General features: G+C 35.9%; 1 protein-coding gene across 2 annotated transcripts; it reads right to left on the bottom strand.

Annotated features, from left to right (window-relative positions):
* Positions 1-40,884: 40,884 nt before the first annotated feature.
* On the bottom strand, positions 40,885-62,345 carry LOC149783612 (alpha-amylase-like). 2 transcript variants are annotated; one of them, XM_089931863.1, is made up of 8 exons: positions 62,208-62,345; positions 59,295-59,434; positions 46,479-46,630; positions 45,171-45,811; positions 43,816-43,924; positions 43,315-43,426; positions 41,655-41,985; positions 40,885-41,015 (listed from the first exon to the last, which is right to left on the bottom strand). In XM_089931863.1, the coding sequence occupies exons 1-8, from the start codon at positions 62,254-62,256 to the stop codon at positions 40,978-40,980; spliced, it is 1,572 nt and encodes a 523-aa protein (XP_089787989.1). In that variant the 5' UTR covers positions 62,257-62,345; the 3' UTR covers positions 40,885-40,977. The 2 variants fall into 2 exon arrangements, with proteins under 2 accessions (XP_089787989.1, XP_089787990.1); XM_089931864.1 differs by having other exon boundaries at positions 59,295-59,431; positions 62,208-62,287.
* Positions 62,346-72,089: the final 9,744 nt, after the last annotated feature.

The raw sequence follows: 72,089 nt of genomic DNA, 5'->3' as shown, positions 1-72,089 counted from the left end.
TTCAACAATATGACCATCATGTCATGTGTTTCATTCTTAATGAGTGCATTTACGAATTTTGCAATAGTTGCATGGTTATGGGATTTTACCCCCCGCTAAATAACTTAATGCCAAGAAAACCCGGCCACTAACGAGAACCCCCTATGCTAAATAATACCTGAAACTAACTACACCTATGGATAACACCCCGCCACCGGGATACACTTCTAGACCAAACCCGTGCAGAATAAAACGAACGTATTAGTATTGAATAAATATAAAATACAATTTTTGTTTAAAAATTATTATTATTATTATTAATATTATTATTATTAGTATTAGTATTATTTCATTTTCCGTTAACTTCTGTACCATAAATGGTTAATCCGAAAAATATTAAAGGCAATTATTATTTAGGAATGTAATTAGCATTGGTTTCCATTTGATCTGTTACACACGTAGGCAATTATTTGTTTAGTTGTGAGCGTTCCCAATTTATTTGAATTTGTACTACAATACAAATTACCTAACGAAGCATATATTACTAAGATAATTGAAACCATTATATATATATATATATATATATATATATATATATATATATATATATATATATATATATATATATATATATATACACACATATAGTTGGTTATTGTAAAAGACAAGAATTCATGTGAAATTGCGCAGTAAAATAGAATACGAATGTACTAATGGGAATAATAAAATCAAATAAAGGTCACGAAAGACGAATTTTTTTTTTGAAGGTTCTATGTATGTTAAGCATATCAATGTAGGAAGGCGGCCCAATTGTATCATACGAATGGAACAAGGACCGATGTGCTGAAGAATGAAGGCAGAGATAAAAGATTAAGGTCATCAACATTTTTTTACAATCACATATGCACCAGATGCTGAATACTGCAGCAAATTGAAAGTGTACCAGTCAGTGATGCAACATACGATGGCTTTCACGTAACCTCAGCAAGTCATAGTGAACAGCCTTGGAAATGCGATTAGTGCAGCTTCAGTTCTGTTGACAGTCACGCCTACCGTTTTGCCGACTCTCAAAAGCAGTTTCTGGCTGCATGAAATCCTCATCTTATTCCAGATGACATTTGTAATATTCCTGACGAATAAAACAATAAATAAACACTCGACATGATCTTTGTTGAGTTCAGATGTACATATTTTCTCCCAAGATAATTTCTACAAGTAATCTTTACTTTTAATTAACAAACTTTGTCTTCGAAACATAAATTTAAAAGATTTTGGATATTATTTAATTTATGTACTGGTATGCATAGAAAAGATCAGGTATTGGTTTTCAATGATAATTTTATCGAACGTGAAACGCAATGCCCATAGTCTCAAAAGATTCGCTAACCCTGTTCTTCTGACGCTATAGTTGTTTTCATATGGAATTTAGTTTCCAAAAAATGTTTGTCTGTGCGTACATTTGGATGTCTGTCTCTGACTCTATCCATAAGTTGTTTTCTTACACTTTGCAAGGGAATCGTTTGTTTGTTTTAAATTACACCATGCTTCTTTGAATGTGCATCGACATAAGAAAAAAACAACAACTTCAGCGATATCTCTTGCCTTTGTTCACGAAAGGTTTCACTTTGTTTAATACATTTCAATAACAAAGTTGTTTTTCCAACATGACACTATTAACAACAATTTCGTAAGTCACTTTTAGAGATCGTCACGTTTGGGATTTGTTTATCCATTTATCTGTAATTTTCGCAGCATTGTTGTTCAGAATAAACTGTTTCACATATTTTCTTTCTTCCTGTAGCACCTACAATTTATTTCTTGGAGATCTTGTGCAACTTTAGTATTGTTGTAAAATTCCAGAGGGATTATTATATGTAGATTTTATCATTGACGTCAAACAAACGTAACGTAAAATGGCAACCTCTGCAGTCGCGCACAATATGAATATGCAATTTCAAATGTTGACTCCTTGTAAATGAAGCTGAACTAATTTATGAAAAGGAAGGAACATGAAGACGAAGATAGAGTTCAGCAGAATAAACAACAAACGTCAAAACAAGACGAAAGTGAAGTCGATATGCTGAATAGAAGTAATCGAGTAAGAATCAGCGCACATCACAGTCCAAGGACGAAACATGAAGTGGCTACATATGCAGTCAGAATAAGCATGTTTTAAACACGAACGAGTCTCCAATCTGTGTGATTAGGTGGCGAAGGGACAGACTTAACGTTCAGGCGGTAAGAGCCCCATAAGCTATCATTAGAATGTTGTACGTAGACAGTAAGAGACATACACAGTAATAATCCATGAGATAAAAACCAAGACGTTGACAGAATGATTCACTACCCCTAATATAAGGTCAATGTCCATCAAACATTATAACAATCACTTGGCACACGTGTTGACGAGTATCATATTTGACTCGGTTAGCTGGAATTTCTCAATTCAAGATAAAGTATCGTACAGGGAAAACAAATCGGAATGCACATGGATTGTCTTGGAGCAATAACTACATCTGAGACATATTCCGAATCCCTGAGTGCTATTTTCAATTATTAAACACTGTATGTGGAGTACATAACTATACACATAAAGAAAATTCGAATCTGGCTGTTTTTGCCCTCTTTGTTTTTCGAACCTCCTTAGCAAAAAGAGCACTACGATGTAGAAAGTCAAGCACAGATTTATCACTTGAGAAGGCAATATTATATCGGCCAGTTATAACCGAGAGCGTGTACTATATATATATATATATATACACAACCATTTTACCTGGATGCTTAATGGTTTCGGTTATCCTAGTAATATACGGTTCTTTATGTGTTTTCACGCATATATATATATATATATATATATATATATATATATATATATATATATATATATATATATTCTCGCATTGTGTGCTCTCGATTCTAGGCCTGTAGAGCAATGGTGTGGTGTGAAAAACACGATACAAAGTATTAATAAGCCCGGTTTTTTAAATGAATGTAATGTAATATACAATTTCATCGCAATACTTTCTGCCTTTGGTTCCCCCTCTCCCGTCCCACGGATAAGGGACAAAACGACGTAGAAATCTAAAGTTAGAAAGGAAAATAATTTGTTCTGAATGGAAAACTTGGAACTGAACATTCACAAAGTAACCCACAAAATTATGGTTCACCGTAACGATGTCTACACTTTTATAGGGATTTATTTACATTGTTTATGTAACCAATGGCATAATATTGCAACAGATTGTCTACACCATATGCTAAATTTCTCAACTACGTGGCACACATGCTGTAATATATTTAATGCTTTGTTGCTGTTGTTGCTTTTGTTACTTAAACCTATTATAATGTCCAAAAATTGTTTAGTATTAGTTATAAATATGTATCTCTCTCACACTCTCTCTTTCTTTCTGTCTCTGTCTCTGTATCTCTCCCTGTCTTTCTCTTTCTCTCTATCTTCATCTCTGCACCATCGTAGCATGATGCATAGTGGATGTTTACTTGTGTCTTAAGACGATATCTCTGGACATATAAATGATGGTAAAAGTTCAGTCCAACCGACCAAACGGAGAGAGAGAGAGAGAGAGAGAGAGAGAGAGAGAGAAATGTGGCATCGGAATTTTTTTATGTCGTCTTCGTAGATATAAAGACGGCATTTAATTGGCTGATGAGCAAAATTTAAAGGTTTGGTGTAGGTTTTTATAGATGAGGCCAAATCAGTTCTTTTGATGTAAACTGTTTTTAGTATTTTTCAAATGCATTGGAACGTATTCACCTATTACGGTATAGAATCAATTTTCCTTACATCTGTAAAACGTTTTATTATTTATCACTGGAATGGGTTGGATGTTAAATCTCGTTTTACATGTTTCAGATGGATCAAAAAGCTAATTCCTTATGATGTTTCTCTGAGCTTTCTTTTATCTTTCTTCGTGTCTTTTGTACCCATTTCAAAACACATGACACATACATTTTAAAAGAGTCATGAGTAACTTCACCCCATTCTTAATACCGCTTTCAAAGTCATCAAATTAGGCTAATCCGGAATCTTAAAACGCAGATTCATTTATTTAAACTAATGTCACCTAAAACATAAATAATCTATTGTGATGTTCTGAATGTTTACTTGGACTTATGAAACAAATATAAAATTTGCGTGCATTTATATCATTCTTTCTATTCATCTTTGCTAAAATTAAACAATGTGTTTTCCTACCATGAAATCTGTTAGGAGTAGTCATCAAGCGAAACACATTTTTAACCTGTATAGTTATATTGTTCACACTTACCTTACGGAAATCAGTGTTAGTTTTTGTTATACTTTGGCGTCTCTGTAAATTGCTGCCGAATTTTATACTATGAGAACAAAACATGTTCAGGTCAATAGTCCTTTAACGTTATTCTTTATCGTTCCCATCTCTGGATTAAATAACCTTTTCTGAATAGTGTTCTCTAACTCTTTTACACTACTTTTAAATTCAGTTCTGATAAATTCAATTTAAAACTTTTCGTTATTGCATGGAGTAAGCGAATCGTGCTAGAGACAAACCTTTCAAAGTATTAATCCTGGTTTTCACATATTATGTCAGAGTTTAATAACAACTTGATGGAGCTTATCGTGACTCCAGAGTTAGAACAAAATGATAAGAATGGATAATAATCTATCAATACCTGCATGCTAAGAAGCAAACCGTCACTGAGTTAAAATATTTTCCTTTTATGGAAAATCTGATCGAGAATATACTTATAACTGCAACTAATAACATCACACCCAAGCTGATACCATAAATGCTGATTTAAATACCCAGATTTGTGTAACCCTGATAAAGTGGACAAGCGACATACACACAGACAGCGCGCGAAAGAGACGAAATAAAATAATTAAAAATATTTGGAGCAGAGTGCTTGGGACACTATAGTGTCTTATATTACTGTTTGAATAGAAACTAGTGTATGCAATGAAAAGAGATAAATGAATATATGAATTATATAATAGGGTCCACATAACTCAACAAATAACTTTATTAAATAACAAACAGCTAAAAATGGAATGAATAATTAATTGCAGAGGGTATATCACAGTACTAACAGTAACTATGTAGTTTATTAAAGATAGGCGGACGAACAGACAAACATAAACAATGCTCCCGTATGCACATCAAAAAGGGGGAATAATGTGGCTACTTATTTCAATAGTTTAGTATTTTTAAGAATTTGGTTAGTAATACGTACCTAAATGGAAAGGGGAGAAACTGCACCATCTGTAGGACTAAGATTGTTCTCGGGTTTACTTCCCCTGGTAAGAAGACACGACTCGGATAGCAATTGAGTTCCATTAGTAAACCTATGCAAACACCATGATATTATAAACTCAATAACTTGAAGCTGCTGAGTGATCATGATCAAACCTATATTTATCAGCATATATGCAATATGGATGTTAGCTTCTGTGTTGACGAAAGGATATGAGCGGCGGCATTTTCTGAACCTGCATGTGTTTGAAACGTGTGCTTTCAATTCCACACCAAAGAGCCAGGTGTTAATTTAAGTAATGAGCGCTCCAGACTCAAGGCTGTTCAAGGACTGAAATTCCAGCAATCAAACAATGTCTCTATTTTTTCACTTACAGCTATAATGACCTCTTAAAAGAACATTACTTACATTATTAACCAATCCTGGCCAGCCAAACCCATATACTATATTTAATGTTCACTTATTTCCATGATGGCTCCCATCTTTTCATATAACTAGTACCGTGTGTCCTATATCCATCCTTGATTTTCTCGACAGCAATAGGACAAGTTGTTCAATAGATACCTAAGTAATGTGCATAGTTCTGCTTGTCAAAGATTACATTAGTGAATATTAAATTAGATTGCAAGTTCATGTTCACCCAAAGAGAAATGGTACATTGCATGCATTTAAATATTCGAGCTTTATTGAAGAAAATCAGAACCCAATATTCAAAAAAAGCTGTCTAAAGAAAGTCATCTTTCTTAACATCATCATTTATCTATCTTAAATGTATTACTGAACTATATTACCAGCCTTGCCATATTATGTAATTATTGAGTAAAAAGGCCATAGTGACCATCTATATGTACATGTACTTTTACAGAAAAGGAGATTTAAATGACAACATATACCTGAACGTCTTCCCAGAAGACATATTATTTAAAACGAAAGTAAGATAGACTAAGTCCATTAAATGCAAAATATGAAGTTTCAAAATATCACTGAAAGCAATTAGTGGGGTGCAAATTCATGAGGGAACATCACTATTAAGCATGGATGATGAGACCTAAGTGACTATATCTGAAACACACAACTAGGAAATATCATATTTCTTACTATAATTACATTAAAACAGTCAATTATATAAATTTTATATATGTATTGCTAAGATATAAAACCAAAATGCAAAACACTCCACCTAACATAGTCAGATCTACAATCTTTACCCACCACCTTCTTGTCAACGGCATTTGATGTATCTGAATATGTGTTTAATATCCTACTGAAAGTTATTCTGTGGTTTACATAAAGTATTGACATTGCTTGTTATTCACAAAGAGAACCATACGCTTGAACTTACAGTAAAGTTTATTGCACGTGCATAATGGAGTCATTATATTGCTGTAGCTGTCTATACAGTAGAATTTCAGTTCTAATATTAAACCTATGCAAACACCATGATATTAAAAATTCAGTAACTCAGAATTTATGTGAGCTCATGATCAAACCTATATTTATCAGTATAGACGAAATCTGGATGACAGCTTCTGTGTAGAGAAGAGGATATGAGCCGCGTCATTTGCTTCACCTGCATGTGCTTGAAATGTGTGCTTTCAATTTCGCACCAAAGAGTCGGGTGCTAATTTCAGTAATGAGTGTTCCAAACTCAAGGCTGTTAAAGGACTGAATTTCAATCTATAAAACAATGTCGATATTATATTTTTTTAAATATTTTTTTTCACTTTTAACTATGATACGCACTCGAAAGATTATTTTACCTAAAATATGATTTACATTATTAATCAGTCCTGACCAGCCAAACGCAATATTCTCAGCATGTTTTTTTTTTTTTAATTTTATAATGTTTTTTCTAATTTCATGGTGTTTGTTTTTGTAATAATATTATGATATATTTTTTATCTTATAGGTCTTGTCTAATGTTGTAAAGCGCTTAGCATTATTATTATTATTATTATTATTATTTATACTATATTTTAGGTTCACCTATTTGCAGGCTGGTTCCCATTTTTTATACAATTAATACCATGTGTCCTTAAATAGAAATGGGTATCAATGTATTGACCTTTAACACTGACACAACTATGGTGCTGAGACTATCTTCTATTGAAGCTGACAACCGCTGAATACTGTGGTTGTTACATGTTCACCGGTAGATAACCAAGGACACAACTCCGGGAACGTTCACAACTTGGCCTTTTATACATAAAGTAACCAAACGACCGGAAACCAAAACGAACCTAATGCGATTGGTAACATATAAAGTATACGGAAAAGACGGACAGACCCAAAATATGTTAAAAAAATCTTAACGAAGCCAAACGTATGCTTGCTTGGTACACTGGAATCACAATTGAAATAATTCGGCAGCTGCCGTTAATATATTAAATTGCATGTGCATAAGTAGTATATAGGGACAATTCAGGGACAATGGGACTTACCATTTAAAACCACCCTGGGACGATATAGGGACTATGTAAATTTAACATGGTGAAACCCAGCAAGGCATTATAGGGACAATGAGAATTTAACATGGTGGGATGGGACTGTCTATGGACAAGGGGAATTGAACATGGGAAAAGAACATTAGTTTTTCCCATTGTCCCTATAACTGGACAAACAGGACAAACATCATAGGCATTATAGGGACAAAGGGGTATTAGAACAGGGTCGGGACCCTATTAAAATAGGGTCCCAACCTTATGGGTCTATGGAAATTGAACATGGCAATAAATCGTGGGCCTGTTTAGCGACAAGGGAAATTGAACATGGGAATAATTCGTGGGCCTGTTTAGCGACAAGGGAAATTTAACATGGGGAATGGGCCTGTTGAGGGACAATGGGAATTTAACATAGGGAATTTTAACATGGTGGGACTATATAGCGTCAAAGGAAATTGAACATGGTGGGACTGTCTAGGGACAATGGGGAAACTGTATAGGGCCTATCTAGGGACAATGATGGTAGAGGGCCAAACACAAGAGAGACAGAGACAGATATACACTAGTAAAAGCCTAAGATTTGTATATAAAGCATTACTAAGAAATTAAATTTAGCTGGGGTGTTCAAAAATTTGCATAATTGTAATGATGCTATAAATAGCTATAATCAAGGAAATGCTCAACGACAAAACGGATGTGACTAAAAGTAACGCTAAAATGACGAAAGTGTCCCATAATTTAAAACATATCCCCGAAAATTAAGTTACAATGGTTTAGATTAAAATGGATAAAATTAGTAACGACTTACAATATCAACTTGTGTGACGATCGTGGATAAACACCCATGTATCTATTTATAGCTATAATCAGCTGAAATTCCTATGAAATCTCACTATCTGTTTATAGCTACAACTTGTGGGTTATTCCTTTGGAAAACCCCACTATATTTTTATAGCCTCAGCTTGAGTGACGTTCCTGTTTATGAACTCTAGTACATATGTATAGCTACAACCTGTGGAAAACCCCAAGTCCATATTTATAGTCTCAAAATTTCCAGCGTCAGTGACGTCACTGTACTGGAAACTAGGGGATAAATGGCAACAGTGTTGCAAGTGGCTGACCTGAATACGCGCTACTGTAGGTAGGTAGGTAGAATGTATTTGATAGGGATAAAGGGAGTTTTATAGGGACAAACAGAGACCAATACACACACACTCACACACACACACACACACACACGCGCGCGCGCGCGCACACACCACAGAGAGAAGAAGAAAAAACAAACCCAAAATATACTATTCACACAGGGAAGAAGAAAAAAACCAACAAATATACTATCCACACACGGGAAGAAAAAGAAGAAAAACAAATATACTATCCACACTATCGTACACTAACACAAACACACACACACACACACACACACACACACAGAGGGAAGAATAAAACCAAAATTAAAATATGCTATTCACACAGAGGGAAGCGGAAGAAAAAAACAAACAAAATATGCTATCCACACGGAAGGGAGGGAAAACAAACCCAAATATACTATCCATATAAACGTAAGCGAACGCATACAAAAGTTATATGACTTTGGCTTTTGACACTTGCACAGACTCTTCACTTTATAAGTGTCACGAGAAAATTGTATATCCAATTTTTTTACCATTTTCCAAAACATGCACACACTTTTGCCACACAGTGCATCAGCCGTTGTAAGCTATTTCATTGGCTATACTTATTTTCTTACCGCGTTCACTTCAAATTGACTTGAGTAGCTATTCACACAGTGACGAGAATGGCCATGCTTTACTGGGTCTATCCTATAGGCTATTTATACAAAAAAAATATTTCAAAAAATTAAACTAATGCACGAACAATCGTACCATGGGCGATCATGGAAATTGTGTCAGTCTTATTGCAAAATACACCAAGGAATGATGTTTAATTGTACTATTCTGTGAGTACGTTTTAGTCGCATTTGTCAGCAGTTCATTCTGGTGATATTTTACAATGGTGGATTTTTTTTCCGACGGATTTTATTTTCTAAGTGGAATGTGTGTTTCCTTGAAAATTTCTTAGGGAAAATATGCCATAAAAAAAAACGTAATTGTCGTAATTCTTTTAAAAAGTAGGAATAACATACTCTCTCTCTCTCTCTCTCTCTCTCTCTCTCTCTCTCTCTATCTCTCTCTTATAATAGTTTTTGCTTAATAGTATGTGTTCATTTTGAAGATACCTCTCCAAAAATGTGATCAGTAGTTTCCATAAATAGGTGAGCTGTTCCGTTTGTCATGTCATTTTTTTCCCCAAACCTTACACCCTAACAATTGTATAAATGATTTTAATTTTCTATCAGTAAATCGTTGGATGAAGTAAATTCTTGAGCTGACGAGCTTGTACAATTCATGTATCTTAGCTTTACCCTTATTTTGGCACCGCAATGTGTCACGGAAAAGTTTACAACATTAGGTCTACCGTTTTTTTTTCTCAGAAAGGCAACAAACACATGACTTTTTAAAGAATAACGCGAGTGTCATTGCACTATATAGCCCTACCTATGTTTAACTCTGAATTCTAAAACCAAAACATGCGTTCAGAAACAAATTTACCAATGTTGGACCTATTTTCTCTGAGTTTAGACTGTCGATAGAGGACACACGTACTAATAGTATGGAAAAATGGGAACCAACCTGCCTAAAATAGAGTATTTATATGGGTTAAGCTGACCAGGATTGGTTAATAATGCAAGTTATGTTGTAGGAAAAAGAACCTTTTGAGAGGTTATCCTAGTTGTAAGTGAAAAAAATAGAGACATTGTTTTATTGATGGAATTTCAGTCCTTTAACATTCTTGAGTTTGGAACACTCATTACTAAAATTAGCACCTGACTCTTTGGTGCAGAATTGAAAGCACATGTTCCAAACAAATGCAGGTCCAGAAAATGACGCGGCTCATATCCTTTCCTCTACACAGAAGCTGACATCCAGGTTTCATCTATACTGATAAATATAGGTTTGATCATGAGTACTCAAAAACTGTAGGTTATTGAACTTTGAAGATCATGAGGTTTGCATAGGTTAAATATAGGGACTGAATTAGTACCGTGGCTCCTAGAACAAGGCGCGTTTTGGTGCTGCTTTTTTTCCCCGCCTTAGATTTGTGAAAGCTCTTCAACATTATTAGTCGCGTGTGCTACGAAACACAGGACATCTCTTAAATTTGAGATATACAGCAAAATGTTAAGCAGTCAGTTGACAATAGATATCACAATTTCTTTTTTTATATAAAATTGATGAATGAATGAAAACAATGAACATTTCTCACATAGAATGTGAGGTTGTCTTAGTTATCTTATAATACCGTAAAAAATAACAAACTAAAAATGGTGTCCTACGTTTTTTCTTTACCATTCTTTCTTTCTCTCTCCAATGTAATGTTAAGTCTGCCCATTTCTCAAAACACTCCAGAATAAAGTACTGCCCGTTCTATTGTCACCCAATGCAGTAACACGCGTGTGTGTGTGTGTGTGTGTGTGTGTGTGTGTGTGAGTGTGCGTGTGTGTGTGTGTGTGTGTTAGCGTTAGCTTACATACATATCGTTTGTACAAAAATTTAATTACAAATAGAAACCATTGGCTTAGACCATTTAATTTAACCGTGCAGATCGCTAGAACAAACCTCTAATAATACATTTTGAAAAGTGGTGTGTGACACGGATGGCCATTGTCACTTGGTGTCTGCTTTCTTCTTCGAAAATAGATCGTTTCGTCTTGACTATAAAAATTTAATTTGACTAAGTTTTACGCACTAATTGTACTCATACATTGCACGTTGTAGGTGTAAGCCATGGTTCTCAGTTTTCTGGAAGTTCGTTTTTGTGTTTCTCAAATATGATATTATTTTTTATGGACCGAACGAAATTTCTTTTGGCGTGAATCAGGATTCGTGGTTTTGTGGCATAAATGGAGAGCATTGATTAAAGCTCAGATATGTCGTCTTCGAAATCGCTGACACGGATCTGAGCTAACACTTCAGCTCTTGTGTGAGGCGACACGGCACGTTATTGCCTTTTATTTTCTCAATGAAATCCTTTCATCTTATTGCAAAATTACATTTGGCTAGGTTTCATACGCAGCAGGTCCCTGTATTTAGGGACAGTAGTCAGGATATTCATTCCACTCTCAAACGATCAAGAAGACGGAAGAGTCAGCACAGATCGACCTGCTGGTCAAATATTTGCTATAAAGCATAATTCACAGGCGAAAGTGGCAACAAAAACTTACTCTTTTGGTCGTTGATTTGATGAGAGTCATACGAAAGTGTAAGAGTGCTGATGAAGTTTGCTATATCTGCAAAGGTAAATGGGTATTTGTCCCCAGAATACCTGCTTCGTCTAAGAAAGAGAGACAAAAGTCAAGATACCTATTATCGTTGTCGGGAGAAAGGAAACTGGGATTCAGAGTGCCCTAAGAGAAAAGAGAAGAAACAGAAACAAGACGAAAAAGAGGAGAGGGATTCAGAAGAAGAAGAAATTGAAGATGAGAAAGAACTTGTGCCAGTGAAGACATGGAAATGGAAAACTTGACAATGTGAGCCGATGCGGTAGCCTGATGTGAAATTTCATACTACCTTCTAAAAAAGAATAGACCAGAAAGAAAACGTAAGTGTCTCTTGGTATTGACATTCTATAATAAGGATGGCGTGTTTTGTTTTCACTCACACTTCATGAAATTGCGCTCTTTCACCTCTCTCTATTCCTCTGGATCATGTTTTAGTTAGAATTGAAATGGAAGGATGTTTTCCTTCACCCACGCTCTTTAGGCATGCAAGTCGGTAAACAATAGTCAGTCTATTCATCCATCATTTTGTGTCTTGATGTTTCCTAAAATCACACACAGATGCCATAAAATAACGGGTTAAGTGGGTTTTGTAGTGTTGGGGTGGGGGTGGGGTGTAGGTGTTTGGCAGAGTAGGTCATTGCAGGTGAGGGCTTAGGTGCTTTCAAAAAAAATTTCTTCTTCACTCTGTATTGATGGAATATAGTGGGTTATTTCTTCACTCTATGTTGATAGAATATATAAAGGGTTATTTCTTCACTCCGTGTGGATAGTGTATAATGGTTTTCTTCTTCCCTCTGTGTGATTAGTATATTACGGCTTTGTCCTCTTCCCTCTTTGAGGATAGTGTATATTGGGTTATTTGTTTCTTCTTCCCTCTGCGTGGATTGTAGATATGGGGTTTATCTTTTTACATCTCACCTCTGTGTGGATAGTAGGTATGGGATTTGTATTCTTCCTCTTCCATGTGTAGATAGTATATTAGGGGTTTGTATTATCTCCCTTCTGTGTTGATAGTATATTTGGGGTTTGGTTTTTTCCTCTTCCCTCTGTGTGTGTGTGTGTGTGTGTGTGTGTGTGTGTGTTCGCGTACGTTGTGTACATAGTACATTTGGTTGTTTTTTTTTTTTTTTCTTCTTCCTCTCGTGTGTGAATAGTATATTTGTTTTGTTGTTTTTTTCTTCCTCCCGTGTGTGGATAGTATATTTGGGGTTTGTACGCGATAGCGACGTTGTGTGGATAGTATATTTGGGGTTTGTATGCGTTCGCGTACGTTTGTATAGATAGTATATTTGGGTTTGTTTTCCCTCCCTTCCGTGTGGATAGTATATTTTGTTTTTTTTTTCTTCCGCTTCCCTCTGTGTGAATAGTATATTTTAATTTTGGTTTTATTCTTCCCTCTGTGTGTGTGTGTGTGTGTGTGTATGTGTGTGTGTGTGTGTGTTAGTGTAAGATAGTGTGGATAGTATATGTTGTTTTTTCTTTTTCTTCCCGTGTATGGATAGTATATTTGTTGGTCTTTTTCCTCTTCCCTGTGTGAATAGTATATTTTGGGTTTGTTTTATCTTCTTCCCTCTGTGGTGTGCGTGTGTGTGTGTGTGTGTGTGTGTGTGTGTGTGTGTGTGTGTGTGTGTGTATTGGTCTCTGTTTGTCCCTATAAAACTCCCTTTATCCCTATCAAATACATTCTACCTACCTACCTACAGTAGCGCGTATTCAGGTCAGCCACTTGCAACACTGTTGCCATTTATCCCCTAGTTTCCAGTACAGTGACGTCACTGACGCTGGAAATTTTGAGACTATAAATATGGACTTGGGGTTTTCCACAGGTTGTAGCTATACATATGTACTAGAGTTCATAAACAGGAACGTCACTCAAGCTGAGGCTATATAAAGAGAGTGGGGTTTTCCAAAGGAATAACCCACAAGTTGTAGCTATAAACAGATAGTGAGATTTCATAGGAATTTCAGCTGATTATAGCTATAAATAGATACATGGGTGTTTATCCACGATCGTCACACAAGTTGATATTGTAAGTTGTTACTAATTTTATCCATTTTAGTCTGAACCATTGTAACTTAGTTTTCGGGGATATGTTTTAAATTACGGGACAATTTCGTCATTTTAGTGTTACATTTAGTCACATCCGTTTTGTCGTTGAGCATTTCCTTGATTATAGCTATTTATAGCATCATTACAATTATGCAAATTTTTGAACACCCCAGCTAAATTTCATTTCTTAGTAATGCTTTATATATAAATCTTTGGCTTTTGCTAGTGTATGTCTGTCTCTGTCTCTGTTGTGTTTGGCCCTCTATCATTATTGTCCCTGGACAGGCCCTATACAATTTCCCCATTGTCCCTAAAATAATAAAATATACTGGAGACAAACAGTCATACATATAATTATATTGTTATAAAGGATATACAACATATCAATGTAAATTATACAATTTTATACAGTGCATTAGCATTAAATCCATTAGGATACAGAGTATCTAACTTATGAATCCAGTAAGTTTCTTTTATGAGTCTATTCATGTCACCATGCACAATATCAATTGGCATGAAAGAAAAATCAAGTAGAGAGTGATTATTGGTGTTAAAGTGTGTTGAAACATTAGAGGAAAACTGAGGATCTCTATAATTTTTTATGTGAAAGCGATGATTATTCATTCTCTTAGAAACTTGTAGTAGTGTTTGTCCAACATATTGCATGCTACATTTTTTACAGGTTATTAAATAAATCAAATCAGTTGATATGCAGTTAGTGTTACCGCGTAAAGAAAATACCTCTTTTTATTAGCACTACTGAAAGAAGTACTTTCTCGTATGTTTGCACATTGAGAACACCGGTGTCTGTTACATTTAGATGACGAAAAGTGTATTTTTTAATTTTCTGTCTGTTTAGTTCTGATTAAAAAATCTTGCAAATTCTTGGGTCTTCTATAAGCGAGAATTGGTTTAATTTTGAAAAGTGATTTGACGCTAGTTTTATTGGATAAATTTAGGAGACAATAATATTTATTAATTATACGACCTATATTAGGTAATGAAGGATTATATTGTATTGTGAAAGGAATTACATCTCTCTCTATTTTACATTCTGCTGTGCTTAAGGCCTCATGTTGAGTAAGATTAAAGGCTTTGTTCAGTGCAGAATTAATTATGTATGTAGGATAATTTCTATTTTGGAAATAAGTTCGTAATTTATTCAAAGAATTTTGTAATTGACAATCATCTGAAATAATGCATCGGTATCTTTTGGCCTGGCTATATGGTATACCGTTTTTACATGACTTGGGATGACAAGAAGAATATTCTACATATTGGTGGATATTAGTTTCTTTGATATGAATATTTGTAGAGATAGTGTTATCAATATTTGTATTACATTTACATCTAAAAATGAAACATGCGTACTTGATGCAGTATAAGTAAATTTAATTGTCGGATGAAAATGATTCAGGCGATCAATACATTTTTTCAGTTCTTCAGTTGAATGGTTCCAGATCATAAATATGTCATCTAAAAATCTAAACCAAACAGATGGATTAAACTTTTCGTTTTGAAGAATTTTTTTTCCTAATTTACCCATGAAAAGGGAAGCGTATGAAGGAGCCATGGGACTACCCATTGCTCTACCCATTATTTGTATGTAATTCATATTATTGTATTGAAAATAATTGTCCCTAGACAGTCCCACCATGCTCAATTTCCCTTGGCGCTTTATAGTCCAACCATGTTAAAATTCCCTATGTTAAATTCCCATTGTCCCTCAACAGGCCCATTCCCCATGTTAAATTTCCCTTGTCGCTAAACAGGCCCACGATTTATTCCCATGTTCAATTTCCCTTGTCGCTAAACAGGCCCACGATTTATTCCCATGTTAAATTTCCCTTGTCGCTAAACAGGCCCACGATTTATTCCCATGTTCAATTTCCCTTGTCGCTAAACAGGCCCACGATATATTCCCATGTTCAATTTCCCTTGTCGCTAAACAGGCCCACGATTTATTCCTATGTTCAATTTCCATAGGCCCATAAGGTCGGGACCCTATTAAAATAGGGTCCCGACCCTGTCCTATTCAACCCTTGTCCCTATAATGCCTATGATGTTTGTCCTGTTTGTCCAGTTATAGGGACAATGGGAAAAACTAATGTTCTTTTCCCATGTTCAATTCCCCTTGTCCCTAGACAGTCCCATCCCACCATGTTAAATTCCCATTGTCCCTATAATGCCTTGCTGGTTTTCCCCATGTTAAATTTACATAGTCCCTATATCGTCCCAGAGTGGTTTTTAATGGTAAGTCCCATTGTCCCTGAATCGTCCCTATATACTACTTGCATATAAGTCAATAATAAACAATACCAATGCTATATTTGTACTTTGCAGGGTTGTACAGAGATAACATAATGAGAGTTGCACATCAATGGATATGAAAAACGATCCAGGTGCAATCATGACACCCGGTACCAACTTTGGTCTCACCACCTGTACACTAGGTTTATGTTTAATACAACGGTGAGTGTGTGTAACGAAATGATTGTTGTTATTGTTGTAAAGTTTAATGCGCTTTTTCAGTACAGGATAGGCTATACATGGTGGCCAGTATAAATGGTGGAGGAAGAACCAGGAAAACCCGAAGAAGAAGAAAAAAAAAAAAAAAACACCGACTCACGAGAGGATACTGTATACTTTTCTCACATACCATCATTGGCCGAAACGGAGACTCGAACCCACGCAGACAGAGGTGAGATGGATATGATCCGCAACGGAGAGCGCTTTATACCACTCGGCCACTTATATTTGTTAGTTAAAAACAGAAGTTTGCCTATAACCACTTCGTTTCTCTGGCTTTGCAAGATAATGTGTGTTTGTGTGGGTCTGTGCTTGTTTACTTTTCTTATAAAAAAAAAAAAAACCACACTTATCTCTTAACAAAAAGGTGTTTGTATGTGTCTGTGTTTGATTTCTTCCGTTAACAAAAATATATCCCTTAACCAAAATGTGGTTGTAGTTGTGTATGTTTGTTTTTTCTTTTAGCAAAACAATTTTCCCCTAACAGAAAATGTTTTTTGTGAGTGTGTATTTGTGTGTTTGTACGTGTTTGTGTTCGCTCGCGTACGTTTGTACATGTGTTTGTATGAGTGTTTGTGTTTGGTTGTGTTTGTGTGCGTTCGCGAACGTTTGTATGTCTTTGTTTTCTTCCCTTAACAAAAACGTATCCGGTAACAAAAAAGTGACTGCATGTGTGTGTGTGTTTTTTATGTGCTTGTGTGCATTAGCGTGCGTTTTTATGTGTGCGTTGGTATGTGCTTACGTGCGTTAGCGTACGTTTGCATGTGTGTGTGTTTGTATATGTATGAGTGTGTTTATATGTGTTTCTGTGCGTTCGCGTACGTTGGTGTGTCTTGGTTTTCTTCTCTTAACAAAAAAGGTCTCCCTTAATAATAAAGCGATTGTATGTGTGTGTGAATACGTATGTGTTTGTTTGCTTTATCTTTTCCCGCTATAGTACTACCCATGTTAAATTCCAATTGTCCCCAGACAGTCGAAATCCATTGTCATTATATATATGTTCAATTCCCCTTCAAGCGCAACAGATTCAATATGTTTTGTCGCTAGGCAGACACAATATTTTTTTGTCTTTAGTCAGGCACAGTATTTACACATGCCGGGACCCTTTTTAACATGGAAGTTTCTTTCTGTGAAAGGTTCTAATATGTTCTCCCAGTCGAGGCAGATGAAAGGTTAATACACAACAGGGTATAAGACAAACCCATTCAATGCTTATGCTTGACAATTAAAAAAGTTTTTAATAGTTTGCAGCCACGCTCTAAACGCATTTGTACTATGTGTACAAATATATATATCTTTTGTGAAGCTGTAGAAATCTGCAGCGTCCAGCAGCATGGGGTATCCAAAATTTTGACAAAGAGAAACGAACAAACATACGATACGCAGAGTCATGCGTGTAGATTTGACAGACGCCAAGAAATTTTGTTTTGGTGACGTTTGGGATAACCAGTCTACTTCATTTTAGCACCTGATCAGTTTAAGCAATGTAAATCCCTGTTGTAAACAGTTACCTTTAGTAATTATATGATCTGTTGCTGTTAACGCTATTTTGTAGCACAATATAGGCTAGCCATGGCGGTCAGTATAAATGGTGAAGGAAGATCTCCGATAAAAGCCCAGAAAAAACACCGACCCACGAGAAAAATTATAAATTCTGGACTAGGTGTGTCACTTTCTGAAATTTTGAAAGTTATGCTTTGACAAGGTCAACATAACATAAACACTCTTTGGTGTCCGACAGACTTCGACGTTAGACTGTGGTGTCCGCCAGATTTCGACGTTAGACTGTGGTGTCCAACAGATTTCAACGTCGGACTAAGTTGTCCGCCAGATTTCAACGTTGGACTTGCGTACTCCAGATTTCGACGTTGAACTGTGGAGATAGGATTTCAAACATATTGAATAACCCAGCTAGACAATCAGAGTTTCCAAAATTAGTAAAATGGAAGGCGTGAGTATTTCCACTAAAGTGTCAATATTAATCCTCAAATTTCTCTACAACAAAAACAAATATCCACAATATAAGAACTGTGAAAACGTTAGTAAACGTTAAGAACCGGAGCTAGGTTTCTATATTTTCTCACAGCCTCTTCTCAAATTCAGACGATTCAGACGCTATATTATCTTGAATATGATACTTCAAATAATATCACATTTCTGTCCAAGTCCAAGTGAGAGAGAGAGAGAGAGAGACAGAGAAGACAGGATTCATATTTACATTTAGTTGTAAATTATTGTGAACAAGAGTTGGTAAAGGCATCCACAATTTCCATTTAAGTTAAAGCAAATTATCTGATCATGATAATATAAACCTTATGAATTTTAATTCTGGGTACCTGATTGATATTGAGCGAGAAGTGCATTCCTACCATCGTAGCAAAAAGAAAGATAATCAACACCTGTAACTTGAGGAAGACATTTTGAGAATTTAGTTCTAATACCAAGCACTATGTGTCATTTAGCATTATCTTCATTGCTATAATTATGTGGTCGAAAACAATATAACAGAGATAACCGATACTGAAACGTGTTTTAAGCGTAAACGAACAAATAATTTACCCAGAAAACAAAAATAAAATAAAAGACGAATTTACGGTAATATTACATAATAATGATAAATGTTCTATCATACATATAAACGTATAGAATGTTCGGAATAAATACCAATTATGAATGTTAAGATGTACTAATATTCTTAATAAGGTTGCTGTGCCAACAATCTTAATGTATTCCAACGATATAATCCAGAATGTCTTTGTATGAGTTCACAATTATCCCAAATTAATGTTTTAGTCCAAAACCGCTAATGAACATGTTGCAATTCAAAAGAATATTTTACTTACATGAATTCTCTCAAATCATATGTGAAAACAATGTAAATGATTGCAAGAGACTAAACTTAAAACGGGAATGAATAGTAATGTTTATAACAACTTTAAAAAAAGACATAACAAAATGACTAGGATAGGCGCCTTAGAACTCAGACACCGGTATTATTTATAACTTACACACCGGACACAAATCAGGTACGCACAATATATATAAATAATTATTCATGGCCAAAGGTCAAGCACAAACTATTCACATAATATGCATGAGAAGATACAGCTTAATACCACATCTATGATGTAATTTAGCATGATCTATATTTACTCTAACATCACACGTTGGACGTACGTTGGTATGATAGACATGTACTCTAATATCACACGTTGGATGTACGTTGGTATGATAGACATGTAATCTAATACCACACGTTGGACGTACGTTGGTGTGATAGACATGCACTCTAATAGCACACGTTGGACGTACGTTGGTGTGATAGACATGTACTCTAATAGCACACGTTGGACGTAGGTTGGTGTGATAGACATGTACTCTAATAACACACGTTGGATGTACGTTGGTGTGATAGACATGTACTCTAATACCACACGTAGGACGTACGTTGGTGTGATAGACATGTACTCTAATACCACACGTAGGACTTACGTTGGTATGATAGACATGTATTCTAATACCACACTCTGTATGTGATTTAGCATTGTCTTCATGTACGATAGTATCATACCATAAATGTAACTCAGCATTTATTACAACTGTACGGCCACAAACTAAGTAGCAAGAAGAAAAGAAAACAAAACGCTTTGAAAAATATAGCGAAAACATAATTATCAAAGTTAAAAATGAAAATGTGAGAGTGAGTGAATTCAAAATATTTGTGACAAAGTTTAAAGAAGGCCAAATAAGTTAAAAGTTCCGAATAAATTTCAAAAAATGGGAATGGGAAGTATACTGGTCCGCCAAGAATCTTGACATTGTAAAAATATTGTTGTCCACAAATACTTTGAATAACTCAAACGGGTTCCATAATAATTGAACGTCCAAATAATTAGCAATTTATGTTTCGAATGAACAGTCCAAACAAATGTTGTTTTGTTTTCCTTTCGAACAATATCTTCGAACAAAATAAAAATATGTCTGCAGACATAGAACACAAACACAAAAAGAGGATGACTCCATAATAGCAATGACTCTCCCTGCTCAGTTCTCACCTTAAGTACATCATCCATTATAAATATATTTCACAATACACCCCCGCGCCAGGTCTTACTAGTCAATTTGTCTCAAACACGCCTATTCTTGTGTCAGAACCCAACCAATCGGATGTTACAGAACTCCCCCGGAACCGTTCGAATCTGATTAGCCAATGCAAAATTAATCCAAAAGGTGATATTAAGTCTTATTATTAAGATTATTAGTAGTAATTGTCAGTAAAGGTATACGCATCCGTGATCCTATGTAATTTTACAATATTAATAGACCATTTGTCATGCAGGCAAACTCTAACTACATATTCTTTATAATTTACAACCGTCACTAAGATTTAAAAAAAAAAAAAAAAAAAAAAAACTCATTTACTGGGATTTACACAAAAAGGTATAAATAAATGATTATTTGCGTGTACCATAATACACACCATATATGTTGTCGTTGTTGTTGTTATAGAGTTTAACGCCATTTTCAGCACAAGATAGTATAACTGGTGAAGAAAGAAGCCTGGAAAACCCCGGGATAAACTACGGAACCACGAGAAGCTCATTCAAAGAAAATCTGGATTATGTCGTTGTAATACATCAAGCTTTCTCACGTGCCCTTGTTAGCCGAGCCTGAGACTCGAACCCACACAGACAGACGTGAGATGGTAGTGATCCGGAACGGTTAGAGCTTTAGACCAATCGGCCACTCGGGGCCCCAAACACCATTCGTGTAATTTCATGTACTTTAACATTATCTACGTGTATTATAATACTACATCTTATATGTAATTTATCATTATCTACATGTACCATAATACCACATCATATATGCAACTTAACATTATCTACGTGTACTATAATACCACAACTTATATGTAATTTAACATTATCTACATGTACTATAACACAACGCCTTATATGTAATTTAACATTATCTACATGTTCTCTGATACCAGACCGCTCCGGTGACCTAGTTGTTAGAGTGTCCGCCCCGGATGAGGGATGTCGTGGGTTCCATCCCCGGCCGAGTTATACCAAAGACTTACAAAAATGTACTAACAGCTGTCTCGCTTGGCGCTCAGCATTAAGATGTTAGTGTTAGGACAGGTCGGCCTTGTGTCAGGATAATGTGACTGGATGGGACATAATGTTACATGTCTGCATGTTGGCATGAAGCCCCAGTGCTAGATACCACTATAAACTGCCACATTGCAGACATTGTAGCGATATGACTGAAAACTTGTTAAAGCTACATTCAAAGCCAAATCACATCACATTACATCTCATACCAAACTCTGTACGTAATTAAACATTACCTACATGTACTATAACACCACACCCACTACTTAAATGAGCATTGCCGTTATGTACTATAACGCCACATTCAATAAGTAAGTGAGCTTTGTCTACATGTACTATGACACCACAACCTGTATGTAATGCAGTATTCTCTACAATTACCACACCTTAGATGTAACTGCGGATTACCTACGTTCTCTAATACCACATGATACACGTAATTTAGTATTATATATATGTATTCTAACACCCCACCCTATATATAACTTTGTATAGTCTACATGCTCTCTAATTCAGAATTCTTCTTGTAATTTATCTGCATGTACTTGATACTCTGGATTAAGAGGTTAGTGTTTGGACTGGTCCTACTGGTGTCAAGAAAATGTGACTGGGTTGGACATAATGTCATTTGTCTGCGGCATGATGCCCCAATGCTAGACACCAAAATAAACTGCCTTACAGAATATTTCGTATTAATACGAGTGTCAAGGAACCTGGCGCTACGATCAACGACGTTGCCGAGCTTGAAAAACAATTAAAATTTCCGATAAGGGTAAGAACAAAATTCGTCTAGTAGCTTCAATCGAAAGTAGCTTCAATATAGAGCATTGGCCATAACGCGCACGCCTGGACGAACTACGTTACAACATTTCCACTAGATAGAACTATTACATTTTATCAAGGTGATACTTTTGATTTTATAGGTAAAATTAGTAAAAGCGACCCTGTATCTTTATGGCTGGTTCAAAGTTTCGAATAAGGAAATTATGATCAGTCTGTATGACCTAATGGAGATATATATCGTTTAAAATTTCTCCAGTCAGAAATGAAATATCTTGCAACGAAATATACTGATTATGCTGAATAATTACTCAGTAATAGTTTTAATATTTCATCAGCTGCTGCTCACTTTGCTCAGGAGAAAACAGATCGAAACCAACAAGATCGGAATTTCTTGTCGATGTCGAACACAGTTGTGTGGAATACGGAAAGAGATGATTGTGAAAAACCATATGCGATTTAGGAAATGTTATCTTAGTTGATATGTTGCATGTTATCCAGGAAGTTGTCTTAGAATGGGAGAATGTGCTGAATTTTTGTTTAAGCGATTTGGACATCCAACACGTGAGATAACCAGAGTTGCGATAAATATATTAGATTTTTATTTAGCTTGATTTGCATGTATGGAATTGTTTTCGCTCAAAGGAAATCCCCATCTAGATGGTTTTTTTTATAGGTTTGTTTGTCACTTTTCAGAAAATGGTGGGCTCCAACATTGCCATTACGCTATGTGCTTAATGCAGGAAGTTTAGCGTCGTTGATTGTAAGTGAAAAAATACTATCGTACATTCCACTGAAACAAGTCTGGTTACATTGCGTTGATAAATCTGTTCTCGACGAGATCGCTGAGCGTGGTCCCGATGAAGTTCAATATGAAAATAAACGTGCAAAAGATTCCAGCATAACAATACTTGCTACATTTACTCAGGGTGGTTCTGGTTCATGTTATGTCAAACGACATTGTTGTCCACTAATAATCAACGCTACCGAACTGGTTTTATAATTGCTGATGCTTTGTTTATTATCGATGATAAAAAAATTCCTGATAGGGTTTTCTCGGTCACGTAAAGACCCCTGGCTTTGTAACAATATGAATAGTTTTATTTTGTAATATCTGGAAAATATGAACATTTCAAAATTACATTATCTCATAATGCTACACAGCGGTAATTTGGATGCTAAAAAGATTTGAAATTTACAATTAAGTAACCAGTAATGCTATATTGACTATGTATATTACTGTATAGATGCGCTGAAAACTTAGAAGTAATTCGACGAATGATAAGCTCTTTTAGGACAGTCGTTCCCAGAAAAAAAAGTTTATACGAACTTATTTGAAAATGAGATGTCCTTTTGCACATAAATTTGGAAACAAATTAAGAAAAAATACCAATACTCTATATAATGTTCCTGGCTAACATAGGTATATCTTTCTATCAACCATCAACATTTGTTCTCAGAACAACATAGGATATGGAAGCCAGCCAGACCAAATGAGGGACTTAAAACCCGTATAAACCCCACTGAGAACCCCAAACTCACGAGAAAGTATTGGCAGCTTTCTTACACACACACAAGCAAAAGGCTCGAACCCTAGCACACGTGGGTGAGTTGGCTAAGATCGACGAAGTCGAGTGCATTAGAGCGCTCGGCAAACCCCGCCCTATATAAGCTGCGTTAAGAAAAACCAAATTGAATTAACTGCAGAGATTAAATGGCTTTCACAAATAAAGAAAAAGACGATTAAAATAGCCTGTATGTCTGTAAGTAATTTGGATTTTTAACGTTGCTTTAAAATTCGCCAGTCATATCGCTATGGTGTCTTCAGTGCAGCAGTGTGTGTGTGTGTGTGTGTGTGTGTGTGATTTGGATATTTAATGGTAACATTTTAAAAAAATTCCGTCATATCGCTACGATGTCTGTAGTGTGGCACTTTACAGTGATGTCTAGCAAAGGGGCATCATGCCGCAGACATGTAGGCCGACCAGTCCTAAAACTAACCTCTTAATGCTGAGCGCCAAGCGAGGCAACTGTTAGTACCATGTATGTATGTATGTATGTTTGTATGTATGACACGATCTGAGAGGTTTATCCTAAACGAGCTTCTCTGCATCATTTTCGCAACTTCCTTTATTGATATTCTGTATCACAATAAGTACTGAATTAAATACTAATAAAATAACATGCTCATAAAACCACCGAATACCTCACGTAAACTAATAGAAGCAATAAAATCGATATGTATTAAATGGACAGGGATTGGCCTTACTGATTAAGGAGCACATGATGGTACGATGCCTAACCTACGTGGCTCACACGGCACGGATCGTATTGGATCTCCCCAAAGGTAAGGTCGAATTATATAACATTGCGAAAACACAAAAAACGGAGGTACATATACAATCTATTAAAATTACCATTTATAAAATGCACAACATAAACGCACTCAGCTATACAAATGTTTTCTTTTTTCTTTCCCCTCTTGATTTGTTAAATTCTCAAACTTGTACATTTCTCTTCTATTATACACACATCATTTTCAAATTAGATAAGAAAGCAAAGCATGGGAATGTAGGTATTGGCTTCGGTCACGGAAGCGTGTGAACAAAAGAATTGAGTGATATGCCACCGCCACATGACAATACCGGACCTCTCTAGCTAGAACTACTTTTTCTTCTTACATAGGAATCCTCACAACTGAAGACAACTCTAAATATGATTATAGAGCCAAGCTATACAACAAAAAAAAAAAAAAAAAAACAAAAACAAAAAACGGGTAGCATACAGTACATATAGCATACACTGGATAACATATATTCCTGGCAAGGATCACTAAGGTAATTAAAGCTCCGAAACCAGCCAGGGTTAAGGAGCTATATAAACACTAGAGTAGGACGGCGTACAAAACCCTAATCTGTCAAAATTTTATTTCGCTAAACACGCACTACATATACTATAGGGGCAACAAAACACATAAAACCATTCAAATTTCGGCACTAAGGGGTTCTCTCTATGTTGGAAGCTGAGAGGGACCAAACCAATAAATCCACATTGTGTTAAAGTATAATTTGTGTATGAGAAAGGCATCAACTTTTCATTTATTTTTTTTTTAATTTATATTTCCATTATTTACATTATGTAATAGTATTTATCTACGAGCAAATACTATTTACATACTTTCACATTTTATAGTCATTTTGCTCTTGCTAGTAGTGACATTTTTGCAATAATTTGGCAAATTAAAATAAGGGGAGATATCTGCAGGGGGTAATGTTAAATCATACGTACCCATATCCCTAGCTTAAAGAAATGAAGGGAAAATTCATATGAGCACAGGACTAAGGGCTCTCAAGTTCTAGACTTGATATCATTTGCAGAAAATGAAAGACTTTGACCAGCAGAGGTATTGCAAAAACTAATAGCAAGAGAGACAAACATATGCGACATACTAGGTCTACAAAATGGGGGTGATGATCCTACTTCCTTTTTCCGAAGGGAGATGTTCTTCTATACCCCAATGATACAGAAATATAAATAGGAGAGAGGAAAAATAAAGGTATATGCATCACCTTCATCACCCAAACCTCTAGGGGTGAAGATGACAGAAATTAATTTCACTGGACTAACCTTGGAAGTCTTGACCAATGAAATACATATCAAAATCGAGAGAAAATATGGAGTGAACGTGCTGAAAAGCCATATTGCACAACATAAGACCATATATATGCAAGGAGACAAAACAGACCAATACATAGCAAAAGAGACCGAGAAAACACTGAGAATAATTCCAACGACGAATCAGTTAATTGGGAAAATCTGCAGAACAGGCTCTTTCTGCGGGGGGATAAAAAGAATGATATGTAAACATTAAAACGATTACAACAAAAACAACAACAAAAACAAAAGGAAATAAAACTAGTGGAGAGAAAGGCGGCACCGTACGTTGTACTGATAGAGCCGCAATGCGGAGAGGCACCCACACAAAGAGCAAAAATAATTAAGGTTTGTGAGAGCGCTCCTGCAAGCTCCATAGTTGAAAAACAAGATAAACGAATGGTGGAAGAAACAGTTATATTGGAGAATACCTCCGAATCCCCTATCTAACCTCATGAGGGAGGAATTGAGAGTGAGCACAATACTTAAACATAAAACATTACTGGCTCAACACCAAAAACACAATTAAGAGGAAAAGAACAGCTTCCACTCCGAGAGCACCAGCGGAGGTAGTCATTGATATAATCAAAAGGCAGAGGCCTCTGGATAAAAATGTCACAGAAATAAGCGAAGCAAGATCGCAAGGAGCAAGAGAACAGTAGAAAAAACATTGTATTCCTAACACGGGATGACAAGAAACGCATCACAAGTATAGAGGACGACGGAACAAAGAAAATTATTGCCAGTTAAAATGGATTACTATTCTATAAACTGGAATATTAAAAGGACTGTGTGAGATGAAGAATGCTCACGTGCACGACGACGAGTATGTGGGCATTGTTCATCTACGCTTGAAAGAACTCACTTCAAAATGTTATGGCGATGTGATAGATATATGGAAAATTATAAAAAAGGACGAAAAAAAAATGTTACCGTAAAACTAAGAAAATACAGAAACAATGGTTAAACGTGAAATATCGTGAAATACAGTTGAACAATTGTTCTAAAATAAAACAAGGGAAAAACGTATCAAGCAATGGAACAAATTGGTACAAATAACCACTCCAAGGGCAAAATTAAGGGATGGAAAATTTGGGGACATTTACAGAAAAAGGAAGAGGACTTTACAAATGGATAGAACTAAAAAGAGTTCGGGTTAAGAAAAATACAAAAGTGCATGGAAAAAATACAACTTAAAAAAGACAACAAAACAATATTTTAAAATGCATTAAAGAGTATTATGCAGAAAATTATAAGACCCAAACTATAAATATAGACATTATAAACAATTACACAAAGTAAACTAATTCCCCCCACCCCCACCCCCACCCCAAAAAAAAAAATCGCGAACAAGATAAACAACACGGTGACAAGTACATTACTAAAATTAAATTTGCAAAGCAATTAAAAGTTTGGAAAAAGGGACATCGACAGGGTCAGATGGGATTATGTAGCAGGAGCATACATTTTATAATTTTATATATTCATGTTTTAATTAGGCAGAAGTAGGTATTTTATTATTGTACGTAGTTGATGTTTATTAATGAGTGAATTATTGTGTTATTCTCATTTTACACATATTTAGCCATTTAGGCAACTTGAACTAGGATTACCTGTTTGAGTTTTTTTTCTCACTGAGCAATGAAGCTACTCTGATTACTGTTCATGCTGGGTTGTTATATATGACAAGCAGTAAATAACTTTCTGATTGGTTAGTGTGCTACTTGTCTGTATAAACAACAAAGTATGAATATCATATTAGTGTTGGTCATTCCATTGGAGCTTCTGAAGGATGCTGGTCATGACATTGCATTAAAAAGTCCCTCATGATTATTTTACTTGAAGGAATGTGGTTAATGTTACAGTGTATTTTGATATGTACTCTGTATATTTCTCTAGAATGTATGTTGATGTATTTTAGTACATTTTAATAGATTATCAACCGGCATATTTTATTAGCATATAGTTCTGTCCATACGCTCGTCTCTCTGTCTGTCTGCTCGCTACGTTTGTTCTAAACACTGTAGTTGAGATTTAGTTGATCCAGTATCTCTTTAGAGGGATAATTGATAAATATATGGTATTATAAGTTATTCGTATTGAATGTACTGTAAACATAATCAATGTAAAACATGCAGACCAATAATGTATTGATGACGGTATTATTTATTGTTGTAGTAAATGTATTTTATTGGATTTGTAGGGTGTAACAAAGCAGGAGAAATATATCAATCTCCACTTATCAACCTCAATGCACAATAAAACCCAACAATAACAAATACTGGACTTGTATTGTCTATTAAGTGAGTAGAAGGCAAGTGCTGTAACAATTACATCTGACTTTTATAATAAATTTAAAAACAAATTATTTGACGTACTAGAAGCGTTATAAAATAACATACAGTTTAAGGGGAAAATGCCATAATCTTTTAGGGAAGGGAAACTTACATCAATATGTAAAGAGAAGGGAGATAAAGACGAAATTAAAAACTAAGACAGATTACACTAATAAATACTGACTACAATACACTAATTGATGCAATAATTGATGTAAGCCAAAGCTTTCATTGGGATGGGTAGAAATATTTTAAATAACACACTATCGATTGTATCAATATTTGACTTTTTAAATAGTGGGGGGGGGGGAGGATTCATGGTCCTATTCGATCAAAACAAATTTGATGGAATAGAGCGTGACTTCATCATTAAAGCACTAGAATCCTGTGGTTTCGGCATAAATATCATGAATAGGATAAAAACCATGTACAAAAATATAACATCTCAAATAACATTAAATGGTGCAGTAAATTAGGACTTTATGATGCTTAGATCAGAAGACAGGCTTGCCCCCCCCCCCCCCCGTCAATGATACTCCATATTATAGCAATAGAATGTTTAAATATTAAAATTAATAAAAACATTAATATTCGTTAAATTAAAATCTCAAATGTGAAGAGGGGAATTTAAAGCTATGCTACCGCGGACAAATGTACAAAATTCACCAGAGGCGAATTCTCTTTGAAGCATTTACAATACGAATTCACACGATTTTGGAAAATCTTCTCGGTCAGCAATTAGACATGTGAAGACGGAAATATCACTGATATGTAAAAGGACAGTTAAACACCCTGGTTCCCGTCTTAACGTAATTAAAAAGCATGAAAGAGCATTAGGAATATTAAATGGGAGGAATTCAGCTCACCTCAGTTACCGTGAACTAATCAAGATAGATGAGCAGGTTGAAATTTGGTCAAACACAGCACTCAGTCTAAAGGAGGGTATTCAAGTTGCTAAAACATACATAGTTCTACTTCATCATCTGGCACAAATGTTTTACAAGTGTTTTGATAAAAAGATAACTGTCTTAGCCAACCAACCTTATGTGTGATTTGTGGGATATATCTTGGCTATCAAAACTTTAAATCATAACTGTCAGGAGCAGGATCTCTGCAATTGCAAGGTGTGGTTTGCATAAACGGTTTTTACGCTTACTGGTTTACAAGGTGTTGATTGCATACATGTATTTTACGTTTACTGGTTTACAAGGTGTTGATTGCATACATGTATTTTACGCTTACTGGTTTACAAGGTGTTGATTGATTACATGTCTTTTACGCTTACTGGTTAACAAGGTGTTGATTGCATACATGTCATTTATGCTTACTGGTTTACATGGTTTTGATTGCATACATGTATTTTATGCTTACTGGTTTACAAGGTGTTCATTGCGTACATGTCTAGCACGCTTACTGGTTTACAAGGTGTTGATTGCATATATGTTTTTTACGCTTACTGGTTTACAAGGTGTTGACTGCATACATGTCTTTTACGCTTACTGGATTACAAGGTGTTGATTGCATACATGTCTTTAACGCTTACTGGTTTACAAGGTGTTCATTGCATATATGTTTTTTACGCTTACTGGTTTACAAGGTGTTGACTGCATACATGTCTTTTACGCTTACTGGTTTACAAGGTGTTCATTGCATACATGTCTTAAACGCTTACTGGTTTACAAGGGGTTGATTGCATACATGTCTTTTACGCTTACTGGTTTACAAGGTGTTGACTGCATACATGTCTTTTACGCTTACTGGTTTACAAGGTGTTCATTGCATACATGTCTTTTACGCTTACTGGTTTACAATGTGTTGACTGCATTCATGTCTTATACGCTTACTGATTTACAAGGTGTTAATTGGCTACATATATGTTACGCTTAGTCGTTTGCAAGGTGTTGATTGCATACATGTCTTTTATGCTTATTGGTTTACAAGTTGTTGTTTGCATACATGTATTTTACGCTTACTGGTTTGCAAGGTGTTGATTGCATATGTGTCTCTTATGCTTACTGGTTTACAAGGTGTTGAATTCATGCATGTCTTTTACGCTTATTGGTTTACAAGGTGTTAATTGCATACAAGTATTTTACTCTTATATTGTTTACAAGGTGATGCTTGCATACACTCTTTTACACTTACTGGTTTACAAGGTGTTGATTGCATACATGTATTTTACGCTTACTGGCTTACAAAGTGTTGATTGATTACATGTATGTTTGCTTACTGGTTTACAAGGTCTTGATTGCATGCATGTTTTACACCCTTACTGGTTTACAAGGTGTTGATTGTATATATGACTTTTACGCTTACCGGTTTACAAGGTGTTGACTGCATACATGTATTTTACGCTTACTGGTTTAAAAGGTGTTGATTGCATACATGTCTTTTACGCTCACTGGTTAACAAGGTGTTGATTGTATACATGTCTTTCACGCTTACTTGTTTACAAGGTGTTGATTTGATACAAGTCTTTTATGCTTACGGGTTTACAAGGTGTTGATTGCATACATGTCTTTAACGCTTACTGGTTTACAAGGTGTTGATTGCATACATGTCTGCTATCGTTACTGGTTTACAAGTAGTTGATTGCATACATGTCTTTAACGCTTACTGATTTACAAGGTGTTGATTGCATAGATGTCTTATACGCTTTCTGGTTTACAAGGTGTTGATTGCAAACATGTATTTTACGCTTGCTGGTTCACAAAGTGTTGATTGCAAACATGTCTTTTACGCTTACTGGTTTACAAGTGTTCATTGCATACATGTCTTTTACGCTTACTGATTTACAAAGTGTTGATTTCATACATGTTTGCTACGCTTCCTAGTTTACATAGGTGATAACTGCATTAACGTCATTTATATTGGAAGATATACTAATTTATAAGGCACAAAAAGAAACAATTTTTTGTATCGCAGATGAAGACAAATTATCACCAAAAAAATAGAGAAAAATGTTAGAGATTATGATTACATAATAAGGAATTGGGGAGGTCCTGCTCCTGATGGCTATGATTTATAGTTTTGATAGCCATGATATATCCCACAAATCATATATAATGTTGGTTGGCTAAGACAAATATTTCTTATCGAAACACTTGTAAAACATTTGTACAACATGATTAAGTAGAACTATGTAGGTTTTAGCAGCCTGAATACGTTCCTTTAGATTGAGTATTCTGTGTGACTAACTTTCATCCTGTTCTTCTATCTTGATTAGTAGTTCACTGTAGTTGAGGTGAGCCCCCCCCCCCCATGTAATATTCCTCTTGCTCTTTCATGCTTTTCAATTACGTTAGTAATGGAACGAGTAAAAGAAATGTATGCAATCAAAACATTGTAAACCAGTAAGCGTAAAAGACATGTATGCTATCAACATCTTTTACACCGATAAGCGTAAAAGACATGTATACAATCAACACCGTGTAAACCAGTAAGCGTAAAAGACATGTATGCTATTAACACCTTGTAAACCAGTAATCGTGAAAGACATATATGCAATCAACACCTTGTAAACCAGTAAGAGTAGCATACATGTAATCTGTCAACACCTTGTGAACCACTAAGTGTAAAATACATGTATGCACTCAACACCTTGAAAACCAGTAAGCGTAAATGAAATGTATGCAATCAACACCTTGTAAGCCTATATGCATAAAAGACATGTATGCAATCAACACATTGCAAACCAGTAAGAATAATAATGAGGACTTTGTATAGCGCCTAATCTTTAGAAGCTCTAAGCGCTTTACAACTTTAGACAACATCTATAAGATAAGAAACATAATATTATTACAAAAGCAAACAACACGAAATTAGAAAAACATTTTTAAAAAAATAAAAACCATGCTGAGAATATTTCAGGTAGGAAACATTAGTAGGTCTTTAAGTTTGCTCTCGCTTTCGAAATAAGTGAGTTTTGAGAGCCCTCTTGAATGTGATCACTGTGTCTGTGTGTCTAAGTTCAGTGGGCAATTCATTCCACGTTGCTGGGCCCTGGTATGCAACAGAACGCTGTCCATATGACTTTGTTTTCATAATTGGAATAATGAGTATACGATTGTCAGTAAGGGTAAAAGACATGTATGCAATCAACACCTTGTAAACCAGTAAGCGTAAAAGACATGTATGCAATCAACACCTTGTAAACCAGTAAGCGTGAAAGACATGTATGCTATCAACAAATTGCCTTGTAAACCAGTAAGCGTGAAAGACTTATATGCATGGACACTTTGTAAACCGGTAAGAGTAGCATACATATAATCAGTCAACACCTTGTGAACCACTAAGCGTAAAATACATGTATGCACTGAACACCTGGTAAACCAGCAAGCGTAAAAGACATATATGCAATGAACACCTTGTAAACCAGTAAGCGTAAAAGACATGTATGCAATCAACACCTTGTAAACCAGTCAGCGTAAAATACATGTATGCAATCAACACCTTGTAAACCAGTAAGCATAAAAGACATGTATGCAATCAAAACCTTGTAAACCAGTAAGCATAAAAGTCATGTAGCCAATCAACACCTTGTAAAACAATAAGCGTAACAGACATGTGTGTAACCAACACCTTGTAAATCAGTAAGCGTAAAAGGCTTGTAAGAAACCAACACGTTGTAAACCAGTAAACGTAAAAGACATGCATGCAATCAATACTTTGTAAACCACTAAGCGTCAAAGGCATGTATACAATCAACACCTTGTAAACCAGCATGCGTAAAATACATGTATGCAATCAACAATTGTAAACTAGTAAGCGATAAAGACACGTAATCAATCAACACCTTGCAAACCATTGAGCGCAAAATACATGTATGCAATCAGCACCTTGTAAACCAGTTAGTGTAAAAGACATGCATGCTATCAACACCTTGTAAACCAGTAAGCGTAAGAGACATGTATGCAATCAACACGTTTTAAACCAGTAAGTGCAAAATACATGAATGCAATTAACATCTTGTGAACCAATAAGCATAAAAGACATGTATGCAATCAACAACTTGTAAACGAGTAAACCTAGCATACACGTAGTCAATCAACACCGTGTAAATCAGAAAGCGTATAAGACATGTATGCAATCAACACCTTGTTAACCAGCAAGCGTAAAAGACATGTAATAAATCAACACCTTGCAAACCAGTAAGCGTATAATACAGGTATGCCATCAACACATTGTAAACCAGTAAGCGTAAAATTCATGTAAGCAATTAACACCTTGTAAACCAGGAAGCGTAAAAGAGTGCATGCAATCAACACCTTGCAAACAATGTAATCGTATAATACATGTATGCAATCAACACCTTGTAAACCAGTAAGCGTAAAAGACATGCAAGAATTAAACACCTTGTAAACGAGTGAGCATAAGAGACATTTATGCAAACAACACCTAGTAAACCAGTAAGCGAAAAATACATGTATGAAATTAACACCTTCTAAACTAGTGAGCGTAAAATACATGTATGCAATCAAGACCTTGTAAACCAGTAAGCGTAAAAGAGTGTATGCAGTCAACACCTTGTAAACAATGTAAGCGTAAGACACATGTATGCAACCAACACCTTTTAAACCAGTAAGAGTAAAAGACATGCATGAATTCAACACCTTGTAAACGAGTAAGCAGAAGAGAAATGTATGCAATCAACACGTTGTAAACCAGTAAGCGTAAAATACATGTATGCAATCAACATCTGGTGAACCAATAAGCATAAAAGACATGTATGCAATCAAAACATTGTAAACCAGTCAGCGTAAAAGACATGCATGCAATAAACACCTTGTAAACCAATAGCATAAAAGACATGTATGCAATCAACACCGTGTAAACGAGTAAGCGTAGCATACATGTAGTGAATCTAAACCTTGTAAATCCGAAGGCGTATAAGACATGTATGCAATCAACACCTTGTAAAACAGTAAGCGTGAATGATATGTATGCAATTAAAACCTTGTAAACCATAAGCGTAAAAGACATCTATGCAATCAACACATGGCAAACCAATAAGCGTAAAAGGCATTTATGCAATCAAGACTTTCTAACGTTGTAAGGGTAAAAGACATGTATGCAATCACCACACTGTAAACCTGTAAGCGTAAAAGCATGTATGCTATCAACACCCTGTAAACCAATAAGCGTAAAAGACATATATGCAATCAACACCTTGTAAACCAGTAAAAGTAGCATACATGTAATCAGTCTAAACCTTGTGAACCACTAAGCGTAAACTACATGTATGCACTCAACAAATGTAAACCAGTAAGTGTAAAAGACACGTATGCAATGAACACTTTGCAAACCAGTAAGCGTAAAACACATGTATGCAATCAACACCTTGTAAACCAGTAAGCGTGAAAGACATGTATGCAATCAAAACCTTGTAAACCAGTAAGCGTAAAATACATGTGTGTAGTCAATACCTTGTGAAAAAGTAAGCGTAAAAGTCATGCAGTCAATCAACACCTTGTAAACCAATAAGCGTAAAAGACATGTGTGTAGTCAATACCTTGTCAAGCAGTAAGTGTAAATGTCATGTAAGAAACCAACACCTTGTAAACCAGTAAGCGTAAAATACATGTATGCAATCAACACCTTTTGAAAAAGTAAGGGTAAAAGTCATGCAGTCAGTCTACACCTTGTAAACCAGTAAGCGTAAAATATATGTATGCCATTAACATCTTGTGAACCAATAAGCATAAAAGACATGTAGTCAATCAACACCGTGTAAATCAGAAAGCGTGTAAGACATGTAAGCAATCAACACCTTGCTAACCAGTAAGCGTAAAAGACATGAATTCAATCAACATGTTGCAAACCAGTAAGCGTAAAATACAGGTATGCCATCAACACCTTGTAAACCAGTAAGCGTAAAAGTCATGTACGCAATTAACTCCTTGTAAACCAGGAAGAGTAAAAGAGTGTATGCAATCAACACCTTGTAAAGAATGTAAGCGTAAAATACATGTATGCAATCAACACCTTGTAAACCAGTAAGCGTAAAAGACATGCAAGAATTCAACACCTTTTAAACGAGTGAGCATAAGAGACATTTATGCAAACATCACCTGGTAAACCAGTAAGCGAAAAATACATGTATGCAATCAACACCTTCTAAACTATTGAGCGTAAAATACATGTATGTAATCAACACCTTGTAAACCAGTTACCGTAAAAGACATGCATGCAACCAACACCTTGTAAACCAGTAAGCGTAAAAGAGTGTATGCAGTCAACACCTTGTAAAGAACGTAAGCGTAAGACACAACGCCTTTTAAAGAATTAAGAGTAAAGGACATGCATGAATTCAACACCATGTAAACCGCAAGCATAAGAGACATGTATGCAGTCAACACGTTGTAAACCAGTAAGCGTAAAATACATGTATGCAATCAACATCTGGTGAACCAATAAGCATAAAAGAGATGTATGCAATCAAAACATTGTAAACCAGTCAGCGTAAAAGACATGTATGCAATCAACATCTTGTAAACCAGTAAGCGTAAAAAACATGTATGCAATCAACACCTTGTAAACCAATAACATAAAAGATATGTACGCAACCAACACCGTGCAAACGAGTAAGCGTAGCATACATGTAGTGAATCTAACCCTTGTAAATCCGAAGGCGTATAAGACATGTATGAAATCAACACCTTGCAAACCAATAAGCGTAAAAGTCATGTATGCTATCAACACCTTATAAACCAGTTATCGTAAAAGTCATGCATGCAATCAACACCTTGTAAACCAGTAAGCATAAATGAAATGTATACAATCAGCACTTTGTAAACCAGTAAGCGTGAAAGACACGTATGCAATCAATACCTTGTAAAGCAGTAAGCGTAAAAGTCATGTATGCTATCAACACCATTTAAACCAGTAAGCGTAAATACATGTATGCAGTCAACACCATGTAAACCAGTAAGCGTAAAAGTCATATATGTAATCAACACTTTGTAAACCAGTAAGCGTGTTAGACATGTATGCAATGAGCACCTTCTAAAACAGTAAGCATAAATGACATGTATGCAATCAACACCTTGTAAACCAGTAAGTGTAAAAGTCATGTACCCAATTAACACCTTGTGAGCCAGGAAGCGTAAAAGACATGTATGCAATGAACACCTTGTAAGCCAGTAAGCATAAAATGCATGTCTGCAATCAAAACCATGTAAACCAGTAAGCATAAATGACATGTATGCAATCAACACCTTGTTAACCAGTAAGCGAAAAGACATGTAATCCATCAACACCTTGTAAACCAGTAAGCGTAAAATACATGTATGCAATCAACACCTTGTAAACCAGTAAGCGTAGAAGTCATGTACGCAATTAACACCGTGTGAACCAGGAAGCGTAAAAGAGTGTATGCAATCAACAGCTTGGAAACAATGTAAGCGTAAAATACATGTATGCAATCTACTCCTTGTAAACCAGTAAGCGTAAAAGACATGCATGAATTCAACTCCTTGTAAACCAGTAAGCATTAGACACATGTATGCAATCAACACCTTGTCAACCAATAGCATAAAAGACATGTATGCAATCAACACAGTGTAAACGAGCAAGCGTAGCATACACGTAGTCAATCAACATCTTGCAAATCCGAAAGCGTATAAGACATGTATGCAATAAACACATTGTAAACCGGTAACTGTGAAAGACAGTTATGCTGTCAGCCCCTTTTAAACCAGCATGCGTATAAGACATCTATGTAATCAACACCTTGTAAACCAGCAAGCGTAAATGACATGTATGCAATCAACACCATGTAGGCCAATAAGCGTAAAAGACATGTATGCAATCAACACCTTGGAAACCAGAAAACGTAAAATACATGTATGCCATCAACACCTTTAAGCCACTAAGCGTAAAAGACATGTATGTTATCAACACCTTGTACCCGTAAGCGTACAAGACATATATACAATCAACACCTTGTAAACCAGTAAGAGTAGCATGCATGTAGTCATTCAACACCTTGTGAACCACTAAGCGTAAAATACATGTATACACTCAACACCTTATAAACCAGTAAGCGTAAAAGACATGCATGCAATCAACACCTTGTAAACCAGTAAGCGTAAAATACATGTATACACTCAACACCTTGTAAACCAGCAAGCGTAAAAGACACGTATGAAATCAATCCTTGTAAACCAGTAAGCGTAAAAGACATGTATATTTAATCAACTCTTCTGTAAACTACGTGGCAAAAATGATTTTTATTACATTCAAAACTTTAGTATGAGCGAGTTTGTTACATGCATTCTACGAACACATGGCTGTGTCTAATAAAACTATATTTTGAAGACTGCATACGAGATCATTCTGCTTATCATCTGTGTAAAAAAATAACCTGTCCCAGAGATTTTTGTGCTTATCGAAGTCTTTATATTTTTCACATTAAGACAGATATATATAAGAGGTACGTTAAGGAGATTAATACTTAAAGTATGTGCAGTTTAGGAGATTAATACGTATGTATGTGCAGTTTAGGAGATTAATACGTATGTATGTGCAGTTCAGGAGATTTAAACGTATGTATGTGCAGTGTTAACTATTCAGTCGTACTAAATATTCATCTTGTACTCTAACTTATAACTTACGTTGACTTTGCCGAAATCTGCCACACTGAAATATGGAATGTAGTCCTGTCATTTTAAAATGAGGAAACTGAACAATATTTACTTCATTGGAGATTTAGCTGTAGATTTGGGAGACGGTTGCACTATTTGAACCTCGAAGACTCTTCTAATTCATCACGTTCGTATTTGTGATAACCCGTTGCCAAATGCATCAGTTATCTTCAACATATCTTCCATCCCTCTGCGCAAGAAATGTAACCAAATATCAAATATTATATATCATTTGCTAACCTTTGCTTACTGCTTTGTGTCATCCATCACCTAAGATTTCTGATGTTCATAGGTTGGCGATCAAAGCGCCTAGCAGAAGGTGCTTACAAATGGCATCCTTGATAGTTCCATCAATGTCGCTGACGTTACCTTCTTTCATGACCTCCCGGATGGCGCAGTAGTTTGAGTGTCCGCCTCGGATGCGGGAGGTTGCGGGTTAGAACCCCAGTAGAGCCATGCTAAAGACTGATAAAACTGGTACTAGGAGCTGCTTCGCTTGGTACTCAGCTTTAAGAGGTATTATGTCAATTTGAGTTAATTTATGTTTGACTTAATTAATCGTTCGTTTGCTAGTTTTAATTTTTGTATTATATCGTAATGTAACTTTATATACGGGACTTGATATTGTCTAGATATTCCGTTCAGTTTTGTTTGACCTATATTTTGTAAACAACTAAGAATATAAACTTTGTATCAATTGTTGACCTAGCTCCTGACCTTGATTCAGAACCAGTAAGAGTTGAAATACACAACTTTTTTTTCTTCCTGTTACAGAGTAAGATCCGCAAAGTCGAAGCGAGGCCATACTTGGAGTAAGCGACAAATAGCATGTATTACTTAGGCTTTTAGATACGAATGGCCTATATCCAGGCAGATGTTTTTGCGTCATTGCTAGATTTATTATTGTTTAGGGAAAGACTACTAATTACTTGCCCTAACGCTTGAGAATTTAATGTTTTATGTTGTGACCAGTATTTTTGGCTAAGTATTTTGTTTTCTTCAAATTATTTGTATTCCAAGAGATTGTTTCCCTGGAAATGTTTGTGCTCAGAATTAATTCTTAAACAAGGACAGTTATTGCACTTTACAAAGATTTTAAAAACTGGAATCTTATTTTCTATGATTCAGCAAAGAACTGTTGAGACATCAGTACAACGCTGAGCACAATTTCGGATTTTATCGGGATTCGAACTCAGTTTCATTAAAACATTTTATTATGAGGACTTCTATTTTTTAATTCTTCGATTACCTTTTGATTTGAATCGTAAAACCGTAAGTTTTTTTTCCTCGAGTTTAACTGGTTTATTTAGTGGGGGGAAAAAATGTTTGTTAAATTTTACAAAGCTTGTTATCTTCGATTTTTTCTTGTTACTATTTAAAACAGCCTAAATACGTAACAGATGTGAGTGATAGGACTGGCCGGCCTTGTGTCAGGATAATGTGACTTGGTGGGACATCACTGTAAACTGTCACACTGCAGACATCGTAGCGATATGACTGAACGATGGTTAAAATGGTTTTAAAAATCAAAATCACACACACACACACACACACACACACACACACACAACCACACACAAACACAAACTCACGCTTCTTAAATTATTTTAAATACATTGCTGTGGGACGGATGTTCAAATATATATTCAAAGTGTACCTTATGTTTTCCGCTGACCATATTTTGAACATTTAGCTGTAAGTCTCCGTGCCCGGTTATTAATATAATCTCTGGATCAATGCTGAACGTACTGACTGAAAATTCCAGAGCTGATATATCGTTTTTTTTCTCTCAAGATATTACCACTGGACAAGAGCTGTACGATTATGTCACTCTAAAGTACTATAAACCTTGATTTTCTTCCTTTCATCGGCAATTTTTGTTGCTCTAAGATTTTAATTTATTTGTCCATCTAAACTATAAAAGGGAGACAAGTCATTTTGACAAAATATAATATGAACTCTGATTACAATTACTTTCTCTAAGCAGCCTGTACATTCGGTTTCTCGGTAATGAAATTTCAACCGTGTACAAAGCATACTAATTCTTATGTTAATGGAAATTATATCCGTGGGTTAATTTGCAGTTAAGTTCTCGTCATAGCTTGTCCCGTATTTCGTCAACAGACTTGCATGTAAACTATGCAGTGTGAAATGGATCACACATTTCGCTTCTGTATCATCATCATTTGCCTTTAAAACAGCATCATATAATTTCAACATATATTTCTTGTATGACCAGAAAAACGAAAACTAATATTTTTTTTAAGGAACAAATGCTCTAAAAATAGACTGGGAATGCATTCGAAAACAATGAATCGGAGATAATAAGTGAACCGGATCCACGCGTTTGAAAGTACGCTGGATAGGAATATATGGAGACAGTATACGATGGCGTCGGCGTGGCCTTGCTTATCTTATAATATTCGAAGTATTTTACATGAGATGGAATAACGCCACTTTGCTGCATACATCTAATTATGCTTTTTCTTTTTTAAATATTTCACGTTTACAAGAAAACCAATTCGAAAAGTATGACAGATTAGAAGAGAAGCAATGTTACCAAGTCACTAGCTTTGAATATCGCATGTAACTAATTGCAACTGGCATCGACCTGATCGATATTCTTTTTATTTTCCTTCTCCTAGATCGTATCTACAAAAAAAAATCATTAAAGCTCACACGAGTATGCCTTACTTCAAAAGGCGCCATATCAAGGTAATGTGTGCCAATAATTAGACATAAATGGAAAAATACATGTTAGAATCAAAACATGAAGGCTTAATTATTTAATTCTCGTGCGGTGAATGTAAACATATTCTGGTATATAATTTCATTATTTGAAAACGATGAACTCATGTGGTAACTTTTTTGGGGCTTCCGACCTTTGCTCCTGCAAGGAAATAATTCACGTTATCATATCATCGTTATATATACACATGATAAAGTGGAGAAATTATAATTTGTCTCTATGGCTCGGAAACAAAATTATATTAAAATAAATAGTACCAAAGTACGTTGTAGAACATTTTGAATATATATATTTATATTTATATATATATATATATATATATATATATATATATATATATATATATATATATATATATATATATATATATATATATATATTGACTGTTAACATAATTAAAATTTGCAATGTGTTTGTAATGTAAACAAAATCTGAAGTTTCAAAGTTTTTTAATAAAGCTATAACTGAGAACAATTTATATGACTTGTCTCCAGTCAAAGACATAAGTTTTATTAGATATTTTCATTCTTAGACTAAACATTGATAATTAAACAGTGTTACGTCTTAAAATAGTCACATATCGAAAGAATACTAATTGATAATTATGGTCAAGTGCCATGTCTAACTTCAGTGCGATGGGCATGGTTTACATGAAACAGTACAACGGAATCAAATTCATGAAATCCAACCTCATTTTGCATTAGCTGTGTAGTTGTGAAGACAAAAATCCATTCAGTAAAAATCTAATTGGTATCAAACGTTTGTGGCAATTAAAATTACCTATATGAATAGCTATGACAGGGTCTTCCGATCCACCGGAAATGTGAAAATGCGCCTGTCCATCGCCTCCAACTTGAATTGATGCACCTGTACATTGTCCGTTCTCATAGTTCCCGGAAATTACATCACAGTATGTTCCCTGGGGTAGCCCAGTCTGTAGATTGGAATTCAGCTCGCTTCCCTCGGCGTTCATGACAATGAAGCCTTTGTTTCCACGGGCAAAAGCGATCTGGTAGTTGCCATTGTCCCACCAATGTGTCAGTCCTGTGCCATGAACTACGTTACGGAATGCTACCATGTTGTAGATCTGACGCCAACGATGCTCGCATGCCTATCAAAATTGTAGCTCAATTGTTTATAATTCTTACTAAACGTTTAAATTTCAAATGTACATCTATTATTTTCAATAAATGATGGTGATAGCTTGTTTCATAAAACATTTTTTCCTTTCCTTTATTATAAATATAGTATTACCGAGAATGTATTCATGCTACTTATGCAGACAAGTGTTTAGACAGAGCATATGGGAAATATACCGGGACAATACGGTGAGAATATATAAAACAAGGTATTTTAGACAAGATATATGTGTAACATATGCAGAGATAATATACATACAAGGTATATAGACATGGTGTATTGACTATGCATGCGAACAATATTTAAAAGTTACTGTATTTGTATGTGAACATATGACGAGTAGTTTTATGAATAATACCGTTTGACCTCTGCGACAGGAGTATTATTCCGAGAAAACTAGTTCGTATGTTCCCATTTAAAAACAGTAACATTCTTATCGTTTTGTTATTTTCTTAATCCATCAAAGGATTAATTATAACAAATACACTAGAAGAAAACAAAGTAACTGAATTTAGGATGCATTTCAAATCAAATGCACGACCGTAGATCAAACAATACACAATACCAATATTAATGCACATATAGCACAGATTAGAGATTTTCGAACTTCGTCGCGCTTGACATTAGTTTATAAAAAGACATTGCCGTTTTTGTCTACCTCAAATTTAAATTTAGTCATTTTCTGAACAAATGTGGATTGTATCAACGTTTCCATTTGGTCTGGAATGAATGGAGTTTTGTTCTTTTTGTCCATTCTACTCAGTTACGCTGATTATGGACTGGATTTATCTTTGTCAATCACTCATGAAGTAGATGTGATTTGAGCAGGGACGGAAGCGTCTCGACTAAGCCGCACGTGTGTTTTATTAGTTTATGTCGTGTCTCTGAATGTTTTGAATCATAATATGGGAAAATTAACTCTTTCAATTGAAATTATCCAAACAACGCTACGGAAAATCCTGTTCATTTAATTTTGAGTGCAATAATAAGAATGTTATTGCTTTTGGAAATGTAATCAAAATTATTATACAATTTCGCGTTGTGCAATCATGTTTTAGAACCCATTACAGAGCTAATTTAATTCGGATTTGCAGAACTAAGAAAGTACAGTTTCAGGAAATCTTGCCAGTATTATTGCTAACATAAAAAATCATATTTAAACCTTGTCACTTTCATGCAATTTGTCGGGACGCCAATTATCTTATGACCTATATGGCATCTGTGTACACATTTTTTACCACGTCACTAGTATATTTCAACGAAAGTAGAAAGACAGAGGTTACATTAAGATAATACATACCCATCCGCCTCCGCATGACATGTCACTGTTTATTGTGACATCCTTGATACTCATGTCCCCATTGTGTGGCGGACCCATCCAGTTGTTATGATCTTCACCGTCCTGAAAATTCCTGACGAAGGAAATAGTATCAATTAGTTAAGATCAGCCATATATTGTAAAATTACATTGACTGTTTTCATTATATAGGTAATTGCACAATTTGTTTCCTAACGAATGAAAATCTTTGGAAAGTAAATGAGGCAAGTATTTCATTTGACTATAGGAAACAAATAGTTGTAAATGATACCATATTTGCAGTATCACTAACTGAAGTGCTTTTTCTTTAAACATATTTCTTGACAGAATATACTGCAAAAATTAGCAAAATCGGAGATGAAATTATATTCCGATATAAATGCGCATGCAAAATTAGAATTATGATTGTTAAATGCATTTTATGAACAGTCGATATTTATTTTTTTCCAATCACCTACCGATTAATTTTTTAATCATTACTACCTGTCCCAGTTGTAACTACTCATGACGCGTGTCAATCCGTATGGATGCGCCAGCATAAATTCAGTCGCCATTTTGTACGGTTTGGGCTCGAAGTGTGTCAAGACGCCACCTGCATTGATGTAAGATTTTTATTAGCATTAAAGTCCATGGCTGTAACAATGTATATGGTCTGCTAAGTTCGTTCTATAATGTTGCACGTGTTTCTTTTGGGAAAGTTGAAAAATCGATTACGTAAGAAATTTGGCGAAGTAATGTATTTTTGCAAAACCCCTTTAAATGTTAAATATCAAGGTTACGGTATCATCTTATTCTAAAACGTTTAGAAGTGGACACCACAAATGTATCACTCTTGTGAATGTGCTGACTAGTTACGAATAACTACGTTGAAAATTATGACCTTGACAGACCTTTACACGTGTATTAATTGCTGTCACGGAAGTGACGCATGATATGAACGAGATTAATGTGATAAGTACACTGAGAAAATCAATGCATCCAATCTATGTCAAACGTATTGACAAAATCAAACGGGGGAAAAAAAGTTTTTCAAATGTCAAAACGGATGATTCTACCCCCTTTAAATGTAACGGCTAATCTTACAACATATTTCGCCATGTTTTAATATTAATCTGCGGTTCTGTTTAAGAAAAACAAAACATAACTCCATTAAGTAAACGTTTAGAGAAATTATGCGCATGCAATTAAAATATATGTAAGCCTTTGAATGTGTCGACGATTTTTCAATACTCGTATCTCCCCGATTCAGCTTTAGTTTCTCATTCTCCCTTATGAATATATCTAAATGGTTTGTCAAAATTTTTTTTTATCAAAAGTATCAAAAGATTTGCGAATATTTGATCGATTGTGGAATGACTGAATGAGACATTTAGTCTTATATTTGGTCAGAAAATCCACTTTCAACGATGTTTATTTAGTGATTTAGGTTTCAGCAAACTTCCCCGAATAAAATCAACTAGTTAACGCTCTTTTCGTCGTTACTTCAACCGTCTAAGCCTGTCGGTACCCATATACAAATTATCAAACAAGCTCCATTAGTAGACATAAATATATTTCCCTATATATCCTAATTTCTTTTGTTTTATTTAACAGTTACAAAAACTACAGAAAGATTACATGTGAATATATAGAATACAAGAAGTGGTCCATATATTTAATTAATTTTGTTTATCTAGGAATTTTAAAAAAATAATATTTTAATTCTGCGTTTTCTCATCCAACAGCCACATTTCTTCATGCATCGGAGTTAGTGAAGCTCAAAAAAGAAACATGGTCAACTACCTCAGTTTATCCTGAATATGTCAGGATTGCGTTAGACGAATGCAATGTCTACATACCGCCACCTCCATGACCTCTTTGGTTGTCATGATTATCGATGAACACGATGACGTCATTGCTATTCGGCATACCCCAACTCTCTCCCCAGGTTTTTAGATGTTTGGCCTGGTTCTGTTTCCTGAACACCTGAGCTAGCTTTATTCCATAAATGAAATTAGTAACCCTTCCGGATTGGAAATATTCCGACATTTTGATTGGCTCGCCGCCCATGTCAATAACTTCCTGGAAGATCAAGGGCTTGGTTCCACTTGGGAAATAGTTGGTATTTAAATTATGTACACGTCCAAAAAGAGCGGTCAGGTCTCCTGGCCACATGTGTTTAGCGGCATCGATTCTAAAACCGGCTACACCGATGTCTATTAGGTGGTTCATATAATCGGCAATCTTCCCTCGGACGTAATCTTTGCCCAGGTTAAGATCAACCATTGACAACAGCCGACAATTTCGGACTTCCTCTGCATTGTTGTAATTGTGTATATTCAAATCCCCGGTGTGGCATTTTGATCCGTCATTAAAATCCAAATGTGAGTAAGGTACACCGGGATAGCTTAGAGAGTTACCGTCCCAGTGCGTACCACCTGTACCGCTACCACTTCCACCTGAGCCAGTCATGTGATTGATTACCAGATCAGCGAAGATCCTTGAGAAAAAACAATCTGGGAAAATTGCACAGAATGAAACAAGAAAAATAACAGAATATTCGTAATGAGTGTACACGGAGCTTATGCTGCAAACATTTTTCTTTGCGATAGTCATTACATCGACAGCGATATTGTAAAGGAGAAAATTAAGCAAGCTGGGAATTTGTTCAGATCAACTCAATGATGTCAGAAGAGAATTTGGTATTATAGAGAATTAGTTTGCTTGTATTCAATTGATTCTTGGTACAATGTTGCTTTTAGTTAACTCCTCATGTGATATAGAACAAAACTGGTGGAACTGTGAATGTGTTTATGTGTGTATAGTGTACTATTAAGCGACATGCGGCTTGTATAAATCGTTGTTTGGATACAGATAACGAAGTCTGATAAGAAATATAATAAAACAAGGAGACCAAGATCACTTAGAAACATACATATATGACAAAATTTGAGTCGCAAAATTACCACTTCTAATAAATATCCGCTATCACTCACAGAAAAGACTAAATTAATGAGAAAAATGAAATACTATCAAACCTTTTGCAAACGTATTCCCTCTGAAAGTCTGTTTCCATTGTATTAAATTAAATTATACGACTTAGTAACACAGAAAGATGAGAAAATGGTTCTCTTCGCAGACAAAATATAGCTGTGTTATGTTCGAACCTAACATTGGCTTTGTTACAACGTTCCACCATGTCTCGGAATTGTTGTTCATTTCCACTGCGGGTCTCCAGCTTATAGCTGACAGGCTGGTATCTCTCAAACCACGGTCTGTTGGGGCTGGTCACCATACGGTTTTCAGTTGGAGGTGATACCTTTATAAACATTGTAAGTACGTACAACCGCCTTAACATGTATGAGTAATATAACTAAAGACAACCTGCCTTAGCTTGTATGAGCAATATAGCTAAATACAACCAGCCTTAGCTTGTATGAGCAATATAACTAAATACAACCTGCCTTAGCTTGTATGAGCAATATAACTAAATACAACCGGCCTTAACATGTATGAGCAATATAATTAAATACAACCGGCCTTAACCTGTATGAGCAATATATCTAAATACAACCAGCCTTAGCTTGTATGAGCAATATAACTAAATACAACCGACCTTAACTTGTATGAGCAATATATCTAAATACAACCGGCCTTAACTTGTATGAGCAATATAACTAAATGCAACCTGCCTTAGCTTGTATGAGCAATATAACTAAATACAACCTGCCTTAGCTTGTATGAGCAATATAACTAAATGCAACCGGCCTTAACCTGTATGAGCAATATAACTAAATACAACCGGCCTTAACTTGTATGAGCAATATATCTAAATACAACCGGCCATAGCTTGTATGAGCAATATAACTAAATACATCCGGCCTTAACTTGTATGAGCAATATATCTAAATACAACCGGCCTTAACTTGTATGAGCAATATATCTAAATACAACCGGCCTTAACTTGTATGAGTAATATAACTAAATACAACCGGCCTTAACTTGTATGAGCAATATATCTAAATGCAACCGGCCTTAACTTGTATGAGCAATATAACTAAATACAACCGGCCTTAACTTGTATGAGCAATATAACTAAATACAACCGGCCTTAGCTTGTATGAGCAATATAACTAAATACAACCGGCCTTAACTTGTATGAGCAATATAACTAAATACAACCGGCCTTAACATGTATGAATAATATAACTAAAGTCAACCTACTTGACCTAGTACGAGTATGAGCAATATAACTAAATACAACCTGCCTTAGCTTGTATGAACAATATAACTAACTACCATCTACCATAACTTGCAAGAACACACTAAATACCATCTACCATAACTTGCAGGAACAATATTAAAAAAATTAAATTAGCCTGTATGAACAATATAACTAAATATAACCCGTATTAAGCTCAATGAACATAATAACTAAATATAACCTACTTAAATTAAATTTAGCAATATAACGAAATACAATCTACTGTAACGGGAATAATTTTGATATGTCTATACTAGCTTATTGTTTTTAAATTTTTAATGAATTAAATAAACAATCCACGTCATTTGAACAATCGTGGCGTATGATATATCATCACTGATGAAAATGAATCATTTAGCCTGTTCTAGATGTATATCTAGTCATTGGCTAGGTGTAAACGTAGTCAAGCCAGGATCATCTTGCATTTCTAATCATTAACTTGGTGAAAACGTAGGCCAGCCCATATTCAGTGGTATTTTTAATCAATGGCTAGGTGAAAAAGTATTCCAGTTCTGATCCAGTGGTATTGTACTTCATTGGCTAGGTGAAAACTTAATCCAGCACGGGTCCAGTGGTATTTATATCCATTGGTTAGGTGAAATGTTTAGTCAAGCCCGGATTCAGTGGTATTTCTATTCATTGGTTAGGTGAAACTTTTAGTTAAGCCCTGATCCAGTTCTATTCTAATAATTCGCTACGTGAAAACTTAGCCCAGCCCATATTTAGTGGTATTTCTAATCACTGGCTAGGTGAAAACTTACTCCTGCCCGGACCCAGTGCTATTTCTATTCATTGGTTAGGTGAAAATTTCAGTCCAGCCCGGATCCAGTTATATTTCTAATTAATGTTTGGTGAAAACTGAGCCCATCCCATATCTAATGGTATTTATAATTATTGGCTAGGTGATAACCCAGCCTCAATTGTCATGGATCAGATATTAGGCAGGGATAATTCTAGTTAACTGATGTGGAGTGGCAAATGAAGACGACGAGTCGGTCCCAACAACTATATAATTTCAAAACTTTATTACGAGTGTATGCTCTTAAAAGGTTAACAGGAAAGAGTGATAAGCAACAACCTTTTGTAAAAATCAACAATCAATATATTTTCTTTGAAAACAAAAGCAAACGTGTCGAAAACGAAACGTACGATATTGCGAATTGAATGCCCAGTAATCCTAGTATACCAGACACAATGTCAAATAACTAACGTTCGCAATACACTTTAGTATAAATCGCACGTAAATCCAACCTAATGGTGTTGATGTTGGCAGAAATATGGGACACTATAGGGATTTTGTGACTTAATGTTAAAAAGGGGTATATCCACTATAGGGCAAATTGGGACTTATTGTTAAAAAGGGGTATATCCACTATAGGAATAATTGTGACTTAATGTTAAAAAAGGGTATATCAACTATAGGGACAATTAGGACTTAATGTTACACAGGGGTATATCCGCTATATGGACAATTGGGACTTAATGTTACAAAGAGGTATATCTACTACAGGCACAATTGGGACTTAAAAAGGGTATATCCACTTTGGAGACATTGTACACTTAACATGGAGAGTTTTATATCCACTATAGGGACATTGTGCCTTTAACATGGAGAGTTTTATATACACTATAGAGACATTGTGCATTTAACATGGAGAGTTTTAGATCCACTATAGGGACATTGTGCATTTAACATGGAGAGTTTTATATCCACTATAGAGACATTGGGATATAACAATACAACTAATTACAATTAACCTGACTGAACAATATAACGAAATACAACTAACCTTAACTAGTATGAACACTATAACGAAATACAACTAACCTTAACTAGTATGAACACTATAACGAAATACAACTAACCTTAACTAGTATGAACAATATAACGAAATACAACTAACCTTAACTAGTATGAACACTATAACGAAATGCAACTAACCTTAACTAGTATGAACACTATAACGAAATACAACTAACCTTAACTAGTATGAACACTATAACGAAATATAACTAACCTTAACAGGAAACGTGATATATCTGCATTAGTTTATTGTCTTTAATCTTTTCAGGAATTATATACTCAAAATACAATCCCATGTCATTTGAACAATCGTTGCGCATGATATATAATCACTGATAACAAATAATTCTTCAGCCTGGATCTAGATGTACTTATAGTCATTGGCTAGATAAAAACTTAGCCCAGCCCATACGCAGTGATATTTCTAATCATTGGCTAGGTGAAAACGTAATGCAGACCGAATCCAGTGGTATTTTAAATCATCGGCTGGGAGAAAACTTAGCCCAGCCCATATCTAGTGGTATTTATAATTATTGGCTAGTGATAACCCAGCCTCATGTGTCAAGGAGCAGATATTAGGCAGGGATAATTCTAGTCAACTTATGAAGACGAGTGGGTCCCAAAAACTATATAATTTCTAAAATTAATAATATGGGACACGATAAGGACAATGGGGATTTAATGTTAAAAAGGGGTGTATCCATTATAGGGACAATGGAAATTTTACGTGGGGAATATTATATCCACTAAAGGGACAATGGGAATTTAACATAGGTTGGGTTTGTAGAGAGACAGTATGAATGGAACAGGGCTGATTTCACGGTACTGGACATTGGCAACAATGTGACAAGCGGCTGACCTCATTTGGGCGAAACATTTACAGTGGAAAAAGCTATAAATTATAACATATGTTCCATTGCGAATGTCCGCGCGGTACTAACCAACGGAACGGGTCGACCCGTATCGTTCATACTAACAACACAAACATGGATTAATGAACACCAATATATCACATAAAATATCGACTAATAGTTTTGTACGCAGGACAGAGTAAATATTTTCTAGACTTATCAGTGGCCTTGAATAGGACATTTTTTAATACCGTTCAATTTACATAGTGAGAACCTCATGGATCTTGTTTCCTTCATCAAACTTCGTCTGACCTCAAGGCCGTACAGTAAGACTATTTTCAGACAGCCATGCTTCTCCACATAGATCGTTCGTTTCCGAAGGGCCGTATGTGTTATCTGGTTGATAACACATGATGATTTGACATACATGGGGTAGTCCTGGTTGCAAATCATCGGCGATAGAAGGGTCGATGATTCTACGTTAGTCCACTTCTTGTAACGAGAACAGATGAAGGGAATGAACTGAACCGAAGTTATTTAAAGTGGAGGAGTGGGACGAAACGGATTGAGGTTTTTCACCAATCCAAAACATGCTTTACAAAATTCCGTCACAGGGCTGAGTTTGTTTTCTATCAGAAGTGAGCTACGTGTGCCGTCATATTCCCTATATTGGTGCGCTAGCGTCTGTACGCAGTGAATCTATGCAACGGAGTTATAATATGACAGAAACTAAGAAGACGATGAATTAGGATGCACTGGCAGTGGAGACGATAATTGATGGCATAATAGCGTCTAACAATGTTAACACGATCCTCCTTCCGTAATAGAACGATTTTAATTTTCAATTAGTTGATTTTCTCTCTTCTCCAAAAGCGTTTGTTCCGGTACCATTACATTCGCTGCTTTATCCTTTTTCATCACCACACATCAAGGATTTTAAGCAGATACAAGACGAAAAATTGTAGTACGTTTTGCCACATCAGAAAGAAGCACAACAAGCCTTTCCAATTCAACGAAAACGGCGAGAAGAAGAGTAGGCACGAATAAAGCGACAGGAAGTAGATGAAGATCCAATGTATCTGAGAGAAGGAGAACTGAGAAACTCAAACGGTGACGGTACTTTTATACGTTTTGGCAGAGTTAAGTAATCTGAAAAAGGCATTCTAGAGCCAAACTGTCCGATACTACTACTAGTGATTTCTACAAGATCGTCGACAGGAGCAAATCTAGAAGAAGACCTAGGCCGTGGCAAAGGGATAAGGCAGTTAAAGCTAATTGCTTCCTGATCCCGATTTCTTTTAAAAACATCAATCCCCAAGCGTCCTTTGTAGGGCCACCTTCTCTTTCGACAAGAGATAGTAATAATTTCCCAAAATCAATAAAAATTGAAAATCAGTATTTTTTGGCCCCATGAGACATACGTTTTTCTTTCTGATATATTCTTTGGTACAAATTTAAAATCCTATATCACAGCATAGCACCTTAAAAAGTGAATTTGTATTCTTCTTTGTCTTTTCACTCTCTATGCCTAGTGAATTTTTTTAATTTCACAGTATGTTTCCCTTTCTCCTCACCTCCTTCTCCTCTTCGTTTCTGCTCTTACGCCTCTTTCTTAACTTGTCGGGGTTGTTCATTTTTGGAAGGTACATTTTCTTCATATTCTGAAACTCACTCTTCTCCAGCTCTCGGTGTTCCTAGGGCAGTCAGAAAACCAATGTCCTTCCTAATGAAAAGGATAACACGTGTCTTGACTTGTATCTCTTGATACTTGTCATGGTTCGACGTTGTGGACATTCTGAAGACCAATGTCCATTCTTCTGACAGACGGATCTTGTATCTGGACTTTTATCGCGAAAGGAATTGGAGTAGTCCGTTGGATTCTGTGTAGAGAAACTTAGTATGACGCCTCGTTAAGCTGTGATTAGAAGTTTGATCTGTGTTGGGTCTTTCATCTTTCTGGTAAGATTGAGAATGAAATAACTTCTTGGATAGAAGACACTGGAGTTTTTTAAAAGGGAACACACCGGTTTTACGTCGATCTATAGGGGACAATAGTGTTTTAAAAAGAGCCATTGGACTTTTTGCAATCAAGATGAAACGATTGGGATCATTTCGTGAAGAAAGAAGAGAAAAGTAACAGGTATAGACGTGATCTATCGCCTCGCACAATAGCTAAAGTCTTGGCTCAAATCCATGCCAGAGATTTTAAAGATCACATGAATAAACCAGAATTCTGACCCAAATTGTCCAGACAAACAAAGTTCACCCTCTGGAACGCCTGAAAGTACTACAACTTTGGAGAGACGGATAAACTCTCCTCTATACAATTTAGAACTAAAATCTGCACGTACACGGTAAAATTTAAAGATTTGAAGTCAAATCAACCGCTTGAGAAAATAGAAGAGTTCATCACCGATTTGAGGAATTCTTCGTTAAACAGACTGAAACATCAATGTGAAGCCAAAGACGACGATCGCTTGACACTATCCATTTTTTATGACAATCTAAATTCCCCCCGTTTGTATCGAGTTCAGCAGGCCATCATAATGGGCACCTTTTAAAGTCATCGACTAGATTTAACATGTGCAGCAGCCTAATGACAGGTTTCACATGACCGAGGGCAAAGCAAAACTAGACAGGCCCACGTTTCTCTTCCCAAAAGGAACCGGACGCAAAAAAATGTTGTTGGTGGATGACATTCTCAGCATCAAGCGCAGCGTTGTTCACGTTAATAACCCTCAAGACCAGATGTATTTAGTCGTGACTATCGTAGTGGGACGAATCTATGCCGACACGGCAAATCGGAAAAGAGTCTGGGAGAACATTCGAAAATCGAACATAGCCAGACAACAAAAAGAAGTAGAACTACTTTTACATCAAGTTTGGCTGTCTAAAGACAAACTATGTGGTATTCCTGAATTGTAAACATTACGAGACGTATTAGCTCAATGATGCACCTTGAAATTACACACTCTAGATGCTCTTGCCAATATCACTGGATTCCTGTTATATTATTGTGGGAAATGTGACTATATCTAAAACACTTTGGAGCAGCAAATGCATTGTGGATCGAAATGTCTAGGATATTTGGTCTCTAAACCTTGACAAAGGACAAAACCGTATACATTATTCAGCTTGTCAGCGCACTTTGTCAGCCCAACCTGTTACCAACAACATCCGAAGACGCAAGGTTCACAGCAGAAACGTGCTTGTCAGCTCCTGAGATTACATACCAATTGTGCCAAGGCTCATGTATGTCCAGGAAAGAAACGATGTCACATTTTTCAGCAAATGGTTAACTTGAAACATGAATGCTACATTCAAATATACCAACCCCAACAACATGCGGAGAAGATGACCAAAAGATTTTTAATGCATGCAACAGATCGGCATTCAGATTGCTTATTCATTTGTGCGTAGCTTATCTAGAATACTAGACGTGCATCTAAGTGTCTGTCTTTATTCATTGCCTTCACTTCAGCACGATTTCTGGAGGACGTGAAAACCTCTTTTGGGGACCGTACACGCTGACCGATTTCGCCTAATGGATCTTAGACCCTATCTACGAGACGTGGAGCCACGAGGACATCGAACATTAAGGAGATTGCCTTCCTATATTACGGTGATGGCTACCAATGTCTCGAGAGACGAAATAGTTTTTTTCTGAAATTCTATACGCAGGAAAGCCCCGAACGTGGTAAAGTAACATTGAACGGAGCCAAAATAATTTGCAGATTAAAAATTTGATGTGTTACTTGACCATCTCATTGAGCCAAATCCCTAAATCGTTTGGAACGACAGAAATGGCGAAAAGCTATTTTCCACCCTTTTTCTACACCGAAGTCAAATAATACACCGCTCTACTACATTTTCATGATGCTCAATAATATGACCCCGACAACACGCGCACCGAACAACGAGAAGCATTCTGCGCGTGGTAACACTCTCACGTCTCAGACCTCATCGATTTTCTGGAATAAATCTTAAAGTATTGTCGTGGACAATTTCGAGAACTGTTCAGGCAACACGGAGTGATAAATCTTTTGAAAGAAGCCTGCACAATTGTTAAAGCGTGTTTCTTAGTGTACCGCAAACGATTCGTGCCCAAGAAAACCATGGCTGTTATAAGGCCTCAAACGACCAGTTTCATTAGACGTCAGTAAACGGTCATATCTCTACTCTGGCTACATTACATGTGCGACAAGGAAGATAAATGGATCTATCACACGCTCGAAACAGAGTAGGTAAAAATAAAATTGTAACGTAATCGGTGGATGGTTGAAACTTACAAAACCCCAAGATCGTATTTATCGTTTGCCTTTTTCATGAATGTCCCATTAGCAATCATCAAGGTTATGCTAAAATCAGTTTGTACAACGTACCGTGGAAGATTTGTAAGAGGCCACTTTTTAGACGCACTTAAAGTAATACCAGTAAGGATACTAAGTGGTGGAAATGTGGGAAAAGATTACGATCACCGTTTGAAAACATATCCCGTGTTGGAACGTATCGTGGAAAGTTGCAATTTGGTGGACCCTCTGAACCGGTGCGACAGATTGTACGGATGATGGACGAATGCAACCTGTTTGCTGTACCAAGCCGACGAGGCGAAAGATAAATACTAGTATGTGTGCAAATATTGTCACTTCTCCACGGGGCACTCGGAATTGTAGACGGAACACGCCGACGTGGTCAATATTGGAAAATACAACGGATTTATCAAATGCAATGTATTGCTCTCCTCGAACTTGTTCCATCCTGTTTTACCTCACCAGTGTCACGTTTTCTTGTACCTTACTTGTGCCGAAACGTGTAACCAAGACCAACCTTGATATCACATCCAAAAGAACGCACCTTAACGGGAATGTGGATCAGCATGGAATTGTTCAAAGCACAAGACCTGGGATACCAATTGTAAGAAGTGTACAAAATTTACACTTTCCGATGACAGAAAAATATCATAAAAGCGACCAAACTCATAAAGGCATTTTCTCAGACTACGTAGATGCCCTTTTGAAACTGAAACAATAAACCAGTGGCTATCCCTCCTGGTGTCACACTCAGTAAGACCAAAATAAATTTAAAGAAAAATACTTGTAGCAGAAAGGCATCACTATAAACCACGTGGAGATGAACGAACACAGCCGATGTTGTATTGCTTGTGAGGCAAAATGACAAACGTCCGTGTTTACCCAATACAGAGTATTCGTCCGATCCTTCCCGCTAGTTCTTAATGGTTCATGACAAAAGGAAAATCATGAAACGCGTGGAAGTGCTTCGTGAGGACTTGATCTTAATCAATCACAAGGATGAACTGGACTTCGAGAAGTTTGGAAACGTCATCATTGCGGCCTATGTTACAGCCCATACTCGCTTAAGATTTTAAGAAGCTTCAGAACTATTAGGAGAAAGTGTGCAGAATCTATGAAATACTCGTTTAAAGATCAGTTTCTTTGAAAATAGAATGGGAGGACATTTTGGAAGCAGAACCATCCAACAAACATAACAAAAGCAAAAAGGACATGATGTTCATGTCCATATGGCTAAAACAAGTACTTTGTTTCCTGTTTTGCTAAACATCTGGCGGAAAAGAAATCACAGCATTGACCAAGAAAGGTAAGTATTGATGTCAAAACCATCATCCCAGTCAAATGCAAAACGATTAATGCATGATGATGTGTCAAGAGTAAAAAACTGAGAGTAGCTGACGAACGCTTGTGGGTCCCATCGCAAAAGAAGCAGTGTTTCATCAGTGTTATAAAAACTTGCGTGATCATTTGTGCCCTCCATTGACTGCTATGGAGATCCATCGTATATAATCTCTCTTGTCCCAAAACATAAAGACGAAGCGAAGAAACCATTACTAGACAGTGATTTTCAAGCGACACAAAAGTTCGTATTCTGCTTCTTAGAATCCTGTCGTGTGTGCTAAAGATGAACTTCCTCATCGTAACCTTAAAGAAAATCAATCTTATATCTTCAACACGGATAATAGACAGCTCCCAGGAACCCACTGAGTAGCCGTATACTTTCTCCACAATGACTGTGTGGAGTATGTTGATTCGTATGGATTCTGCCTCTGGACGACGACATCATCGTCTTTATGAGAAGAAATGCCCAGACGACACGCTTCAATAATGTGAAACTACAAAGCATATATTCTATGGTGTCTGGACAATATTGTATATTTTTTTCTCATCATCGCAGTCTTGGATATCCCTTAGAACATATACTGACTTATAGCGATCGTGACTGGCCTAGGAACGAAGAAAAAGTAGATCGATGTTTTTTTTACCATTATGGTTCTCTCTTGTCTTTAGCTAGGAAACGTATTGTATATCATTGGTCCAATGACATACATCCGTGGAAGTCTAACTTGACTTCACAACGTTGTCAATCTCATCAAAAACAACTTGTTTGAAAAATTGTTATATGATGTGTTGGCTGTTTATCAGTTTATAAAAAGTATATGTATTGTAAAAGAAAGTGTCGGTGGTTTGTTTTTTAGAACCATTGTAAAATTATGTTATTTGATTTATCTCTATCCTTCACCATGATATAAGCTATATAACGTTCCTACCCAACAAAACTGTAGGTATTTGTTCTATCGCATCCTCTCTATGAGGTGATGCCAACTAATCTATGGTTGACTCATCCACCTATGAAGATGCCTTCTAATTTACCTAAACTGAAGGAGGTCACGTGACTTTACATCTTCTCAGGCTAAACCTGTACACAAGCCTAATTGGATTGAAAATGCCAGGATGTTAAAAGTGTCCTTAGACCTGATATAGGATATGCTTAACGACGAAATCAAGAAGTGGGTTTACTTTCCCTACCTTTCTAAGATATTGTATGTAAAAATAGAAGTGTCTCTTAAAACACTTTGATTCCCTGACTTATAAGATAGTGTGTCTTTGTCTGTACGTAAATGGTGAACGCAAGTGGTTTTTGTTTTCGGTCCGCGCGTTCCATGTGATTGACAATTGAGTGGGTATTGCTAGTTTTGGTGTAAGGTGGTGTTTTCATTCACGTCAGTGCTTGATAAATATAAAGCTGAGCGTTCGTCCGTCTGGATACCCCATCGTCAACGAAACAAAGCATAACATAAGCCGAATAAGTACATTGTTTGAACTCCAGATGCATCTTGAGTATCCCAGGTGCCTTCTTGACGAGCTGGCTATAGAGGCCTTAGCAGAACGTGCCAGAATAGAAGAGACAGAGGGAAAAGTAGAAGCCGCGACGTAGACAGACAATAAAGATACATCATCAACATCCCTAGCTGCAGAACAGACGTCAGAGGGAAGTTTTCACCATCCTTTAGTGTACAAACTTGGATGATGAGGCCACTAAACCAACCTTTGCGCTCTCATCAGGACACATCAATTCGGATTCTGACTGGAGCAGACGTTATATGTGTGCATCCTGCTTTGGGGATCTCCCCATTAGCAAGGTTTATTTAGAGTTAAAATGAACAGCCCTTCTCAGGGCTAACCAGACCTTTAGAAATGAGACATTGTTTAAGTTTCCCAATATATAATTGTGTGTGTGTGTTTGTGAGCGGGCGTACGTTTATCTGTGTATATGTGAGTGTGCATAATTGTATGCGAATGTGTGCGAGCGTACGTCTTTTGTGTGCATGTTGTGTATTTGTTTGTGTGTATGTGGGCGCGTGTACGTTTGATTGCGTGTATGTGTGTTTTGTTTTTCTCTTAAAAAATCCCTTGTCCCTATACAGATGAGTGTTTGATTTATGAGAATGTGGAGGAGTGTGACTATAAACACTAGCTCCTTTGCTGAGGTGATTGTAGGTAATGATGCGTTTTGCATAAAATGAAAACAATTTCCTCTCCAGCTATATATTGATCGAAATTATAGTGGTTTTGTACAAACGTTTATACTAGGTTACCACTCTCAATAGTGTGAATTGTTTGGTAGATGATATGGGCAGTTGGTGAGGGGAGATCTTTTCCTTCGCGTACGTGCTTGAGACATATAAAGCGCAGCGTTCGTCATTCGCGCCATTCAGCATTGAATATAAAATGGCAAGCAACCAGAAGATGATACAGTTGCAAGAGGTGATGGATACGATATGCATGGTGGAGGAAATGTTGGTGAGGATGCAGTATGGGGTTTATAGTCCTCACATGTTAAGCGTGGAGATGAATAACCTGAAGAGAGGGGAAAATATTAAAGGAAATAATTGAACAAGAAAATGAGGAGAAGGAGGAGAAAGAGTAAAAATAATATATGGGACGATGGAACGAAAACACAGAAAAAGAAGATGAGAATGAAAAGAGGGAGAAAGAGGAAGATAATGAAAAGGAGAAGAAGAAAAAAAAGACGAATGTGATGGAGAAAATAAGGTGCTGGTGGAGAAAAGGAAGGAAAGGAGTAAATATAAAAGAAGAGAACTAAACGGCCCTTTTCAGGACCACTCATATGTCTAGAAAGGATTTACTCCCTCTTGCCTAAAACATTTTTAATCGATGTTTTATGTGATAGATTCATGTTCATCAATCTGTGTTTGTGTTTTTGCCCGTACCGTTGGACAGTACTGCGTGGAAGTTCATTTGTTATAATTTACATAAAGTTATTTGTCCCGTCCCGCCCAGCGTGTATAATTTTTCCGCTGTCGTGGCTTCGCCCGATTGACGTCAGCCAATTGCAACATTGTTGTCAAAGTCCAGCTCCGTGACGTTGCCCCTATACAAACCCAACCTATGTTAAATTCCCATTGTCCCTATAAATTCCCCATGTTAAATAGTGTATATACCCGTTTTAAGCATTAAGTCCCCATTGTCCCTATTGTTTGAATAATTCCAAAGTAAAACTTACAAAACAATAACTTCATTCTGCTTAAATGTTAAGACAAATGAATAACATTTCCAGTGACAGTATTATATCTGATTCAACGTTGGTTTTAAGAATGGTTCTGTGGGGGCCAGTGCTATCGCAACGCAAACGTTTACCATAATCTGGAGTTTAAGACTATCCCTTTCATGCCGTGTTCCAACCTGAAAATTATGCAATAATTAACGATAGTACAAAGAGATATCCCTACCTGGACACCACAGTATCCATAGGGGCCGAGGAATCTTTCACACTCCTGTGCAATGTCTGACCACTTCCATTCAAACAGATGGGTGATGGTATGCCGACCATCCGCGCATGTTGGATTGCTATAGGTTCCTGCCTTAACTGCTGCAAATGAAGAAGGATCCAGATAATACCTTGTATGCAAATTATTTTCTGCTGTGAGAAAAAGCAAGGGACTTAGAACAACCATGTAATTAAATCTCCAAAGTACTATTGTAAATAATTGTATATATGTTGACTACATTATCTACCTGTATTTGTTGTATGAAAGTTTAATGACCTCATGACAGCTCGCTGACGGTATTAAATGAAGAAGTTTCATCTCGATCGGATTATTCATAGATAGTACTGACTTTTCCAGAATATTCTAGAACTTATCATAGCTGATACAAATCAATAAATGATGTCGCATGATTTAGACACAATACTATGAATGGTAATTTCGCCCTAATGTATGAGGTACGAATATCTATGCATTTGGAAAACGTAGGTGACAAATTAAAGACTTTTGGTTTTCATATTGCTGACACAATGAATTCAAATTCGACGCAGTCTTTAAAAAAAAATTGTGTGATGCAAAAGAACATTATACTCTCCATTTTCATATGAGCAAGCGAATGCCTATAACAATACTTTTTATTTACCAATGGCAACATGCTTAAATAAGGAATGCATATAATTATATCCCCTTATTTACCAAAAGCAACATAAATAAATAACGATTGCTCATGATAATCCTTCCTTATTTACCAAAAGCCACACAATTAAATAATGCTTGCCCAAGATAATACTCCCTTATTTACCAAAAGCCATAATTATATAGCAAATGCCCATTATATTACTTCATTAGTTACGACGGGAGACATATTTAAATAACGATTGCCCATGTTGATATTACCTTATTTACCAAAGGCGACATAATTAAATAAGGAATGATCATGATAACACTCCCTTAGTTACCAAAAGCCACATAATTATATAGCAAATGCCCATTATACTACTTCATTAGTTACAACGGGAGACATATTTAAATAACGATTGCCCATGTTGATACTACCTTATTTACCAAAGGCGGCATAATTAAATAAGGAATGCTCATGATAACACTCCCTTAGTTATCAAAAGCCACATAATTAAATAACAAATTCCCATGATAATAATCCCTTATTTACTAAGGAAGAGATAATTAAAGAACGAATGCCCATGATATTGCTCTCTTATTTAACAAGGGCAACATGTTCAAATAACGAATGTCCAAATTAATACTTTTTATTTACCAAGGGCAACATTTTTAAATAACGAATGTCCAAATTAATACGCTTTATTTACCAAGGGCAACATGTTTAAATAACGAATCTCCCAATTAATACGCTTTATTTACCAAAGTTAGTATAAATAAATAACATATACCTATAATATTATCCTTTATTTAACAAAGGTGACATAGTTGAATAATGCTTGCCCATAATAATACAGTTAATAACAGGGGGCGAAATAATTATAAAAAGAATGCCCGTAGCTATAATATTCCCTTATTTACCAACGGCGACATAATTAAAAAAGCATACCCTTTTATTTAGCATGGGTTACAAAATTAAGTAAAGTTTAGTTAACAGTATGGGTCTGCAAGAAATCCAATATCAATCTTTCTAACTATGTATGTATGTATGTATGTATGTATGTATGCATGTATGTATATATGCATGTATGTATGTCTCTCTCTCTCTCTATTATATATATATATACCTGCTTACCTGCCTGCCTTCATGTCTGCCTATCTATCTATATATCTATCTAACATTAGCAATGTGTAACAACCTGCCTTCGCACACACATATATTGAACAATATCATGAAACCTCATACCAACGATTGTTTTATAAGCATTTAATAATAATAATAATAATAATAATAATTATTATTATTATTATTATTATTATTATTATTTTTCATGGGCTACATAACTAAACAACACCTCTCTTACATTTTGGGTCTAGACCAGATGTTCATTGTTCAAATTTTCCATAATAATAACATTATTATCCTCAGGGTATGAGCAGCTTTTATCAAGTTTTGTAATAGTTAATTTGCATTCAGTTAAGATAGTAGGTATGATAAATTTTAGATGCTAAACTATGACTGACATTTAAAATATCTCTGGCTGTCGTGCTATACTGATGCAATATTCGGACATGATGGAATAGACGCGGAGAACTTCGTTACGTGTGGATACGACACTCTAATTAAGAACACCATTATTAGTGGAGCCGTCCACATGTAGCATTTAAATCTACAGTTCTGAAACACAGACGTCCCATTTCAAATACAGTTGAAAGCATATTACGAAACGTATCCCACACATTATTCCCTGAAGGAGCTACGTTTTTGTAATCACGCGACTTTCTATTAGAAAAGTAGGGCAAAGGTGAGACAGTACTTAAGTACCAATTATCCCTATTAATGTCAGAATACCTTTCTGCTCATTAATGTCATTCATAGAAAAAATGAAATAAACTAAAAATACTAAAAGACATTCCTAAATAAAGACAAAGCTGATGTACACATTAGATCATGTGTATGATTAGAAAATGTTAAAGTTATTTTCCCTTCTGTATTATTTTATAGAATTATTATTATTATTATTATTATTATTATTATTATTATTAATAGTAGTAGCAGTAATTGTATTAGTATTTCATTGGAGATAATGAACATAGGTTGAAAAATGTTTGTTTTTCCTTGCATAAATTTAGACATACAATTTGCCCAGTTTTTCTAATTAACCTATATTTGACTCATAAAAGTTTGTTTTCAATGGACTTGAATCAGTCTACATATATGGGAAAACAACTAAACCAAAGATTCGGGAAATTCCTTACCACCAAAGACGGTCATAACCAGACCTAGGAGTAAAAACACGGCAGCCATACTTCTTGTGCCGCGGCCAGAGACTCCTGGCCTGAACTCGCGGACGAGACCTTAAATAGGACAGACGGCGGCGTTAGAGATAAGACAAATAATGTTAGCTGTGTATGTGTTATTTACATTTTTAACGTAGCTTTAACAATTTTCCGGTCATATCTTATCGCTAAGATGTCTGCAGTGTCGCATTTTAAAGTGATTTCTAGTACAGGGGCATCATGCCGAAGACATATAGCATGATGTCCCACCCAGTCACATTATCCAGACACCATGCCGACCAGTCCTAAAACTAACCTCTTAATGCTGAGTGTCTAGCGAGGTAGCTGTTAGTACCATTTTTAATAGTCTTTTGTATGACTCAGCAGGGTTCGAACCCTCGACCTCATGTTGGGCAGACGCTCTAATCATTAGGCCACCGGATCTGTCAGATAACCTTAGACCTTCCAGGAGATCTGCTAAAGATAGTAGTTGGCCTGTACCAAGCAAAGCCATTTTAATATTTATATTAAAAATACTAATGAAAGGTGAAGAAGAACAAGAAGAAGAAGAAGAAGAATAGGATTGTTTTTGCTTTTGTTGTAGGGTTTAACGCCATTTTTCAGCACAATATAGGCTATACATGGCGGCCTAACTGGTGGATTGAGAACATTAGGCTTTAGTTAGCATTTCAGAGTATTCGGCAATTTTAAGACCTTCGCATTAAAACTATCGTATCATATGAAAGCATGTGTCGAGTAGGCCCACATACTAGAGTTCTCATAATTACCTGATAATAATTATGGGTCTGACTTAAACAAAATGAAAACGATATATCTTTATTTCACTTTGAGGATACCTACTTGCGGGCCACATCAGATATGTGTATTCACAACAATGCTGAGATTGTTATCATGTGTGTGTGTGTTTGTGCGTGCCTTCGTGTGTATGTGTTTGTGTTTGTGACAGAGAGAGCGAGAGAAAGGGATGGGGTTTTGGGAAGATGACATAATTATATCTATCTTTACAACACGTGTAATTTGTGATGTGTACCACATTCCAAATTTTGACTTCCCATTCTATAATCTTTCAGTTCTACAATTAATATAGATATGTCACGCTTTAGTTCAAATCAGTACAGAATAACATTCTGCCCCTGACTCCACCTAAACACACTGTTTACATAAAGTCATGAACTATTTTTAGAATGAGTATGTATTACATGCAAAGTTATAATGTCTTACCTGACACACGTATAATTATATTGCACATTGATTTAAGTAACACCTGACACATGTATAATTGTATTGTACATTGATTTAAGTCCTACATGACACATGTAGAAATATATTGTACATTGATTTAAGTCCTACCTGACACATTCAAATGTATACTGAATATTGATAGAATTCCTTCCTGACACATTCAAATTCATATTGTATATTGATATAACTCATACCTGACACATTCAAAGTTATATTGTACATTAATATGAATACCACTTGACACATTCAAAAGTATATTGTTCATTGATGCAATTCCAACCTGACACATTCAAAGTTTGATTGTACATTAACATAATTTCCACCTGACACATTCAAAGTTATATTTCACATTGATATGATTCCTACCTGTCACATGTAAAGTTATATTGTAGATTGATATAATTCCCACCTGACACATGCAACGTTATATTGTACATTGATGTAATTGTCATACGAGACATGTAAAATTATGTTATACTTTGAAATAATTCCCAAATGAAACATGTAAAACATTTTATTGAAATAATTCCAACCTGAAACATGTGAAGTTATTCATTTCAATAAGTCCTGCCTGACACATGTAAAGTTATTCATTTCAATAAGTCATAAATGACACGTACAAAGGCATATTATACCTTGACATAATTCCTACCTGACACGTGTAAAAATCTACAATTAAATTAATTCCTACTACACAAATTCCTTTTATCTTTTTGATTACTTGCAATTTTTGGTCAAGACTAATGCGGTTTTTGAAAGGTCTTATTGGTTTTGTGAAACGACCTGAATTTGACATTGTCATCATTTAAAGTACTGCCAACCTCGTAGTAATTAGCATAATTATTTAAATTAATGTTATCCACCGAGTCATCATTATCATCATTTAAATCATTGCCAACCACGTAGTAATTATTATAATCATTTAAATTATTGCTAAACACATAGTAATTATTGTCATCATTTAAAGTATTGCTATCCACGTATTAATTATTATCATGTTTTAAAGTATTGCTATCCACGTAGTAATTATTGTCATCGTTTAAAGTATTGATATCCACGTAGTAATTATTGTCATCTTTTAAAGTATTGCTGTCCACATAGTAATCATTATCATCGTTTAAAGTATTGCTATCCACGTAGTAATCATTGTCATCATTTAAAGTATTGCTGTCCACGTAGTAATTATTGTCATCATTTAAAGTATTGCTATCGACGTAGTAATTATTGTCATCGTTTAAAGTATTGATATCCACGTAGTAATTATTATCATCGTTTAAAGTATTGCTATCCACGTAGTAATCATTGTCATCATTTAAAGTATTGCTGTCCACGTAGTAATCATTGTCATCATTTAAAGTATTGATATCCACGTAGTAATTATTGTCATCTTTTAAAGTATTGATATCCACGTAGTAATTATTATCATCTTTTAAAGTATTCCTGTCCACGTAGTAATCATTGTCATCGTTTAAAGTATTGCTATCCACGTAGTAATTATTGTCATCGTTTAAAGTATTGATATCCACGTAGTAATTATTATCATCTTTTAAAGTATTGCTGTCCACGTAGTAATCATTGTCATCGTTTAAAGTATTGATATCCACGTAGTAATTATTATCATCTTTTAAAGTATTGCTGTCCACGTAGTAATCATTGTCATCATTTAAAGTATTGCTATCCACGTAGTAATTATTGTCATCCTTTAAAGTATTGATATCCACGTAGTAATTATTATCATCTTTTAAAGTATTGCTGTCCACGTAGTAATCATTGTCATCGTTTAAAGTATTGCTATCCACGTAGTAATTATTATCATCTTTTAAAGTATTGCTATCCACGTAGTAATCATTGTCATCGTTTAAAGTATTGCTGTCCAAATAGTAATCATTGTCATCATTTAAAGCATTGCTATCGACGTAGTAATTATTATCATCATGTATATTATTGCTATCCACATAATAATTTTCCATTTTAATCAAAGGAGAAATATTCATATTTATCCAGAGCAATTTAGAACAACGAACCAGGGAAAAAGAAGGACAAGCAATGGTAGAATTTGTGTGATCTGGCAATTTTACTGAGCAGAAACTGTTACTGCAGAATTCATACCTGGAAATTATGAAAAGGTCAAACCCTGAAATATATGAAAAAAATCATTCCTTGGGAATATAAACAAGTCATTCCCGGGAAAACTAAGCACATGTCACAACTGGGAAAGAACACACAACTCATACCCTGGCAACTATGCACTAATCAGATCCAGGAGGTTACCGTACTGGTCAAACCCGGGAACTAATGCACATGCCATAACTGTGATAATCAGAGATATATTTCAGTTTAATGTTTAGGTTCTTTCTTATGTATAATCATCCTGAAGAATATGAAACGTTTTATGGACAATCATATAAAAGCACAAAGACGACAACGTTAAACATTTCACCAGCTAGAGAACGATAGCCAAATAAAGCAGACACCTGGTAAACAAAAAAGTAAAACCTCACAACAACACCACCAGTAGCAATCGCTACAAAGTGAGTGCTCATCTAGGGATCAGAACATGTTATTCGAGTAACGAGTTTGAACAAATATAGACTAGAATAAGTAACTAAGCTGTGATAATTTCAATATTACTTGTCAAGAAACAGTGATTAGAGTGAATCGTATCATTGTCTGCTTATTCTCTTTTGTATTCTGTGCATGCAATTTCGTGCCATAATTTTTCATATTGTGATGAAAACATTGTAAGAGATTGAGGCAAATTTCTTGCGGTTCGGGTCTTATCTAAATTAGTAAAATAAAGCGAAGAATAATCTTTGTATTCACTTGGGAGAATATATATTCAGGGCCAACACGCAGTAGTAATTACTCCTTGAGTGAGCAAGCATTCCGCTGAATTAAGGGAGATAGCTCAGCTGTATACTGCCCGTTTATTAATTGTTATTGCAAGAGGAAGTTTGGTTTAAGTGAGCAGGCCATGCTCGAAGTAGAATGAATACGTGTGGGGCTATTTTCGAGTAGGGAAGTAAAATTTAAGTATAGGAAAAGGACTTAATTCTTGTGTCACCGTACAAGTAGACCAGGATGGCGACAGACAGACAATTAGTTACTGAGTTTAAGTCGATTTGTAAGGACGAATTTGGTTTCGAATGCATCCAGTTAGCTGCATTTGTTGAGCGGAGTGTTAGATAACACAAGGAGGAATTATCCACAGCACTAGAGAAGGACAAACAAGTAGCTGAAATAGCAGCCGAACGATAGAAAAAGACAGACAAGCCGATGAGCGGGCAGCTGAGCACGAACGAGAGCTCGAACTAGTCATATTGCAGGCCGATGAAAAATCTAGAGAACGCGATCATTTGTTCGCCATGGAGATGATGAGGATCGAATCAGAGTTCAGCAGGGGTGAATACCAGAATGAATGTTCAGGATCCACAAGTAGGAGATCCGAAGACGGACGACCAATACAGAACATCATGTGCATGTTCAACGAAAAGGACAACATCACTGATTACTTTTTGACGCAGTTCGAAAAGTTGGCACCGGTTCATCAGCTACCCAGAGACCAGTGGGCTATCAATGCTTTTTCATTCTTATATGGAGCCGCGAAAGACGTCTACCTTTATATGACACTGAACAAGGTAGACGACTAGGACTCTCTGAAGAAAGCTCTACTAAGGTACTATGAGCTGTCGGCGGAAGCGTTTCGGAAAATCTTCAGATAATGTTCGAAGAGAGCTACCAAAACGGACGCGTAATTCCACAGCCATTTTGAGAAATGAATGAAAATGTCTTGTACCGCGTTAACGTATGAAGGCCGGCTATAGTTATCCGGCCTTGGTAGATGGTAGATATTTCAAGCCTGGAGATTCCACAGGCGAGACGGTTGAAGTCCAGTTTGCTAACCGTCGAAAGATTCGCTCCCGGTCGTTAGCATTACTCATGATTCGCTTTATGTAAAGGGACGAATTCAAGCATTATGTTTAACAGGACTGTCTTACTTCGTAATATTAGTGTGTATGTATGTGTTACCTCAGCCTAACCCTATTTCTTGGTCACATGCACACGTGGGGTCCGTTGAGACGAGAGCTATGACGCGAAGGTCAGGGTCAAAGCCGCTAAGACCCACGACTTTGCCCATAGACAATTTGCTAACTGGCGAGTTAAGCAAACTTCAAGAGGAATATTTGTCTCTCGACAAAGTACGCAGGTACTCAAAAGATTGGTCCATACGGAAATTGCCAGACGGCGAGGTAAAGTTCGCGACGAAACGCTTTATTTTGTACCAGTACGACAGGAAAGCGACCGATGCATTTAAAAATATTGTTGTCCATAGTGAGGCGAGTAAAAGTGCTTCGGCTGGCACATGATGGTGTATTTGGAAGCCACAAGGGCGTGGCGAAGACCAGATATATGTTGATAAGGGAGTTCTACTGGCCCGGTGTGTACGGAAATGTTCGGAGGTTTTGTTTGTCCCGTGACAAGTGGCAGCGAATGGCACCTAAGACCTCCCTTTGCCCTGTGTCATTAGGAACCACCCATCCGATTGACGAACCTTTTTCATGGGTGGCGATGGACCTAGTAGGTCCTATAACGGCGGCGGCAGAAATAAAGAGGACGAAGGAACGTCACTTCGAGGTGGGTGACAAGGTGTTGTTGTTGCTGTAAAAAAAGGTGGGAAGAACTACCACATCCGGGTAGGAGACAAGGAGAAGTTGTACGACGTAAAGCTCCTGAAATGTTACCGTGAAAGAGAGACACCCACAGAGTTCGTGGTTGCTACATTTGTGATTGACAAACCGGACGACAATGGAGGAGAGGTGGAAGTACTCCCTAGTTGTCCTTTGACGAGGAAAGAATCCTACGTAGATGTTGTCCTTGACGGAACGTAAACGTCTGTTCATTGCAAGGTAGTGGGCGGTTACACCAAGACTAATCAAGCGTCTGGACAGAATGACCTGGCAAGGATGAGTTGGAGCAGTTCACTCTGAAATTACTAGATGAGAAGCCAGTGAAGTTGAAACCATATCCGCTGCCCTATGCAACAATTACAAACTGTCCGAAATGAGATTCAAGCTATGGTAGACTATGGAGTTATAGAACCACCTGACTTGGCAAACCGTAACTGGTTAAAATATTTTCCTTTTATGGAAAATCTGATCGAGCATATAATTATAACTGCAACTAATAACATCACACCCAAGTTGATATCATGAATGCTGATTTAAATGTCCATATTTGTGTAACGCTGATAAAGTGGACAAAGGACAGACACACAGACAGTGCGCGAAAGAGAAGAAATAAAATAATTAAAAATAATTGGAGCACAGTGCTTGGGACACTATAGTGTCATATATTAATTTTTGAATAGAAACTAGTGTGTGCAATGAAAAGAGATAGGGAGAAATAAATATATGAATTATATAATAGGGTCCAGATAACTCGACAAATAACTTATTCAATAACTATCAGCTAAAACATTAATGAATAATTAATTGCAGAGGCTATATCACAGTACTAACAAGAATTTATGTAGTTTATTAAAGAGGCAGACGAACAGACAAACATAAACAATGCTCTCGTATGCACATCATAAAGGGGGAATAATGTGGCAACTCATTTGAATAGTTTAGTATTTTTTGGAATTTGGTTAGTAATACGCACCTAAATGGAAAGGGGAGAAACTGCACCATCTGTAGGACTAAGATTGTTCTCGGGTTTACTTCCCCTGGTACGCAGACAATCTTGATACGACTCTTAGGTAGTAATTCAGTTACAATAGTAAACCTGTGCAAACACCATGATATTAAAACTCAATAACTTGTAGATGTTCAGTGATCATGATCAAACCTATATTTATCAGCATAGATGAAACATGGATGTTAGCTTCTGTGTTGAGGAAAGGATATGAGCCGCGGCATTTTCTGGACCTGCATGTGTTTGAAACGCGTGCTTTCAATTCCGCACCAAAGAGCCAGGTGTTAATTTAAGTAATGAGTGCTCCAAACACAAGGCTGTTCAAGGACTGAAATTCCATCAATAGAACAATGTCTCTATTTTTTCACTTACAGCTATAATGACCTCTTAAAAGAACATTACTTACATTATTAACCAATCCTGGCCAGCCAAACTCATATCCCATATTTTATGTTCACTTATTTCCATGCTGGCTCCCATTTTTTCATATAATTAGTACGGTGTGTCCTATATCCACGCTTGATTTTCTTGACAGTAATAGAACTAGTTGTTCAATAGATCAGTAAGTTATGTGATAAGTAAGTTACGTACATAGTTCTGCTTGTCCAAGATTACTACAGGACACACCGTACTAATTCAGCTCCAATAATAAACATATGGAAACACCATCATATTCAAAATTCAATAACTTAAAATTTCTGGGTGCTGATGATGAGACCTATAATTATCCCTGCACATCTAACCTTGGTGCAAGCTTATGTGTGGAGAACACCATATGAGCTGCGGCATTTTGTTTACATACATGTGCATGAATCACATGTTATTGATTCTGCACCAAATGAATCAGGTGCTACTTTCATAATTAAGTACTCGTAAGTCAAGCCTGTAAAATGCTAATATTGCATCAGTAGAAATTTGTCTATATTTTTTTAAAATTACATATAGGATAAGCTCTCAAAAGATATTTTTACTAAAATATTAATTTTCATTATTAACAAATTATGCAACACCAAACCCGTAAATACTCTATTATTTCTTCACCCATTTCTAGACTGGTTCACAGTTTTTCCGTATAATTAGTACCGTGTGTCCTATAACCAGATTTAAAATTTTTAGAAAAAGTTGCATTTTACTCATTGATATTGGAGCATAGTTGTAAGAAAGAATTGTCCATGCTTCTGCATGGATAATAGTGCAATAGCATTTTATGTGATACCAATATCCATAGCTAAATTGCATCGGCATTACATGCTGCTGTGTTGTATTGTACTTATTAGTGGCTTATTCTTGTATTAAAATAATAGTTTTCTCCCTTTGTATCTTCATGTTATCTTTCTATCGCATGCATGCTACACAAAAGAAACACAAGAATGCTGACATCAGCAAGTATGACATCACAGGGTATCAAATTACATGACACATTGTATTTTCATCTCTCACTGGCTATAAGACAAGTTTTAAATGTTTTAAGTTTCAAAATTGCATTTCTTTTTTTGCTGACTCTCATATAAATAAGATGCAGTGCATCCCTATTCAAATCAATCAAACAAAACAAATAAGTGTACCACATGACAGGTCAAAATGATAAGAGGCCATTGCCCTTTTGTGACTAAAACAAATACACACACTCATGAAGCATCAAGAGATGCTGACATTCCAAACTTATTTAAACTATCATCACATGTGATTCATCACCCCCAAATCTTAATAAAAAGGTATAAAAGCCAAAGAAAAGTTCCATAAGCTTTATTATACTGAATAATTAAACAACAGTGTGCTACTTTTTAGTATTAAACTATGGGGAAGGGTGAGGAAGCAAAGAATAGACAGAGTAATTTCTTCAAGCCTGGTAATGTTCCCCACAACAAGGGGGAAAATGTGCATCAACCCAAAAGACACCGCAACATGAGGTCTGTTACATAAGGACAACAAGAGACAAATTGGAAAAAAGCTATTCAAAGTTCTTATAATGCTGACATTGATGTTGGGAGAGAAAGTGTATGTACAAACTGTTGCGGCTCAAGCTATTAAGTAAGCTGGAGGTGGAGAAATGTGTGAAAAACTTCGCGATGTCAAGATAAGTCCATGTCTCTATGCAATATTCAGACACTGATAAAACTTATCACTGCATAAACTACTTGTTAAATTTAAGTAATAGAATTGAATTGCATATTAAAGTTGTCTAATACATAAATCTATACCTACACTTACCCAAAACTCATAAAAAGTTAAGAAAAAGTCTCAAAATCATTACTGTGGCTACTTTCCATTATAAGCGGTGCTAAATTACTTACTTTTTAATATAAAGCTGAATAAAATGCATAAATTATTGAACAAAAGAGAAACAAAGCAAACCTTGCAATCACTCAATTACAGTCAAAAGGGAGGTAATACACCTTGATTTGGCAAACCAAACAGCAAGCTCTAATTTACAGCTAAATGATTCCTTACTATTACTTGATAGTAAGTGCAGAGCAATGTTGGCTTTATAGATAGCTTTTGTTTTAAATATGAAACCATATTTCTGACATGAAGCTTGTTTTCATCTATTCACAACAACATATCTGATGAACAAAACGCATATCGCTTAGTGCAGACAGGCAAAAATGCTGAGATGTGGTATAATGTGTTCTGAGAGCACCACTTCCAATACCCTAACTATAAAGGTTTTCTATCATGGGACTTGGTACATGAAGAAACAAGAGGTCTGGTGTGGTGGGAGAGAGCAATATGTTCACCATGCAGTTATACATCAAGAATGTTTCAACTGTAAATAATGCAATACAGATAGGACATTTGCAGACTTATATTGGGAATGAAGGTTTGAAAACTATTATTTTAAGTGAAAATGTCCCTCCCTGCTCCCTCAACAAAAGGGATGCAGAAAAGTTCCAATATTGTTTG

Source organism: Sinohyriopsis cumingii, chromosome 14 (genome assembly GCF_028554795.1).
Source record: "Sinohyriopsis cumingii isolate HCF-2022 chromosome 14, ASM2855479v2, whole genome shotgun sequence".
Classification (NCBI taxonomy): Eukaryota; Metazoa; Mollusca; class Bivalvia; order Unionida; family Unionidae; genus Sinohyriopsis; species Sinohyriopsis cumingii.
The sequence above is the reverse complement of the archived record's forward strand: the minus strand, read 5'-3'. Positions and strand labels throughout refer to the sequence as shown.

What these genes read in the sequence shown, in the direction of transcription:
- LOC149783612 (XM_089931863.1), bottom strand. Translation starts at nt 62,256, where the DNA reads ATGGCTGCCGTGTTTTTACTCCTAGGTCTGGTTATGACCGTCTTTGGT. An exon ending in GGTTATGACCGTCTTTGGTG is followed by an intron (nt 59,435 to 62,207) that starts GTAAGGAATTTC and finishes CTTCATTTGCAG; the next exon opens with CAGTTAAGGCAGGAACCTAT. An exon ending in TGTCATAGCTATTCATATAG is followed by an intron (nt 41,016 to 41,654) that starts GTAATTTTAATT and finishes ATTTCCTTGCAG; the next exon opens with GAGCAAAGGTCGGAAGCCCC.